The 72,089-nt window shown below is 44.3% G+C and overlaps 1 protein-coding gene and 1 long non-coding RNA gene across 3 annotated transcripts; one reads left to right on the top strand and one right to left on the bottom strand.

Annotated features, from left to right (window-relative positions):
* Nucleotides 1-21,660: 21,660 nt before the first annotated feature.
* Nucleotides 21,661-22,719, bottom strand: LOC138680528 (uncharacterized). Its single transcript, XR_011321636.1, has 4 exons — nucleotides 22,447-22,719; nucleotides 22,305-22,369; nucleotides 22,129-22,203; nucleotides 21,661-21,783 (listed from the first exon to the last, which is right to left on the bottom strand). It is a non-coding gene; the product is annotated as an uncharacterized lncRNA (long non-coding RNA).
* Nucleotides 22,720-25,630: 2,911 nt separating this feature from the next.
* PELI1 (pellino E3 ubiquitin protein ligase 1) lies at nucleotides 25,631-70,517 on the top strand. Of its 2 annotated transcripts, none has more exons than XM_069768703.1 (7): nucleotides 25,631-25,916; nucleotides 55,901-56,037; nucleotides 57,538-57,667; nucleotides 59,643-59,744; nucleotides 61,228-61,425; nucleotides 61,529-61,717; nucleotides 66,858-70,517. In XM_069768703.1, the coding sequence occupies exons 2-7, from the start codon at nucleotides 55,967-55,969 to the stop codon at nucleotides 67,422-67,424; spliced, it is 1,257 nt and encodes a 418-aa protein (XP_069624804.1). In that variant the 5' UTR covers nucleotides 25,631-25,916; nucleotides 55,901-55,966; the 3' UTR covers nucleotides 67,425-70,517. The 2 variants fall into 2 exon arrangements, with proteins under 2 accessions (XP_069624804.1, XP_069624806.1); XM_069768705.1 differs by lacking the exon at nucleotides 25,631-25,916 and adding an exon at nucleotides 40,157-40,277.
* The last annotated feature ends 1,572 nt before the right edge of the window (nucleotides 70,518-72,089 follow it).

The raw sequence follows: 72,089 nt of genomic DNA, 5'->3' as shown, positions 1-72,089 counted from the left end.
GTTGTTCTCCTATTTGTCCTGAGTACGCTGATACCCCATATGTTGGGGTAAACCCCTGTTTGGGCACACGGGAGAGCTCGGAAGGGAAGAAGCACTGTTTTACTTTTTCAACGCAGAATTGGCTGGAATTGAGATCGGACGCCATGTCGCGTTTGGAGAGCCCCTGATGTGCCTAAACAGTGGAAACCCCACAATTATAACTGAAACCCTAATCCAAACACATCCCTAACCCTAATCCCAACAGTAACCCTAACCACACCTCTAACCCTGACACACCCCTAACCCTAATCCCAACCCTATTCCCAACCGTAAATGTAATCTAAACCCTAACTGTAACTTTAGCCCCAACCCAAACTGTAGCCCTAGCCCTAACCCTAGCCCTAACCCTAGCCCTAACCCTAGCCCTAACCCTAACCCTAGCCCTAACCCTAGCCCTAACCCTAGCCCTAGCCCTAACCCTAACCCTAGCCCTAACCCTAGCCCTAACCCTAGCCCTAGCCCTAACCCTAACCCTAGCCCTAACTCTAGCCCTAACCCTAGCCCTAGCCCTAGCCCTAACCCTAGCCCTAACCCTAGCCCTAACTCTAACCCTAGCCCTAATGGGAAAATGGAAATAAATACATTTTTTTAATTTTTCCCTAACTAAGGGGGTGATGAAGGGGGGTTTGATTTACTTTTATAGCGGGTTTTTTAGCGGATTTTTATGATTGGCAGCCGTCACACACTGAAAGACGCTTTTTATTGCAAAAAATATTTTTTGCGTTACCACATTTTGAGAGCTATAATTTTTCTATATTTTGGTCCACAGAGTCATGTGAGGTCTTGTTTTTTGCGGGACGAGTTGATGTTTTTATTGGTATCATTTTCGGGCACGTGACATTTTTTGATCGCTTTTTATTCCGATTTTTGTGAGGCAGAATGACCAAAAACCAGCTATTCATGAATTTCTTTTGGGGGAGGCGTTTATACCGTTCCGCGTTTGGTAAAATTGATAAAGCAGTTTTATTCTTCGGGTCAGTACGATTACAGCGACACCTCATTTATATCATTTTTTTATGTTTTGGCGCTTTTATACGATAAAAACTATTTTATAGAAAAAATCATTATTTTGGCATCGCTTTATTCTCAGGACTATAACTTTTTTATTTTTTTGCTGATGATGCTGTATTGTGGCTCGTTTTTTGCGGGACAAGATGACGTTTTCAGCGGTACCATGGTTATTTATATCTGTCTTTTTGATCTTGTGTTATTCCACTTTTTGTTCGGCGGTATGATAATAAAGCGTTGTTTTTTGCCTCGTTTTTTTTTTTTTTTTTTTTTCTTACGGTGTTTAATGAAGGGGTTAACTAGTGGGCCAGTTTTATAGGTCGGGCCGTTACGGACGCGGCGATACTAAATATGTGTACTTTTATTGTTTTTTTTTTTTTATTTAGATAAAGAAATGTATTTATGGGAATAATATTTTTATTTTTTTTTCATTATTTTGGAATATTTTTTTTTATTTTTTTTTACACATTTGAAATTTTTTTTTTTTACTTTTTTACTTTGTCCCAGGGGGGGACATCATAGATCAGTGATCTGACAGTGTGCACAGCACTCTGTCAGATCACTGATCTGACATGCAGCGCTGCAGCCTTCACAGTGCCTGCTCTAAGCAGGCTCTGTGAAGCCACCTCCCTCCCTGCAGGACCCGGATCCGCGGCCATCTTGGATCCGGGGCTGGAGGGAGCAGGGAGGGAGGTGAGACCCTCGCAGCAACGCGATCACATCGCGTTGCTGCGGGGGGCTCAGGGAAGCCCGCAGGGAGCCCCCTCCCTGCGGGAAGCTTCCCTGTACCGCCGGCACATCGCGATCATCTTTGATCGCGGTGTGCCGGGGGTTAATGTGCCGGGGGCGGTCCGTGACCGCTCCTGGCACATAGTGCCGGATGTCAGCTGCGATAGGCAGCTGACACCCGGCCGCGATTGGCGGCGCTCCCCCCGTGAGCGCCGCCGATCGTGCTGGACATACTATCCCGTCCATGGTCATTGGGGCCCACCCCACATGGACGGGATAGTACGTCCGATGTCAGAAAGGGGTTAAACAGTCGCTGCTCACAATTAAATATGAAGTTTTGAATGCGGAACATGTGGAAATGGAGGAAGACATAACACAGAGAGATTGTAGCTAGACCAACCTTATTTCATCTACTCACCATGGATTGGGTAACAATGAGGAAGTGGACGCTGAGGTGGAGGAAGAGGAGGAACAGAAGCTGGTGGCTAGCCCAACAGAGTCTAGTACTCACAAAACCTTTGTTCCATCTCTACTACATGGATGGGTTGAGGATGGGAATGAGGAGGAAGAGAGCGAGGATGAGGAGATGGAAGAGATGGAGAGTTGTTATCATGGTGGAGACAGGGAAGTGTTGATTGTATGGAGCTTGGCACATATGGCTGACTTTATGTACAGCTGCCTTTCCTGTGACCCTCATCTTACATTCATCACGGCCAAAAAAAGTACTGGTTGTTCACCCAGCAAAACTCATGCTACAAGAAGAATTTTGCACCTCTTCTTCCTGATCTGGAGAGGTCTTTATAAAATGGTGCTATACCAGGCCATTGTTGAAAATATGTTGAAAAAATTCCCATCAGACAAAATGAACAAAGCCAAACTTTTACACATCACCAGACCACAGCATATAAAGTTTTTGCAATATTCAGTATTTTAACTATGCCTGCCAGTTGTTGCCTTTCAGGGGTCTACGGATGACGCTCCTCATAATTTCTGTCTGGATTTGCACTTTCTGCAAAGCCTTTATGAGTGAATAAGTACATCAACTACACTTTCAAAATATTTTCATTCAAATTTTTTTTTATGGATTAAATGACTCATCCATACAGTTTAACATGGTTATTGTTTCATTACGGTGGTATGTAAAATTTACAAAAAGCGTAGAAAAATATTTCAGGATTAGATTACTCATCCACATTGCATGGAGTATTACGTGCTTTCTGTCACATTTTGGCGGTATGTAAAAAAAGCAATTTAAAATGTTGCTTGCTTGTTCACATTTCTTACCTATACACTTTTCCATGTTGTGAGGTACATTTGTTTATATGTATATAAAGCTGAGTGTATGTATGTGTGTGTGTGTATTTATCAAGCAATGCCCACTCCACAGAACCCCACCCACTGCGCATAGCCACAGGAACACCCGACAACAGTTGTGACACACAGCTTGGCCTCACATACATTGCACACACAGCTCTGCTGCAGGGACACTCTGATCCCATGTATATGGGGTTACTGTACTTCCCCCATGTGACATAAGACCCTGCTCTGTGACACGAGTTGACAATTCTACTCCAGCACCAGCACAATCCTGCGTCTGACTCCTCTTCCCAAGCACGTCACTGGTCACATGGTCGTGACATTATTACAGGTCCTTTAGCTACCCATGATCTCACATCTACCGAGAGTTCAGGCACGAAAGGGAGAGGAAAAAAGCACAGAAACTCTCCGGACCCGGGACTGGATCTGTGCACCAGCTGCTGGCCTGGCAGGAGGGAGGAAAGAAGAAACCCACCACACACAGGCGGAGCCCCCATTGTCAGTCTACGCTGGAGAAGAGCAGCGACATGAACCTCCAACATCATGTACGCCAGAAGGAAGAGGCGCAAACCCATGCAGAAAGCGTAAGTCACCCCTGTGCCTCGGTATGGGTCCCCGCAGACCTAATACCAGCAGTGTGCGGCACTTACAGCCACGGGATTACATGTCAGTGTGCAGCCTGGGCACTCAGGGGTTAACAGAAATGACCTGAGAGCGGGGAAGGGCCACCGATGACATGGAGGGAACAGGGCAGTGCTGGCATTGAGGGGATGGGGCACTGCTGGCATGGAGGAGACGGGGCACTGCTGGCTTGGAGGAGACGGGGCACTGCTGACATGGAGGGGACGGGGCAGTGCAGGCATGGAGGGGACGGGGCAGTGCTGGCATGGAGGGGACTCTAGGGATCAAGTGTTTTCAATTGTATAAGGAAGAGTGTTAGGTGCTGCTGTAGGAGGCAACTATAAACAAGAAAAGCTGTGTTGCAGAAAAATGCTGTGTATAAAGGAGAAGCGTGAGGTGCAGTAGGAGGCTGTGTAAAAAGAGGGAGCATGAGGTGCAGAAGGAATAAGGCCCCTTAACTGCCGCCGTTATTTGTTATAACTAACTACAGTTAGTTACTATGCCCGGGCAACGCCGGGCTCTTCAGCTGGTGTGATATATAACACTAAAAAAAGTTTTACAATTTTGCTGGGTTACATTTCTCAGCCATACAGTATTATGTGTTCTTGGGTACATTTCATTGGTAAATAACCCTGAAAAAACTTGTTCAAAATGTTATCATTATTATATTGATCACACATAGACTATTCCATAGTCTGGAGTACATTTCGTTGGTATAAAAGCCTAAAAACACTTGTTCAAAAATGTATCGGTATTATATTGCTCACCCATACTGTATTACATCTTCTTGGGTACATTTGATTGGTATATAATCCTCAAAAAACTTGTTCAAAAGGTTATCGTTATTATAGTGATCACCCATAGACTATTCTGTGGTCTTGAGTACATTTCATTGGTATTTAACCCTCCTAAAACTTGTTCAAAATGTATCGATATTATATTACTCACCCATAGGGTATTACATTTTCTTGAGTGCACTTCGTTGCTATAAAAGTCTCAAAAAACTTGTTCAAAAATGTATTGGTATTATATTGCTCACTCACAGACTATTCCGTGGTCTGGAGTTCATTATGTGGTTATAAAAGCCTCAAAAAACTTGTTAAGGCATACCAATACATGACAATTTGAACAGTTTGTGTACAAGGCACTCCTTTGTCTAATACAGGGTGTATTTGAGTCACCTTTTTTGGCAGCTCTTGCTTTCTTCATAAATGAAACTGAAATTTCCTATGTTTTAATAAAAAATCAATTTTGGTTTACTTAAATTAGATTAATTTTGCTCCTTTTTAAATTTTGCCTTCTATACAAGTCATTATACAGGAAAAAAATGTTTCTTAGCAATTTTTCCTGTAAAATGCAATTTCTCGTCGGTTTGGAATGTTTTATTGTCACTCCTTAAAGCAGAGTAAAAGTATGACACCATTGTTCTCAGCAGAGATCTGTGAGTCAGAGATGCTTCCAGGGATCTTCCTCATGCTGTTCTCCTTCCATTCAGTACTTTTCCCATCCATTTGAACATTTTCACTGCTTCCCCAGACCTGTTTGTAGGGTCTGCCGGAAAAAAAGCTTGGATTTCTCATTGACTCCCATTATACTCTTAAATTCGAAATTAGTATGCGAGTATTAAGAATGGCTCGGTTCGAGTAATGAGCACCCATTTTAGTGCTCGCTCATCTCTAATAGGGACACTTTGACGGATCCCTGGCTGCCATGACAATGTCATCGGCACCCTCCAATCATGTGGCAATGGTCAAAAGGGCACCTTCTCCCATTTCACAATTGACAGCTAAAGACAAGAGGTTAGACTGCTGCTTTCGGAGGTAGGGTGTATGGCACAGAGTCGGAGTAGTGTGCACATTGTCCGAACAAACAGAAGCAAATACAATAGTTCTTCTCAGAATCCAGGTTGTCTTTTTTGGATGGCATTGATATTGATTAATATAAGTAGGGCATAGAAATATTGCATCTCAATTACCATGTGATGTCCCTGGTATGGACCAGAGACAACCAGTCTGCCTCAGGGGCAATTATCTCCCTGCATATTTCAGCATCTCTATGCTAGCTAGGAATCACACAAAGTGTCTTTGGTAGCACTGTAGACTAGCTGTCTTCTTGCTAATTTAATTATAATTCATAGAGGAGATTCTGTCAACTATCCGGTGATATTGCATTTTTATTACTCTAATCCATAACCCATCCACTGCCACCTTAAAGCTACCTAGACCAAACCTACTCTTACAGAATTGATCATAACCTTTTTGTCCACCTTTCAAGAACAAACAAGGGGAAAAAAGTGGCTAAGAGTACCATCTCTAACTGGATTAAAAAAAGCTATAGCTCAAGCATATCTTAAGGCACCGTCACATTTAGTGACGCTGCAGCGATCTAGACAACGATCCCGATCGCTGCAGCGTCGCTGTGTGGTCGCTGGAGAGCTGTCACACAGACAGCTCTCCAGCGACCAACGATCCCAAAGTCCCCGGGTAACCAGGGTAAACATCGGGTTACTAAGCGCAGGGCCGCGCTTAGTAACCCGATGTTTACCCTGGTTACCAGTGTAAATGTAAAAAAAACAAACACCACATACTTACGTTCCGGTGTCTGTCCCTCGCCTTCAGCTTCCCGCATTGACTGAGCGCCGGCCGTAAAGCACAGCGGTGACGACACCGCTGTGTTCTGCTTTACGGCGGCCGGCGCTCACCAGTCAGTGCGGGAAGCAGAACGCCGGGGACGTGACCAGACACCGGAATGTAAGTATGTAGTGTTTGTTTTTTTTACATTTACAATGGTAACCAGGGTAAACATCGGGTTACTAAGCGTGGCCCTGCGCTTAGTAACCCGATGTTTACCCTGGTTACCAGTGAAGACATCGCTGAATCGGCGTCACACACACTGTTGTGAATTCTGTGGCAGAGCTCCCTCCTGTGGTCACAAGTGGTACTTCGGCTGATTCTCTCTGTGAGCTTTCGTTGGTGGAGGAAAGTGGTACTGCGGCTTCTGAGTTTCCTTCCTCAGGTGATGTGGTGAAGTCGTTAGGTGCTGCTCTATTTAACTCCACCTAGTGCTTTGATCCTGGCCTCCAGTCAATGTTCTAGTATTGGACCTGTTTCCTCCTGGATCGTTCCTGTGGCCTGCTGCTCTGCATAGCTAAGTTCCGCTTTGCTATTTTGTTTGCTGTTTTTTTCTGTCCAGCTTGTCTATTTGTTTTTTCCTGCTTGCTGGAAGCTCTGGGACGCAGAGGGTGTACCTCCGTGCCGTTAGTTCGGTACGGAGGGTCTTTTTGCCCCCTTTGCGTGGTTTTTGTAGGGTTTTGTGTTGACCACAAAGTTACCTTTCCTATCCTCGCTCTGTTCAGAAAGTCGGGCCTCACTTTGCTAAATCTATTTAATCTCTACGTTTGTCTTTTCATCTTAACTCACAGTCATTATACGTGGGGGCTGCCTTTTCCTTTGGGGTATTTCTCTGAGGCAAGGTAGGCTTATTTTCTATCTTCAGGCTAGCTAGTTTCTCAGGCTGTGCCGAGTTGCATAGGGAGCGTTAGGCGCAATCCACGGCTGCCTCTAGTGTGGTTGGAGAGGATTAGGGATTGCGGTCAGCAGAGTTCCCACGTCTCAGAGCTCGTTCTATGTTTTTGGGTTATTGTCAGGTCACTGTATGTGCTCTGACCTCTATGTCCATTGTGGTACTGAATTACCTTATCATAACAACACACCGATTCAGCGGGAGATCCAGCGACGAAATAAAGTCCTGGACTTTCCCCAGCGTCCAACGACATCACAGCAGGGGCCTGATCGTTGGTCGCTGTCACACATAACGATTTCGTTAACGATATTGTTATGTGTGACGGTACCTTAAGCTTAAAATCAATTCATGATGTGTTTTAGAGGCTCATTCGGGGGCACGGCTTAGAAATGAATGAAGTGTTAAATTTGCAAACAATTGCACCAAAATGTAGCTGCAAATAAAGTAATGCAAAGTAAGCCATCCAAGATGTGACGTAAAATTAGACAAAAAGAGTATAAAGATGCGACAAATATATCATTCAGCATAGGCCAATAAGATAAATTTGGTGCAATTTCAGACCGCCTGACCTAAATTTGCACTGTGTAAATACTTTACAGGATTAGTAAATCAGCCCCAATTCGTATCCATGGCCTTAGGATATCGAAAATTAAACACAGTAAACGTTAACTTGGAATTCATAGATAATGTATATATAGTATGGAGCAGTTAAGCACTTTCCTAAGAAGCACCGAGCCCGCAGGCTACATGTGTTATCACTTGTCCAGGAATGTACTGAGTACTGTAAACTATTTCACTATTTTGATCGTATCACGTGCGTTTCTTTTCAATAAGAAATTATTACTCACATATTCCAGATAAGTCACGTAAATTGCAGACTCATCAAAATCCGAATAGCTGAGATGTGATGTTTTACAGTCTGCAAACATTATATAATCATATTATTAACGCTCCGTCCTGCCCTGCCCATGGTAAATGGTTCACTGATGACTTCATATTATTGGAAACAGGTTGGGTAAGCCGGCAGCATCCTGGGCCCTTCTAGTTTACAGGATCTGGAAATACCAGAACTGAAGACGTCACAAACTACCCCAGGAGTAATTGGAACAAAAGATTTACAAGCCTGTGCTGTGCTTCTCCTTGACATAAATTATGGCCAAATAATTGTACTTCATCTAATGGAAAGAAAAAGAGCCGACACAAATAAAAAAAAAAACATATCTGATTTTTGGGGGCTTTTCTCAGTATTGTGTAATATTCCAAACTGAATTAAAAAAAAGTTTTAAAAAGTTGATCGCAGGCTGGATATTTTCCTTTTCACACAAACCCATTGACAGATTACCCAATCCCACAGCAACAATTCAGATAGTCGGATCAATCCTTTTAGGCCTTTATTAGACTTTGGTTTTCACTAAAGAAGAGAATGTACAAATATATTTTTGTCTGATAAAGGACTGAGGCCAGGCTCGGACTGGCCCACCGGAGAACCAGACACCTGCTGTGTGGGCCCCCACGCTCCAGGGCCCCCCCGCCTCCCTCCCAACCTCCTTGAAGACAATATTCACCCTGCTCCAGCGATGCCTGGTCTCGGCGTCAGCAGCTTCTTCTGAATGAGCGGTCACATGGTACTGCTCATTAAGGTCATGAATATGCGCATATTCATTACCTTAATTAGCGGTATCACATGACCGCTCACGCAGGAAGAAGGTGTTGCGCCGGGAGTCGGGACAGAGCCAGAGGGATGTCGGCGCGGCCGCGCGGTGTGTGGTACAGGTCAGGTGAGTATGAGGGACGGGTCAGGTGAGTATGAGGGACGGAGGGACTGGGGGATGAAGGAAGACATAAGCCGGCACGCCATGCAAGATGGGAGCAGGTAAGGAGCAGGAGCGGGAGCGGGGGGGGGTGGAGAGATAAGCCATGCATACAGGTGGGGGAATATGAGCCAAGCATTCGGGGGGGGGGGGAATATGAGCCATGCATTCAGGGGGGGGATATGAGCCATGCATACAAGAGGGGGAATATGAGCCATGCATTCGGGGGGGGGGAATATGAGCCATGCATTCGGGGGGGGGGGGTCATTATACAGTATTGAGCATCATGTGGGATCATTATACAGTATGGAGAACTGTGTGTGGCCATTATACAGTATTGAGCTTCATGTGTGGCCGTTATACAGTATGGAGCATCATGTGTGGCCGTTATACAGTATGGAGCATCATGTGTGGCCGTTATACAGTATGGAGCATCATGTGTGGCCATTATAAAGTATGGAGAACTGTGTGTGGCCGTTATACAGTATGGAGCACTATGTGTGGCCATTATACAGTATGGAGCGCTATGTGTGGCCATTATACAGTATGGAGCGCTATGTGTGGCCATTATACAGTATGGAGCACTGTGTGTGGCCATTATACATTATGGAGCATCATGTGTGGCCATTATACACTATGGAGCATCATTTGTGGCCATTATACAGTATTGAGCATCATGTGGGATCATTATACAGTATGGAGAACTGTGTGTGGCCGTTATACAGTATGGAGCACTATGTGTGGCCATTATACAGTATGGAGCACTATGTGTGGCCATTATACAGTATGGAGCGCTATGTGTGGCCATTATACATTATGGAGCATCATGTGTGGCCATTACACACTATGGAGCATCATGTGTGGCCATTATATAGTCATTATACAGTCATGTGTGGTCATTATACAGTATGGAGAACTGTGTGTGGCCATTATACAGTATGGAGCAACATGTGTGGTGGCCATTATACAGTATTGAGCATCATGTGTGGCTATTATGTGTGGCCATATTTTTTTTGTTTATAATTATTGTATATAAAACAGTGTGATCAGCAGTGCTAAATGGGTGTGGTTGGGATGTGGATATGGGTGTAACTAGTTGTGAAATGGGTGTGGTCAGAGGCGTGGCCTAAAATTTGCCGCGGCGCACTACGCGCGCCACAAACTTTATACCTCCTTCCCTTCTTCAAAAGTTGTTAGGTATGGTACCGCATTTGCCACATCACGGCAAGTGCCGCAAATCCCATAGGGAATGAATGAGGCCGAATGCAGTGTTGCTGTAAGTGATCCGTTACGCAGCAGATACAGAAAAACTGCCCGATCTGCTGCAAAAGGCGACTTTCACATCAGTGATTCTTGCCAAAGTCACCGCCAATAGTGCCATACTCACCAAAAGGGGAGGCAGCACTAAAAGTGCCTAGGGCAGCAGAAACTCTAAATATGGCCCTGGGGGGCTACATGATATTCTGTGGGGGGACTGCATTATACGCAGGGTACTACATTATATTATGGGGGGGCTACATCATACTATATGAGGGGTTACAGTATACTCTATGGGGGGCTGCATTATATTCTGTGGTGGGGCTGCATTATTTTCTCAGGGGACTACATTATATTATGGGGGGCTACATCATACTATATGAGGGGGCTACAGTATACTCTTTGGGGGGGCTGCATTATATTCTGTGGTGGAACTGCATTCTCTCAGGGGACTACATTATATTCTGTGGTGGGTTGCATTATACTATATGAGGGGGGCTGCATTATACCCTATGCGGGTGCTACATTATATTCTATGGTGGGGACTGTGTCATACCTGAGGGGGTTGCATTATATTTTGTGGGGTGCTGCATTATATTCTATGAGAGGGGACTGCATTATATTTTATGAGGGGGCTACATTATATTCTGTGAGGGGGCTACCCCAACCCTTGCTACATTATTAAAACGTGAACTACCTTATATTATACCCTGATATTAGTGCTTTTTTACCGCACAATTGGTGGTCTTGTATCTATTTCTATGTAGCTACATAGTGGGCCCCAAGAATGATTTTCTCTGGTGGGCCCAAGGTGCTCCAGTGCGACGCTGACTGAGGCTACCTATGGAAGTGTGTCCTATAGGGGCAAACCATATCAATTCTGTGGTGGATTACTGTAATTAACTACCAATCTGTCCTCCCTTCTCCAACCTGTTCTGGTGGCAGCAGCCAGACCTACTGTATTTTAAGATCAATTACCAGATCAAAAGTGACCAGTTTTTTGCTCTTATTTTATTCCCATTACTCTCCTGAGTGTGTTCTTTACAAGATGGTGTGGCTCACGAGGAAGTAACGCAGAGCAACCTAAAGAGAAATAGAAAGAGATTACAGAGTGAGTAAAAAAAAAAAAAACACAGAATAAAGTAAAAAGTGCATATTGTTAGATTATATGCCGCCTACTTCCTAAAAAGAAACAGAAGGTAGGTGCAAAGTAAAGAATAGAAACAGCAAAGAGAAAAGCTGCAGCTGGAACTTCTCTGACTGGTTTTAAGTTATAGCAGAATAGCTGAACATCCAAATGAAAACTTTCACAAGCAGAAAATGCCAGCAGGGGGAAAGAATATAAAGCCGCACCCAAAAGGTGATAGGGCAGACAAATGAAAACACCTGTGTTAAGCTAAACAGACTGCAGCCAGAACAGCAGAACTAAAACACCGAGAGAAGAGGTGCGTCTACTGTGGTTTGGCGGACAGAAGCCAATTACAAAACAAAGGCTCACGGCTTCGAACCCAGGAACATGACACCCACATCCTGGGTACCTCCCTAATACAAAGTCTTACATCCTTGTCCCTAAGGTATACCCTAAGGTATAATGTTCCCCATCCTGCTTCTTTCCAGTAATAATGTCCTAATGCTGGCCCCTTCTTGTAATAATTTTCCCCCTCCATCCTGTGCTTCATCCTATAGCAATTTCCCCCATCCTGGTCCCATCCTGTAATAATGTCCCCATCATAGGCCGGTTTCACATTTGCGTCTGTGCGCAGCGTTTGATCCGCATAGATGCGCATGCGTCATGCATACCCATCTTTAACATGGCGTACGCAGGGACATGCGTTTGCATCAGTTCCCATGAGTCTGCGTACGTATGCGTAGTTTCTCGGTGTGCGGCGGGGTCCTGGGAAAGCAACATGTTGCATTTTTGGAAGCATCAAAAATCGATCAAATATGCTCAGGCATGCACATGCGGATGAGTGCATAAAAAAAAACACATTACTGTCTATGGGAATGCATGCGTTTGATGTGCTTGCGTACTTTGGGCTGCTCATGTCCAGGAACTGATTGAGACATGCCCATGGAGACAAGCCCTCCAGGAAATATCGAACGCATGCGCTTAAAAAACGCAATCGCAGGCAAAAATGCACACAAACGCATGCACACACAGTTTTTTGCCATCATGCGTAAGCTGATGCGGATAAAAAATGCTGCATAAGCAAGCGTTTGCATGCGTTTTTGCATGCGTTTGAGCATGCAGATGATACACTGCGCACATATATTCAAATGTGAACTTACCCTTAGTCCCTTCCTTTAATAATTAATTCCCCCTCCATCCTGGGTCCCTTCCTAGTATAATGTCCCCATCCTGAGCCCTTTCTAGTAATAATGTCCCTTGTTCTTCCCCAGCACATTTTAAAAAGAAACAAATAATTTAATGCCCCCCTCCATCCTGGGCTCCATCCTAGTAAAATATCCCCCATCCTGAGCCCCTTCCAGTAATAATATCCCTTGCTATTCAAACATGCCGAATCACTCGGTTAGCACCAGAACATGCTCGGATAACACTTTATCCAAGTACGTTTGCTCATCACTAGTAACTACCATAAAATTATGCCTATAAAACATTTATTACAAAAAAGAAAAAGTGGACAACCCCTTTAATTGCATTTTTTAAAATAGACCCTTAAAAATTTTCTAAATGTGGTTCCTTTGAACTGCGGAAGTCAGATCTGTACTGAGTACAATACAACCATCTGTAAGAGGGATGAGGCTGGCGTCTGTGAAGTCGGGACCGTGCTCAGATCCCAAAACTTGTCCTGACCAACAAGTTTCCTGACCTGAGGTAACTGCATCATAGACACAATGTGGAGCAGATACCCCAGGTCAGGAGACACGGCGGTCCGGCAGGGTATCGCTCCTTGGTCCTTATTTCATGGACACGTAGGACCTGCCATCATCTGTAGAACTACAAGTGCTACTATACCAGCCTACAGGACTTGTGAGTCAGCAGGCAACGCTGTCTAATAAAGGGAGAAAGCACTGTGCAGAACAAATGTGAAAAGAGATGATTCAGAAAGCGATGGGGGATGTTACCATTCTGATCCCTCGGTGGTGATGTGTGTCCCTTTGTGACATCAGATCGCTGTGTGACATCTGCGGCTGCTGAACTACTGTACTGTGTTCCTGGAAGTGAGATAATTCTCCCACATCGGGATCTGAGGGATTCTTCATACAGGCGGCAGCATACATATAAAAACAGCAGAAATGCTTCATGGAAGGAACTGGGAAAAAGTATGCACTACGCCCGAAAATGAAAAATCCTGATGTCCTGATATGTAGCTGACATCACAAGTGTTGCAGAAAACGTAGAGGTGGGCCAGGAGCTTGGAAACCCAGTGGCTGGGGTATCTGTTTTCAAGAGACTCTTTAGTTATATTGGCACTTTATGCCACTACTTATACAGTTACAAGATGGTGGCCCGATTCTAATGCATCGGGTATTCTAGAATATGTATGTAGTTTATTTATGAAGTTTTCAGAATAAAACAATTTATACACAGGATTCGGCCGGCTGCGACCAATTAGCGAAGCGTGGTTCAAATTCCGCGCCAATTCGCGACCGGACTGCGCCTGTCGCTGATTGTTCGCAGCCGGGTGTGACAAATCAGTGAAGCCAGGGCAGGCTCCAGGTTTTTGAGGGCCCCAGGCGAAAGAGTCTCAGTGGGCCCCCATCTTTAACACATACCATGATTCATGATGCACAGATACAGCAGAGAAATATAGCACAGCCAAGTAGCGTATAACACAGTCCACGTAGCATATAACACAGCCCACGTAGTATATAACACAGCCCACGTAGTTTATAGCATAGCCACGTAGTATATAGCACAGCCCACATAGTATATAGCACAGAGACGTAGTATATAACACAGCCCACGCAGTATCTAAAACACCCAACGTAGTATATACCACAGCCCACATAGTATATAGCACAGAGATGTAGTATATAACACAGCCACGTAGTATCTAACACAGCCCACATAGTATATAGCAATGTGGGCACCATATCCCTGTTAAAAAAAGAATTAAAATAAAAAATAGTGATATACTCACCTTCCGTCGGCCCCGGATCCAGCCCAGGCATTTACCGATGCTCCTCGTGATGCTCCGGTCCCAAGAATGCATTGCGGTCTCGCGAGATGAGACCGCTACGTCATCATCTCGCGAGACCGCAATGCATGGACCGGAGCGTCACGAGGAGCGGGAAAGGCGCCGGAAGGTGAGAATATAAAGATTTTTTATTTTTTTTATTATTTTTAAAATTAGATCTTTTTACTATTGATGCTGCATAAGCAGAATCAATAGTAAAAAGTTGGTCACACAGGGTTAATAGCAGCGTTAACGGAGTGCGTTACACCGCGGCATAACGCGGTCCATTAACGCTGCCATTAACCCTGTGTGAGCGCTGACTGGAGGGGAGTATGGAGGGGGCACTGACTGCAGGGGAGTAGGGAGCAGCTATTTCGCCGCGACCAATCAGCGACTTGGGATTTCCATGACAGACAGACAGACAAGATGGAAGTGACCCTTAGACAATTATACAGATAGATATGCACTGGGTAGCACTGCGCAGATATTGAAGAGAATCTGTCACCAGGTTTGTATTATCTGAGATCAGCATGTAGCTTACCCATAGTAAAATACTTAGAAGCCACCATCTTCTGCTCTTCCCGCTGCCACCTCGGTCTCTCTCTGCCATCTTGTGACTGCAGGTCCTGACTCAACAGAAGTCAGAGGTACAGTAACTGTGACAAGCTCTCAGTGTCTATGAGACCCTCATAGACTTACATGGAGAAGTGACTTCTGGATCTCTCAGCAAACACTGGAGAGATCCGGCAGGTCAGAGCCTGAAGAAGACCAACTGGAGTGTCACCAAGAATGGATGAAGATGGCGGATGGTGAGTATATTACTAGGGGCAGAGAACAGACATCAGTGACACCACTCTTGCTAAATTATGAAGACCCCTTAATTCCAGCAAGTGCCAGGTCCCCTACGTAGTGTAGTATAAATGATCTGTTAGCTCTCCTCTGTGGATCGGTCATGTTTTGCTAACTTGGTACAACTTCTTTAAGAGAGTTGTAGCACCTGGAACAATAGATGAGACTCCCATAACTGGGACCCACATGTATCTAAAAAAATGGAGCCCATCAGCCACCACCAGTAGAGTTTTGTTGGTTTTTGTAAGCACCACTCTCTTCAGCCACTTGTATGGGATTTACAAAAATTGACAAGCAAGATGGCTCAGCAATTTATTACTTTATTACCACCAGAGCACTACTGGGCCCCATTCATGAGCTAGATGTGCGTACCACAAATGGGACCCTCATCCATCCCACAACTATGACATCCTGTGGATATGTGTCTGCCATAATAATAATAATAATAATAACTTTTCTTAAACAGAGTGGAGATCTAAGTCATGACTATGTGCGGGATAACGTCTGACAAGACAAGGAATGTTCGGCGTAAGGGACAAGCACGGGGGTTGAATACTGTGTCTTTTGAATTGTGCGGAGGGTGAAAACTGACTGCACATCCTCATTAGTCACACAGAATTAAACTAAATAGAAAAAAGCTGGAAAAGTACAATGGAGGAGAGATTTCCTGCATTCTGGTAAAGGAAATGACACAGGAAACCATAAGAAATCTCTGTATGTACAGAGCAATGACCCAGCATAGCCCTGGTGCAGCACAGCATGTCCGCCTCATCTTACCCATTACCCGAAAAAAATAATGGGAATTCTAGAAATCATACTGGACAGACCGGAAAGAAAAATTTCACCTTAACAAAGTTTTAAGGTGAAATCTTAATTAGTTAATTAATTAAGCAGCAACACCCAACTGGAGATGACGAGATACAATCTGGGGTTATGTATCGCTTTACTCTTTATTCATGGCAGAGACATCCGCAGTAACGTCTCCACTTCACACCCGGCATGCGATTCACACTGGAGAAATTCTAAGCAAAGAAAATTTAGATTTGGGGATTATTGTATTCCTCCGGACCACCATCTTTTGGAGTTTCAGACTGATACACACTTAGATGTTGTCCACTGCTTTAGTATTGATGAGTTATCCTTAGCGTAGGTCATCAATGTCTGATCGGTCGGGGTCCGACACCCTGCACCCCCGCCGATCACTTGTTCTTGCTGTTGGCAGCGGCGGCAGGAAATACTCACTGGCAGAACTGCTCCATCTTCTGATAGTGGCCGCAGCAGGGTACTGCACATCCGCCTCCTAGTCAATACACAACGAGGGCAGCTGATCAGAGAGGGTCCTGGGGGTTACCCCCGACCAATCAGACCTAAGGATAGGTCATCAATGAAAAAGTACTGGACATTCTCTTTATTTTCTTTTTTTTTCTCTTAAGAACCCAAATATTTTTTTTTTGTTATAAGCAAAGTACCACAATTGAAAATGTTATGGGGAACAAAGGCCACGTTCCCACGATGCGCTTCTGGTGGGGTCTTGATGTTGTAAATTTTCTACACCCATTAAGTAAAATAGGTTCCTTGTATTTTTTGTAAAGTCACCAGTGTAAAATACTCATCGTGGGAACGTAGAATAACACTGCGTCCTCTTGTTTCCCATTGATACATTTCTAACAAAGTAGAGAAAAATAACAATTTGTGGATGAAAAGCCATTATTGTGCAAATAACTGAGATTCAAAGATAACTAAATCTGAAGGTCCAATTTTAACCTCTTGTGATATTTTACATAAAAATGACCATTGTATTTTCTGTCTCTTAACCCCTTCGTGACATGCGCCGTACTAGTACTGCGCTGCCGGCACTGCATTAGTGCCAGCAGCAGTACTAGTACGGCGCACCGATCACCGCGGTCTCGCGCTGAGCGCCGCGGTGATCGGGTGCGGGGGTCAGCTGTATATGACAGCTGACACCCCGCAGCAATGCCCACGATCGGCGCTATCGCCGATCGCGGGCATTTAACCCCTCTGATGCCGCTGTCAGTAGTGACAGCGGCATAGAGGAGGATCGCGCAGGGACGGGGGCTCCCTGCGCTCTCCCACTGGAGCAACGCAATGAGATCGCGTTGCTCCGGTGACCCGGAAGGAGTCCCCGGATCCAAGATGGCCGCCGGACTCCTTCCGGGTCATGAAGTGACCTGGCTAGCCGGCGCCTGCTGAGAGCAGGCGCTGGAGAGCCACCTAAACTGCCTGTCAGATCGTTGATCTGGCAGTGTGCTATGCACAGTGTCAGATCAACGATCTGATCTAATACAGAGATGTCCCACCCTGGGACAATGTTAGAAAGTAAAAAAAAAAAAAATAGAATGTGTAAAAAAAAAATAAAAAAAATCCCTAAATAAAAAAAAAAAAACATTTCCCAATAAATCCATTTATTTATGTAAAAAAAAAAAACAACAATAAATGTACACATATTTGGTATCGCCGCGTCCGTAACGACCCGCTCTATAAAACTATCCCACTAGTTAACCCCTTCAGTGAACACCGCAAAAAAAAAAAAAAACAAGGCAAAAAACAACGCTTCATACAGGCGAACAAAAAGTGGAATAACACGCGATCAAAACGACGGATATAAATAACCATGGTACCGCTGAAAACGTCATCTTATCCCGCAAAAAAAAAGCCACCATACAGCATCATCAGCAGAAAAATAAAAAAGTTATAGCTCTCAGAATAATGCGATGCAAAAACAATTATTTTTTTATATAAAATAGTTTTTATTGTGTAAAAGCGCCAAAACATAAAAAAAATTACATAAATGAGGTATCGCTGTAATCGTACTGACCCGAAGAATAAAACTGCTTTATGCATTTTACCACACGTGGAACGGTATAAACGCCCCCCCTAAAAGAAATTCATGAATAGCTGGTTTTTGTTCATTCCGCCTCCCAAAAATCGGAATAAAAAGCGATCAAAAAATGTCATCTGCCCGAAAATGTTACCAATAAAAACGTCAACTCGTCCCGCAAAAAACAAGACCTCATATGACTCTGTGGGCCAAAATATGGATAAATTATAGCTCTCAAAATGTGGTGATGCAAAAACTATTTTTTGCAATAAAAAGCGTCTTTTAGTGTGTGACGGCTGCCAACCCTAAAAATCCGCTAAAAAACCCGCTATAAAAGTAAATCAAACCCCCCTTCATCACCCCCTTAGTTAGGGAAAAATAATAAAATGTAAAAAAATGTATTTATTTCCATTTTCCCATTAGGGCTAGGGTTAGGGCTAGGGTTAGGGTTAGGGCTAGGGTTAGGGTTAGGGTTAGGGCTAGGGTTAGGGCTAGGGTTAGGGTTGGGGTTAGGGTTTCAGTTATAATTGGGGGTTTCCACTGTTTAGACACATCAGGGGCTCTCCAAACGCGACATGGCGTCCGATCTCAATTCCAGCCAATTCTGCTTTGAAAAAGTAAAACAGGGCTCCTTCCCTTCCGAGTTCTCCTGTGTGCCCAAACAGTGGTTCCCCCCAACATATGGGGTATCAGCGTTCTCAGGACAAGTTGGACAACAACTTTTGGGGTCCAATTTGTCCTGTTACCCTTGGGAAAATAAAAACATAGGGGATAAAATATCATTTTCGTGGAAAAAAAAATATTTTTTATTTTCACGGCTCTGCGTTATAAACTGTAGTGAAACACTTGTTGGTTCAAAGCTCTCACAACACATCTAGATAAGTTCCTTGGGGGGTCTAGTTTCCAATATGGGGTCACTTGTGGGGGGTTTCTACTGTTTAGGTACATCAGGGGCTCTGCAAATGCAACATGACGCCTGCAGACCAATCCATCTAAGTCTGCATTTCAAATGGCGCTCCTTCCCTTCCGAGCTCTGCCGTGCACCCAAACAGTGGTTCCCCCCAACATATGGGGTATCAGCGTTCTCAGGACAAGTTGGACAACAACTTTTGGGGTCCAATTTGTCCTGTTACCCTTGGGAAAATAAAAACATAGGGGATAAAATATCATTTTCGTGGAAAAAAATATATTTTTTATTTTCACGGCTCTGCGTTATAAACTGTAGTGAAACACTTGTTGGTTCAAAGCTCTCACAACACATCTAGATAAGTTCCTTGGGGGGTCTAGTTTCCAATATGGGGTCACTTGTGGTGGGTTTCTACTGTTTAGGTACATCAGGGGCTCTGCAAATGCAACATGACACCTGCAGTCCATTCCATCTAAGTCTGCATTTCAAACGGTGCTCCTTCCCTTCCGAGCTCTGCCATGCACTCAAACCGTGGTTCCCCCCTACATGTGGGGTATCAGCGTACTCAGGACAAATTGGACAATAACATTTGTGGTCCAATTTCTCCTGTTACCCTTGGGAAAAAAACATCATTTTGTGGAAAGAAAAAATGATTTTTTAATTTTCACAATGCTACATTCTAAACTTTAGTGAAACAATTGGGGGTTAAAAGTGCTCACCACACATCTAGATAAGTTCCTTAGGGGGTCTTCTTTCCAAAATGGGGTCACTTGTGGGGGGTCTCCACTGTTAAGGCACGTCAGGGGCTCTCCAAATGCGACATGGCGTCCGATCTCAATTCCAGCCAATTTTGCATTGAAAAGTCAAATGGCGCTCCTTCCCTTCTGAGCTCTGCCATGTGCCCAAACAGTGGTTTACCCCCACATATGGGGTATCGGAGTACTCAGGACAAATTGTACAACGACTTTTGTGGTCCAATTTCTCCTGTTACCCTTGGTAAAATGAAACAAATAGGACCTGAAGTAAAAATTTTGTGAAAAAAAGTTAAATGTTCAATTTTTTTAAACATTCAAAAAATTCCTGTGAAGCACCTGAAGGGTTAATAAACTTTTTGAATGTGGTTTTGAGTACCTTGAGGGGTGCAGTTTTTAGAATGGTGTCACTTTTGGGCATTTTCTGTCATATAGACCCCTCAAAGTCACTTCAAGTGTGAGGTGGTCCGTAAAAAAATGGTTTTGCAAATTTTGTTGCAAAAATGAGAAATCGCTGGTCAACTTTTAACCCTTATAACGTCCTAACAAAAAAAAATTATGTTTCCAAAATTGTGCTGATGTAAAGCAGACATGTGGGAAATGTTGTTTATTAACTATATTATGTGATATAACTCTCTAATTTAAGGGCATATAAACTAAGAGTTTGAAAATTGCTAAATTTTCATAATTTCCGACAAATTTTTGTTTTTTTCACAAATAAATGCAAGTCATATCGAAGAAGTTTTACCACTATCATGAAGTACAATATGTCACGAGAAAACAATGTCAGAATCACCAGGATCCGTTGAAGCGTTTCAGAGTTATGACCTCATAAAGTGACAGTGGTCAGCATTGTAAAAATTGGCCCTGTCACTTAGGTGAAAACAGGCTTTGGGGTGAAGGGGTTAAAGGGGTGTTCTAATCTGCTTTCTTCAGGACCCCATTTATTAGATATTGATGACCTATTCCAGGGGCAGGACAGCTATGTGATATGCCTGGGGGAATAAAAACCGGTTTTAATGTCGACAAGCCTTATTTTATCATTTCTGCCTTTCTAATTTTCCTAAACCCATTGCTTCTATATGTAACGGAGGGAGCGGTGTTGCCACTGCCTCACTGGTCCCAGCAATCACATGTTCCCCCTATGACTGGACTTTTTATAGTCTCGCTTTAGCATCTACAGTTATTGGGAAAATTAGTCAAAGAAAATTCTCAATAAGAACATTTCTGATTTTGTAAGGGTCAAGTGATATACCGTAATAACAATAAAAATAATACAATAAAATAATAATAATAAAAATAATGCAAAGAAAAAATAATAATTAAAATAATGCAAACATAATACAAATAATAATATAAAAAAACTAAAAAGAATGCAAATAAAAATAATGCAAATAAAATAATAATATACTAAAAATAATATAATAATAATACAATAATTAAAATAATATCCTAAAAATAATAAAATAAAAATAATTAAAATAATAATATAAAATAATGTTAATAATAATATACAAAAAATAATATAATAATAAAAACAATATACTAAAAATAATAAAAATAAAAAGAATAATTTAAATAATAATATTAAATTATTAAAATAATATACTAAAAATAATATAATAATAATAATAATAATCTACTATATAATTGTCTAAGGGTCACTTCCATCTTTCTGTCTGTCCTTCTGTCTGTCACGGAAATCCCAAGTCGCTGATTGGTCGCGGCAAAACAGCCACGACCAATCAGCGACGAGCACAGTCCGGCAGCAAAATGGCCGCTCCTTACTCCCCGCAGTCAGTGCCCGCTCCATACTCCCCTCCATAAATAAATAAACAACAGCCGCACTCGATATTTTGTTTTTTCATATGCAAATAAAGTAATTTATTATTTTCACCACAGTGGTATTTGCGAAACTGGGGTCACCACAATCATATATCGAGGTACTAGGTAACGTTTCGGCCCCGTTGTGGGCCTTTGTCAAACCTCACTAGAAAACAATAAGGATTTGCACAATGTTACAAATTTGAAAAAAAGGAATATGAAAAATAAAAATAAAAGAACAGGGACACAAAACACAACAAAACAGTGCTATACATAAGCAGCGACTAGTGGTAGTGTAAACCCAATACAGACACTATATGTACAAAATATACTATATGTACAAAATATACAAAGGGTATATATCAAGCCAATATCTGAAAAGGGAAATTATGCGTATATCTATATTCATAGAGCCAGCATGCAAGTTGGCGTGGTATCAACGAAAGGCATCCAGATTTACGCTTCTGAAAAATTACATACGAGCACTAATAAAAGAGGAAGGGCGACTAACCTTGTTGTAAAAAGAAAAAAGTGGAGGGTACCCCAAAGTAACGAAACAGGTAGTAAGGCAGGATCCAGGCGGAGACTGGAGGGGGGGGGGGGGGAAGGAAAAGAAAGGTATACCATTAAGTAAGATAGGGATATATAGTACGAGAGTAAGGGGCGGGGGAACATGACATAACATACCGTATAATGCAAAAGCGGGAAAAAGAAGGTAGGTCAGGAAAGGGGAAACAAATTCCCAGTATGCGCTGTAAAAGATAAAAAGAGCATGAGTCAGCTGTGGGGAAGACAGGGGGGACACAGCCTAGAAGGGAGCAGCGAATACCTGAGGATCCGGTGTACTGCGTGCCTGCGGTGATGTGTGGAGCCGTGTAGAACCGTGGGGTTAATAAAGGGGCGGCACAGGAAGTGCAAGGCTGGAGCGAGGGCTGGAGCGCAGGGCCAGACAGATAGGGAGGAGGTTAGGATATGGGGCCGGCGTAAAGAGCGCGACAGCGCACTAGGCAGGATGTAGAGCCGAGGGCTGGAACACAAATATAGCGCGGGGAGGATGGGGCACGCTAGGAAAGGAGCATACGGCGGCGGCGCATGCGCACTTGAGAGAGTCGGGGAGCAACGGCGGCGCGCTGAAGGAAAAAAGACTAGCGCCTGCGCACTAGAGGGTCGGTAGTGGCGGTGCATTGCCAAACCTGGTATCTATATTAAAGGAGGGGAGCAAGCGTCGTAAGAATGAAGGGAGCATCAGCGCAGAAGTAAAGCGCTGGGAGACAATAGATGGGCTGGCACCAGTATAGTATGGGAATGAAAGAAAGCCTGGGAGAAAAGGAAATGTGTCAGAGTGTGAAATGATGGGCTATGGGGAATATGACCGAAGTGGTGGAAGGAAAAATAAGGGGGAAAAAAAGGAAATAAAAATAAAAATAAAAATAAAAATGAGGACAGAAGGAAGAGAAGGAGAAAAAGGGGGTGAGATCATGGGATGAGTATGATGGATAAACTGAAAAATGAAATAAATAAAAATAAAAATAAATAAGGAAAAAAATAAAAATAAAAATAAAATAAAATGAAATGAAAGTAAAAATAAAAATAAAATGGGATAAGAATAAAAATAGGGTGTCGACCCAAAGTAGCAAAAGAGAAAAATGAAAGTAGAACGAAAAATAAAATAAACAAATAAAATGAAAATGAAAATAAAGATAAAAATAATAATAAAAATAATAATAATAATAATGAAAAAATAAAGTGAAAAATGAAAAAAGATTGAAAAAATAATATATAATAAAAATAAAAATAAAAATAAAAATATAAAAAAATATTATAAAAATTAAAAAATAAAAATGAAATGACCAAAATTGGGCAATAGGTACTTACCCCAGAAGGATGTGATAAATAGTGAGGGTCAGATGGCCTGAAAGTATTAAGAAAAGATTAGTATGTGGAAGGATAACAACAACGGTAAGTCAGCCCTACCCGCTAAGGACATGCAAGAATAAGCTAGTATAATGGAGTACAAATACTGAATATAGTGAAGACTATGACGCTATAGTAGAGAACCGGAGGGTCAACAGTATACCATCAGCAAACCAAATCAAGTTCACGGTTAAGGCCCTTTGGTGAGAGGGTCTTGAGGGTGTAGATCCAATGTGCTTCCCGTTCCCTCAGCTGTTTGATGTGGTTGCCGCCCCTGCGTGGTCTGTCCACCTGCTCAAGTACTTGGAATCGCAATTGTGAGATGGAGTGGTTGGCGGACACAAAATGGTAGGGGAGAGGAAGCCACGTTTTCTTGCATCTTATAGTTGATTTGTGAGACGCAATCCGATCCCGGATATGCTGTGTTGTCTCACCAACATAAAGAAGTCCACAGGGGCATTTAACTACGTAAATGACATTGTTAGAGTCACATGTGAAAAAACCATTGATTCTAAACTGTTTGCCCGAATGAGGGTGGGTGATTGTGCCAGATTTTATGACATTCGAGCAGCATGCACATCTCAAGCAGGGAAAGGTGCCGTTCCTTTCGGTACTAAGAAAGGTCTGTCTAGGCACTCTAGTAAAGCTACCAATGTCGGCTTTAACCACTTTGTCCCTAATGTTATTCGGCCTACGTTTACACAGTCAGCGCTCACACAGGGTTAATGGCAGCGTTAACGGACCGCATTATGCCGCAGTGTAACGCACTCCGTTAACGCTGCTATTAACCCTGTGTGACCAACGTTTTACTATTGATGCTGCCTATGCAGCCTCAATAGTAAAAAGATGTAATGTTAAAAATAATAATAATAAAAAAATAGTTATATACTCACCCTCCGTTGGCCCCTCGGATCCAAAACAGGCCTTTCCCGCTCCTCGCGATGCTCCAGTAACCGGTCCATGCATTGCGATCTCGCGAGATGATGACGTAGCGGTCTCGCGAGACCACTACGTCATCATCTCGCAAGACCGCAATGCACTCTTGTGACCGGAGCGCGCGAGGAGCATCAGTAAACGCTTCGCCTGGATCCGGGGGCCAACGGAAGGTGAATATATAACTATTTTTTATTTTAATTCTTTTTTTAACAGGGATATGATGCCCACATTGCTATGTACTACATGGGCCATGCAATATACTACGTGGGCTGTGCAGTATACTACGTGGGCTGTGCAATATACTACGTGGGCTGTGCAATATACTATGTGGGCTGTGCAATATACTACATGGCTGTGCAATATACTACGTGGGCTGTGCAATATACTACATGGCTGGGCAATATACTACGTGGGCTGTGCAATATACTACATGGCTGGGCAATATACTACGTGGGCTGTGCAATATACTATGTGGGCTGTGCAATATACTACATGGCTGTGCAATATACTATGTGGGCTGTGCAATATACTAAATGGCTGTGCAATATACTGTGTGGGCTGTGCAATATACTACGCATTACCACACGAGGCTCCGTCCCCGCACATTACCACACGTTAATTTACCACCTGCGTAAGTGCTATTGAATTTTGTCATTATTTACTTTAGTTTAATCACTAGCAGCATTAATTAGATAGCAATGAGTGTGCCGAGCGTTAGCTGGCTGGAAACACCTAGTAATAATAATAATGGAAAAAAATAATTTTGATAAATTAAAATGTCCACTAAATATATACAAAACCCTGATGTAACAGCTTGACATATATCAATATTTCTATCCACATTACCAAATTGAATTGACTGTGAAGAAAACGGTATTAGTACTTTTTACACATAATTAAAATATAATGAATGCGATGAATATCTAAAAAAAATAAAAACAATCAGAAAACTGTACGTCGTTAGAGCTCAGAATACAACTATAACCAGGAAGAAGAGAAAAGCTTCGTCTCACCACCTTGAATTTGCAGTAAAATAAATGTGAAATTGATTCACTGTCCCTTTAAATGTTTTGCTCCTGAAACTACATCTCCCATGATGCCCTTCTCCTGCCGTGCGTCATGACGTTGCACGTAACGGTTCTCTCCTCTGTGTTTATGGCCCTGCGTGCTGACGTCACCGCCTAGCGATCGCTTCTCCTCCAGCAGTATCTCCGTCGTTGTCGCTGCCGCTGTGTAGCAGTTCCTGCCTTGCAGCCGGGAGTGGTGGATGCGGAGCTCTGCCGGGCGGCCCCGCTCCAGCCTCGGGAACCTTGGAGGGCGGAGCCCCGAATATCTGCCATTACTGGCCTCATTCCGGGGGAGCTGCTCCAGAGACCACCGTCTTCGTGACAGCGCCGGGCCTGTGACTGCTGCTCCCGTCCGCCGAGAGGAGCGCCGCACTCTGTCGCTGTAAGTCGTGGAGCCGCCGCATCAGCTGCCGCCTCCATTGTTGCTGAGGGCTTTGTTCTGCTGCTGAGGAGGGCGCACTTTACGGCACACAGTCTGGCCCCCCACTAATGCGGCGATGTATCACTCCTGCCCCCGATATTCTCTGATATTCGCTGCCTTTCTGCACATTTATGGTGCCATGTTTTATGTTTCAGTGGTGTGACTAAAATCCAACGTGACTGATGGATTTTAGCTGCAGATTTAACGTTCTCTTACAGCTACGTCTGTGGTCGCGGTATCGGAGCAGATATCGTGCTCTGGGGTGCAGATGGCCGCCATGACATCTCGCGTTCACATGTCATATTTTCTAATGATGTGACCGCGACCCCAGCCGTACGTCACCTCAGTATAAGCCATGTGATTTTTTTTTTGATTTTTTTTTTTGTGGTTGCTTGTCCATAGGCCAAAAGTCAGTGCCACGCCGCGTCCTAACGGATGTGAACGAAGCCGCGCCGTCTCCTGCAAAGTACCACGATGGGCAAAAAGTCGTGACCGGTTGGATTTTTTTTTTTTCACGATTTGCACATCACAGACACTTGCACTATGCTGCGATCTTCCGCCGTGTGATCTGTGCCGCTGACAGTACCGTTTATCCCCAGCCGTAAATTAAAAATATATATTTTTTTTAAAGCGCTTCTTAAGAGGTCAGTGTAATAAATGCTCAAAATGCAGTGATCGTCTCCATCCCCGCACCACTGGTGACCTGTAAGAGCGTGATCGTTACCGCTGAGATCCCCCATAATGAGGCAGGGTGGGTTGTGTCATCACGTATCATTTTTGGGATCTTGAGTTGATATAAGCACAAGTTTTACTATTATTGCATTGGTCGGGGGGGAAGGGCGCCGGGAATAATTCCGCTGATTGTGGACGTGTGTGATTCCTCTGTAGCCCTGATCAGTCTGACAATGGCCGGCCGGTCAGTGATCATCCCCATAGCTCGTCCCTGACTCATTCTTGTCCTTTACATGCAGAGTGATCCGAATCAGGATAAACCAGTCACAGCCCGTGAGGCCAGGCAGCGTCTCGGCACACGAAGGGTTATCGTGTGCATGATGATGTCTGCCCTCAGCGTTTCCAAGCTGGCTCAGGCTGATGATTTGGTCTTTGGTTTACCTTGTGTTACAGGAAGCTGGGAGGAAAGCTATGTGTAATGTGTCCGGGAGGAGGGGGTTAAATTCTGCTTTGTTGATTAATTCGGAGTGTCCCACGCTGCCCCCACAGTTAGGGGCTTACATCTGTCTTCCTTGGCAGGACCACAAGTCTTTGTCAGGAAAGCTGCCGTCTTGGGATTCAGTTTTTGGAGATTGTTCCTGGACGCATCCCCCCTTCATATCATTCTTGGGGTGTCGGGGGGCTTTTATTTTTAATGACTATTTAGTTTTATTCTCTTTGGTTTGTAGATGTATTTTGGTTCCATTTCCTGCTCCCTCTTGTTCGTTTCTTATCTTGACATTGGCGATAAGGAAATATGAGCAAAATACTTTAATCTGACTGGGAGAAACACAGGAATATCACTTATATTTTTGGATACTATGGGTTTATTTTATTATACACACTTTTTAAATTAATTTTCCCAATTTCTTAGCATATAAGCTCCCCGTACACATTAGATGACTGACAGTTCTCTCCTCTGACTATTCCTATAGAAAGCGAATGCTCCTGTGTTCTCGGAGAGAGCTGAAGCCTCAGGTTTATCTGCTGGAGAACAAAAGGATCGGCCTTTGGTAACCCAGCATGAAACCTTCTTCCCCAGCAAGATCTGTCAGAGGAGATATGGGAGAACCCCCTCCCCCATACATATTAGATTGTCAATCCATCCCACCAATATCAGTTGGTTCTGCCGGTTTTAGTTTATGGGGTAGAGTTGAGCAAAATACTTTGCCGTGCCCTGGCATAGTGGCCATGCTGGTAGTTCACCACCACTGGACCAGAGCCTCCTCCTCCTACCTGCTGGCATTGTTGGTGCATCTTCTAATTAGTAGGCCTATTACAACATCATTTCTGCGGTGTGACTCACACAAGGCCATGCAAAGCCCAATAGTGATACTGAGCATTCTGGTCAGGCGACCACAGACTACTGACATCGCCATTACACCAGGGTCCAATGACTCATTTTGCTTTTTTCATATTTTGTTGTATGATACATCGTGTGCTACAGAGTAGCCATGTGCTGTCCAGTGGATCAGAATTCATCAACAAAGGTTCTGTATACTTCTGTATGAAATCTGAGACTCATCAGAATGCTCTGGGGCTATATAGGTGTCTACGGTGTTGCATTGTATTTACAACGTGGATGTTGACTCCTTCAGCTTGCTTTGGGTAAATATAAGATCATCATTCGGGCAGCACGGTGGCGCAGTGGTTAGCACTACAGCCTTGCACCGCTGGGGTCCTGGGTTCTAATCCCACCCAGGACAACATCTGCAAAGAGTTTGTATGTTCTCTCCGTGTTTGCGTGGGTTTCCTCCGGGCACTCCGGTTTCCTCCCACATTCCAAAGACATACTGATAGGAATTCTAGATTGTGAGCCCAATCGGGGACAGTGATGATAATGTGTGCAAAACTGTAAAGCGCTGCGGAATATGTTAGCGCTATATAAAAATAAAGATTAATATTATTATTATTATTATTATTCATACTTGCCAACTACCTCTCTGACATTTTCCCCAGTTGTCGTAAGGACCACTGCTGCCAATCACTGGGTTTAATGTAAATAGCACAATGTCACACTGAGTCCAGTGATTGGCAAGCTTAAAGGGAACCTGTCACCCACTAATCACACTTATTGTCGTGGAACCCAACTTGCCCTGTCCGTGGCCCATCCAACGAGCCGCCTTAAGGAAGTCTGATTGTGATTGTTTTGGCTGCGTTATCTGTGATCTTCTACATGTGCCGCTGTTATAAATGGCGTACATTATCAGACTACAGTACCGTCGTCGCAGCCACATAAAAAGCAGCTAATTGTATATATGAAGGTAATTATTGCTTGGCGAACATTGCCATATAAGATTGGGTTGTGTCTGATGGCTGAATATGAGGTGAGCATATGACCTGCTCATATTTAAGCAGAACCATGTAAATGCCATTAAGGGTACGTTTACATGTGCCCATCGCGGTCCTTACAGGACGGACGATCAGCTACATTTAACCCAATCTACGGTCAATTATCAGTTTTTAACAGGCTGATAAACACTTTAAGCTCAGAGAACATTGTTTGATCAGCAGCACGTGTCCTGTACCATAGCTGCCGATAACTATATTTGCTACTGGCATATTCTATAATAAGAAGAGCTGTCATAGGGGAAAATGATGCATGCCTAATTCTAAGGCTATGTTCACATGTCGCAGATTTTCAATCTAATACGTTCACACAGGACCTTTGCACTGCAAAAATACAGCATAAAAATCCAGTGTGAAATGTTTATATTGCGAAAACTTGTGAATCTGCCGCAAATAAACCTTTAAATTACCCAACTCACCTCTGCACCATTTTAAGCACATTGAGAAAAATCTTCTTGTGGATTGTGGCAGAACCGTATGTGAAAATACTTTGCTCCGTCTGATCACCTGCAAGGCACAGCCCAAGTTCATGGCTAAATCCAGGGAGCATTTTCCATGACTTGCATGACGAGATGTCCCTGATGGTTTTCACTGGCAGATGGCTGGACCGTCTTCAGAGACTTTCCCTGAGAATTGTTTAGTACATTAGTGGTACTTTTAGCCAGTCAACTTGTCTTCACAAGCAATCTGTTTATGCTAAATTTGGTAAATGAAAGTAGTAGTGGCCCCACTATGGAAGAACATCAGCGGGATGCCTGCCTTTCATCTCAAGCTCTTATTGACCCAACAAGTCCTTTTTATGTCAGAAGTTTCCTATGACATTATTTGCTCTGTGCTCAGGCGATATATCAGTCCTGCTCGTTGACTGGTAACATAGCTGCTCCTGCCTTTCTTTGGAGACTATATAATCAAGTTGCAATCTTAAATGAAGTTGACCATAGTCAGCTGCAGGTCAGGTGGACATGTCTTAAGGTACCGTTACACTAAACGACTTACCAACGATCACGACCAGTGATACGACCTGGCCGTGAATATTGGTAAGTCGTTGTGTGGTTGCTGGGGAGCTGTCACACAGACAGCTCTCTCCAGCGACCAACGATCCGGGGAACGACTTCGGCATCGTTGAAACTGTCTTCAACGATGCCGAAGTCCCCGAGTAACCAGGGTAAACATCGGGTTACTAAGTGCAGGGCCGCGCTTAATAACCCGATATTTACCCTGGTTACCATTGTAAAAGTAAAAAAAAAAAAAAAAAACAGTACATACTCACATTCCGATGTCTGTCACGTTCCCTGCACTGACTGTCGGCGCCGGCCGTAAAGCAGAGCACAGCGGTGACGTCACCGCTGTGCTCTGCTTTACGGCCGGCGCTGACAGTCGGTGCAGGGAAGCTGACGGCGGGGGACGTGACAGACGTCGGAATGTGAGTATGTACTGTTTTTTTGTTTTTTTTTACAATGGTAACCAGGGTAAATATCTGGTTACTAAGCGCGGCCCTGCACTTAGTAACCCGATGTTTACCCTGGTTACAAGTGAACATATCGCTGGATCGGCGTCACACACGCCGATCCAGCGATGACAGCGGGTGATCAGCGACCAAAAAAAGGTCCTGATCATTCCCCAGCGACCAACGATCTCCCAGCAGGGGCCTGATCGTTGGTCGCTGTCATACATAACGAGATCGTTAGCAGGATCGTTGCTACGTCACAAAAAGCGTGACATTGCAACGATATCGTTAACAATATCGTTAACGATCTCGTTATGTGTGAAGGTATCTTTAGAAGCTTTTCCACCCAATTTATGCTGCCTGAGGCAGGAAGGGTATAGTCACGCCCCACTGTACTTCCAGACAAGTTCACGATGCGATTTCTTCTTTTTATTTATTTTTATTTTTAGAGGGGAGGGGGGGAAGAGAGGTCATAAACCTGCAATTGTTTGACGATTGTTTTGTATACTGCGATACCACATTATTGCCGAATATAGCTATGATTACGGTCTCCCAATGAAGCCCAACCCATGGCTGGACTTCACAGGATTTCCACCGTACCCCCAGCTGCAGTAAGAACCCAACAGCACCCTGCAATCACATAATGGGAGGCAACAAGAACACCCCAATGCTGCCTTCCTTAATTGCTGATTTCCGAGATTAATAGTAAGTGGTTAATATCAGCAACCAGAGCTTGGCAGAGGATAGTGGCGGATGCTGGCACTGTAATACAGCCATCATCTGCCGGGTATGAAGAAGGTTCGGCTCCTGAGCCTGCACCATCCAGAAGCACACAATATTGGATGTACCAGTACCACTATATCTGATCTTTGGAACCATGATTGATCCTGAGAATAAATAGGTCACTCTTGTGTCCATTCTGTGCAGTGCCCTTTTCTGTTGTTTTTTTTTTTTTTTTTTTCCTTTTTCCCCAGAGGCATTCACACACTTGAAGCTGGGAGCTCCACTGCAGGAACTGCTGTTAAGGGGACATAGTGCGAAACTGGCACAGATTCCTTTTTTTTTTCCATAGGAGGTCGGACCCCCCCCCAGAAGTCATTTATCAATGGTGTATCCCAGCAACATGCCACCCCTCACTGTTGATATGGGAATAACCCTTATGCCTTCCTTTGTGGTTGCTGCTCCCTTAAGTTTTTTTCTTTGTTGTATAAGTTCTGTACATGACTATCCCCCCTCCTTTTTTTATTTCTACATAATGGAGTCAAATTTACCAGCAGACCCATAACTTTCCATTCCATAGGTTACAGTGAACTTTTAATTTATGAGCTGTTGTTTGCCGTCCCAGCCCTTGGTCTGTAATGAACAGTGCTTGGCTTGGCTTCTGAGATTACAGCCTCGCTTCACAGGACAACCTTGGAATTCTTATCATCCAGCTGCTGGTGTGCGTGTATATATGTGTATGTATAGATTTTATTATTACTATACTATTTTTTGCTAATGTGTTAGGCTGCCGTGACACTAGCAGTATTTGGTCAGTATTTTACATCAGTATTTCTCAGCCAAAACCAGGAGTGGGTGATAAATACAGAAGTGATGCATATGTTTCTATTATACTTTTCCTCTATTTGTTCCACTCCTGGTTTTGGCTTACAAATACTGATGTAAAATACTGACCAAATACTGCTAGTGTGACCGCAGCCTTAGGCTGAGGAGTTGGAAGCCTTTAGGTGCCGTCACACTCAGCGACGCTGCAGCGTTATAGACAACGAGCCGATTGCTGGAGCGTCGCTGTTTAGGTCGCTGTAGAGACGACAAACACAGCAACTCCAGAACGATGCAGGAGCGATCCAGTGACGTAACGGCGACTCACTTCTCGTTCTCGCTGGTTGTTAGCTCCATGTCAAACAGCCGGAGTGTACCGATCCGACACACATCTAGGGGCCCTATGCTCGTTGCTGGCGTCGTTGCTTTTGATGTCAAACATGACGATACACGCCGACCTGACGACGAAATAAAGTTCTGGACTTCTAGCTCCGACCAGCGATGGCACAGCGGGATCCAGATCGCTGCTGCGTGTCAAACACAACGAGATCGCTATCCAGGACGCTGCAACGTCACGGATTGTTGTCGTTCTCGTTGCTGAGTGTGACGGTACCTTTAGGCCTGGTTTCCATTTGTCAGTGGCTCTATTGGGGCTTACATCTGAAGCCCCAGAAAACTGGATTTGGACATTTGCATTGATGGGGCCACTGACTAATGATGCAGATGGAGTCACGTTGTGCTCTGTCGGACATCATTCTCGGCAGTATCTGCCTATTTCAGGTGAACACTAAGACGCCGTCGACCACTTTTTGGTGCCCGCCTCAGATAGGGGATGAGTCCGAAAATTATATCCAGCAGAGCTTATGTCCGAATACGGTTTCCAGGGGCTTCAGATGTGAGCCCCAATGGAGCCACTGCTAGTCGGCAACTACGCAACATGAAAGTAGCCTTAACTATGATTTTGACATTTGTGTTTAGTGTATACGAGTTGGGTTGCTTGAAGGCAGTACCACAATAGGGTATGGATCAGATCTGAATGAGTGTCTGGTACTGTGGTATGATTGTGATCCATGTACAGTGATTTTCAAAGCGGATGCATCATGTAAGGAAACAACGTAGAATGACCTGACTTATGACTGACGTACATGATCGCACTTTTTGTATTGGGTCGTATATGTTAACTGTGACCTGTTTCCTTCCTGTCTGGCAGTCGCTTTTTTTGCCTCCTTGGAGAAAAGGTGTTTCCTGTTCATGAGAAAAAGATTTTGCGCTCCTGTGCCTGAATGCAGGCTATAGATCAGCCACCAGTTTTAGTGGCCTTAGGCCATGTTCACACGTTCCTGATTTCCCTGCTGTTTTTTCTGCACTAAAAACCGCAGCTCTTGGCAGAAAACGCAGGTGCGTTTTTTGGTGCGTTTTTTGATGCGGTTTTTAGTGCGGTTTTTTTATGCAGTTTTCTCTACAGAGTCTGTGTATTTTCTAGGAAGTTTTTTTAGGGTTAAAATGGCTGAAAATACCCTACCCCTAACCCTACCCCTAACCCTAGTTCTAACTGTAGTGGGGGAAAAAAAAATAAAATAAATTCTTTATTTTATTATTGTTGCTACCTATGGGGGTGATAAAGGGGGGGGGTCATTTACTTTTTTTTTTTATTTTGATCACTGTGAGGTTATCGCAGTGATCAAAATGTGCCTGGAACGAATCTGCCTGCCGGCAGATTCGGCGGGCGCACTCCGCATGCGCCCGCCATTTTGGAAGATGGCGGCGCCCAGGGAGAAGACGGACGGACACCGGGAGGCCCGGTAAGTATAAGGGGGGAGATGAGGGCACGGGGGGGGGGGGGGCGTCGGAGCATGGGGGGGTGGGATTGGGGCACGGGGGGGACAGCCACACTCCGCCCACGCACTTCCTGCTGCAGCGGTTCTGCACCACAAACCGCAGAAAACCCGCAGATATTTTTTTCGTCTGCGGGTTTTACTGCGGGTTTGACCCTCACAATGGAGGTCAATGGGTGCAGAACCGCTGCAGTTCCGCACAAAGAAGTGACATGGTCCTTCTTTTTTACCGCAGCTATTCAGCGCGGCTTTTTTAGTGAATTTCCGCATCATGTGCACAGCGGTTCCTGTTTTCCATAGGGTACATTGTACTGTACCCTGCATGGAAAACAGCTGCGGACCCGCAGCGGCAAAATCGCGGCGGTTCCGCAGTAAAAAACGCATTGTGTGAACATGGCCTTAAAGCGCCACTCCAGTGTCGTGTTTTTTGTTTTCTTAGTGCAGCGCTGGAGTGGTGTCACTAATGTAAGTTTCCTGCCCCTCGTGTTATACTCACCAGCCACCGTCATCTTATGTTTTCAGTACCGCTCCTGACAGTCTTCAGCAGTTTGTTACCTAGTGAGACAAGAGAGCCCAAATCAATTCTGTTTTTCTTAGTTTTCCTAACTACCGTATATACATTTGAGAGGTTTTATATTTTACACTCCATTTATGCTCCATTTACTTCAGATTGTCACTCCTTACTTGTGTTTAGTATGGCGTTAAGATTCATTAAAGGGGTATTCCCATCTCCCAAGATCTTATCCCCATATGTAGGAGGTGTAATAATAATATTAGCAAATATCTCCAATTAGAAATGTAGTATAGTTCTTCTGATTTGCTATGTCACTTACCTCATGTGCAGGGCATTGAAGTAGCTTAGGAATCCATTGTTCGTTGTTATGACCACTAACCACAAAGCATCTGTCACTATATGAGTGGTCGTAACATGGATTTCTAAGCTACTGTAATGCGTTGATCATGGGCTAAGTGACATAGTGGGTCGGGAGAACTATACTGAATTTCTAATTTGTGGTATTTGCTCATTTTTTTTTTTTTTTTTTACACTTACTATATCTTAAGGTAGAATCTTGGCGATGTGAATACCCCTTTAAAGTCCACCAGATATAAAGATGATGTTCTGTCCACCATACTTTGCCCAATGTTGTAGCCTCTTAAGCCCGTATAAACTAATGATTGCCGCTTTCGATATTACGGATCTGATACGGGGTGTCTCTCCTCCTGATGGCATATGAAAACACGATTTTGATTTCCATATCCTTTTGTTTTCTTGGCTTTTGTGGTGTTGTGGCACACATTGGTCTGACTGTGGCTCAGTGTGCTCTCTCTTCTTGTGAACGAAGCTGTGGGGGTATACTGATGGCGTACAAGCTTTTCCCTATATAGCTTGTGTGATGTGACCAGGGCCACGATTATGTGCACAGAGGACGTTACAGACAGTCATTGGTGGCTGCTGGGCAGATCCATTACACAAACCTCCAGAATCTAATGATTAGTTCACTTGTGGTGCTTAACCTCTTTACTTGGCTCATAACCTGTCTTACAGTAATATGAAACCTCTGGATCCGCTTCTGGATTTTTGCTGCTTTTTTTTTTTTTTTTTAACCTCCAGGGAAAATCTGAAGGATGCGTTCCCAGCTTAATTTAGCAACTTCTCATACAGTTCCCTCAAGTGTAAGATCTGGAAGACATTGGCCATTTGTTGTTGTAAAGATGTAAGGCAAAAAAAATGCTGGTTTGTAAAATAAGACAGGCAGACTAGTCGTGGTAATATTGTCACCGCCGTGTGCCCCTTATAAAGTGGAACGATCATTATTGTTGACTGCAGCACAATTCATGTGACCCCACCAGGTCCTGTAAAAGACACATTAATGCTGCAATTCTGCTACAGTGTATTTTTAAGACGAGCTCCCCGTCGCTTCTTCTGGTGCTGATTCCTATGCATATACAGACTGTAAAGCTGTCCTGAGTGGTGGGACATGCCCTATAAATATCACATGTAAGGGTAGTGCACCCTCCGCTCCTCCATCCTTCCTTAGGCAATTGATTGACAAGCAGCCATGTCGGCACATATACCCGTAGAGGCCTGGGTAGCTCCCCTTATAGTTTTAAGCCTTGTGTTTTCTTTGAGCGCTCCTATGAGCCAAAATACTAGGTCAGCATGTTAAGCAAGAATTACAAAGGGAGGAGTCCAATGGAAAAGTGTTTTTATAGGAGTTTCCCTTTAAACAAACCGATCATTGCAGACTGTTTTCTTTCTCAAGGATTTGCAGTTCCTGTCTGTGGAGTTCTTTCTTGACTTCCTTTAGTTTAACACAAGACGATCACCCTCTTCCTAATGGCTCAGTGTCTTCCAAAACAAATGTATCTGCGCTCTGGTTTCATATCCCGTACTGATCAGCGTGGCTCAGTAACTAGGTCACAGAATCAGAAAGCGGCCCCCTTCTCAGATCGATTGTTCACATCTGAGGATTAGGTAGGCATTCTTAACATGATTTGTCTTGGCTTGTGTACACGGCTGCTCTCCAAATCCATTTACAGATTTGTTCTAGGGTCACAGCGGCTTATTACATGGAAAACAGTACTGTACATGGGGTTTCCTTACTTTGGCAATAAAAGCCCTTGGGGGGAATGCAGACATTTTTAAGGCTGCTTTCACACATCAGGTTTTTGGTTTCAGGCTAAATCCGGCAAATTTGCTAAAAAATGGATCCGGCGTAAATTGTGAAAAACTGATGCATCGGATCCGTTTTTAGCTGGATCCGGCTCTCTTACCGCCAGAGAGAGAGAGTGATTGATTCTGTGCCAGAGTTGAAAACAAAGCTTCTGGGCATGCTCAATGTGCAAAACACGGATTTTTTTGTGTCCGGCAAAAAAGCCTGAAGGGACGGATCCGGCACAAAACGGATGAAACGCATGTCCTTCAGGCACAATCCGACGGTAATATAACTCTATGGGGAAAAAAACGGATCAGGCGTAATAAAAAAACGGATCCGGATTGTGCCTGAAACAAAAAACCTGATGTGTGAAAGCAGCCTAAGCAGAGACTTAAATTCATGCAACATCCAATAGGAATCCATTTAAAGTCTTTTTACATTAATGAAAAAATATACACTAGAATGGGGTCCGCCAGTCACCATCTCATGTGCGGCTCTTTGCCCACTTCTGTTGGATTTCCAAAATCAGCGGAGCACAAGTGGCCTCCCCTTCGTTCATACTAGCCACCAGATATGTGTTAGAGTGATGAGGAAACCCTCGCTTATCAGACATTTAAAGCGTTTCCTTTGGCTATGCCATAAATGTTTAAGATGGGAACAGCCATTTAAAGGGATTTTCTCATTATTGCACATGGGTAACATTGTAAAGTGCTTCTATAAATACCATAAGTAACTTTGCAAATCAACTTTAATTTAGAATCTTCTCTGTTCCCAAGAATGGATGGAGTGATAATTCTGTTTATTAGTTTAGACCAGGAGTACAGCACTTTGCCCTTCAAGCTCTATAGCATGGGTCTAAGGGGTAACATTTCTCCTTGTGGAGAGTGACATGCCTGGATAAGGAGACTTATAGGCCATTCATGAACCACTGAAAAATAAAATATGCAAATAGCCTCTTCAGAGAGGAAGAGGACTGAGCTCTAGCGTTAAGGTACCTTCACACATAACGATATTGTTAACGATATCGTTGCTATTTGTGACGTAGCAACGATATCGTTAATTAAATCGTTATGTGTGACAGCGACCAACGATCAGGCCCCTGCTGGGAGATCGTTGGTCGCTGAATAAAGGCCCCTTCACACTTAGCGACGCTGCAGCGATACAGACAACGATCCGGATCGCTGCAGCGTCTGTTTGGTCGCTGGAGAGCTGTCACACAGACCGCTCTCCAGCGACCAACTATGCCGGTAACCAGGGTAAACATCGGGTAACTAAGCGCAGGGCCGCGCTTAGTAACCCGATGTTTACCCTGGTTACCATGCTAAAAGTAAAAAAAAAAAAAACACTAGATACTTACCTACCGCTGTCTGTCCTCCAGCGCTGCGCTCTGCTTCTCTGCTATCCTCCTGTACTGGCTGTGAGCCGGAAAGCAGAGCGGTGACGTCACCGCTCTGCTTTCCGGCTCACAGACAGTACAGGAGGAGTGCAGAGCACAGCGCTGGAGGACAGACGGCTGTAGGTAAGTATGTAGTGTTTGTTTTTTTTTTTACTTTTAGGATGGTAACCAGGGTAAACATCGGGTTAAGCGCGGCCCTGCGCTTAGTTACCCGATGTTTACCCTGGTTACCAGTGAAGACATCGCTGGATCGGTGTCACACATGCCGATCCAGCGATGTCAGCAGGAGTCCAGCGACGAAATAAAGTTCTGGACTTTATTCAGCGACCAACGATCTCCCAGCAGGGGCCTGATCGTTGGTCGCTGTCACACATAACGATTTCATTAACGATATCGTTGCTACGTCACAAATGGCAACGATATCGTTAACAATATCGTTATGTGTGAAGGTACCTTAAAGTCCAGAACTTTATTTAGTCGCTGGACTCCTGCTGACATCGCTGGATCGGCGTGTGTGACACCGATCCAGCGATGTCTTCACTGGTAACCAGGGTAAACATCGGGTAACTAAGCGCAGGGCCGCGCTTAGTAACCCGATGTTTACCCTGGTTACCATGCTAAAAGTAAAAAAAAAACAAACACTACATACTTACCTACCGCTGTCTGTCCTCCAGCGCTGTGCTCTGCTCTCCTCCTGTACTGGCTGTGAGCCGGAAAGCAGAGCGGTGACGTCACCGCTCTGCTTTCCGGCTCCCAGACAGTACAGGAGGAGAGCAGAGAAGCAGAGCGCAGCGCTGGAGGACAGACGGCTGTAGGTAAGTATGTACTGTTTGTTTTTTTTTACTTTTAGCATGGTAACCAGGGTAAACATCGGGTTACTAAGCGCGGCCCTGCGCTTAGTTACCCGATGTTTACCCTGGTTACTGGCATCGTTGGTCGCTGGAGAGCGGTCTGTGTGACAGCTCTCCAGCGACCAAACAGCGACGCTGCAGCGATTCGGATCGTTGTCGTTATCGCTGCAGCGTCGCTAAATGTGAAGGGGCCTTTACATATTGGAAGCAACAATCCTAAAAGTCAATATTGACCCTTTTACAAACTTTGCCACATGACTTGGAATAAAAGCCAAATCAGGATCTCCGTTTGCAGACACGATGTTTCAGGGTGTTACCCCTCAGTGCAAAGCATGAGACCTGATTTGGCTGTATGAGATGCTTCTGAGTGGGTTTGAAGGGGTAACATTTCTTGTGGAGTGTGACATGCCAGCGTAAGGAGACTTGCAGGCCATGCAATGCTCCTCTGTGAAACTAAATATTCAAGCTCTATAGCAAAAAGACTATGCTGTGAAGCTGGTTGTAACCATTGATCTGCCCATCTTTGGTGCCTCTATATGGAGCATGGAAGAGCAAACCATGCCACTGTCAGTGAGTGTGTCGAGTAGGGAGGCTGGGGAGCCTTTTTGCTCCTGAAGAACTATCTTAAAATTGATCCCTTACTTTATTATGTGGCCAAGGCATTTTTACACAATGATGATATCTTGCTTTTAGCCTACGTCAGAGGTATAAATGAGGGATATCTCAGTGTGAGCCTGTGATGAAAAGTTGTCATATCCCACTCTTAGGCTGTGTATGAATGTCGACCAAGGGCTCTTACGGTAAAAAAAAAAAAAAAAAAAAAAAGGTCAAACTGCACTGTGTACATTTTTGTACTGTTTTGGGAAAGCATGGTAGATTACGTGTTCCCATACAGGGGGTATGCCTCAACGCGCTAGCATACCATATGGCAATACACAGTGAATAGCGGCCTATGGTCCATACTCCTATGGTGCATGAAATCAAGCAGGTGTATGTGGTCATAGAACAAGACCTATGTCCATCAAGTTCAACCTCTCTCCATTATTTGTCGTGTTTAGGATACAAGCCACTTGTTGTTGTTTTATCTGATTTAGACTTGAAATGAATCCCCCATTGAGGACACGTGAACACTCTTGCACCTGATGATGGCGAGGAGTATCACATGACTGCGACAGGCTTGTGTTCCTCGCTCTCTCCGCCGGCTGTCTGTGCTATGTAGGAGGTGTGTGTGTTCGAGGAGCTGCTGCCGAAGTCGTGCATCCATCCTTTCACTTCCTTTTCTTCCTTTTGAAGCCACAGATGAATGTGTGGCAGCTCCGATGAGTCAGATTGCGGGCTGTCCTATTGGTGGCGGGATGCTGTTTACCTGTTTTGCATAGCACCTACCCACCCATCTGAGTCAGCACCCTCACCAAACACATAAGTGAAAGAAAGCAGGCAATCAGGGTATTGTGCGTGCCAGCAGGCTAGCAGGAGGATTGCCACACTCCGCTCTGGATTGTACTGCTCACTTCCTTTCCGAGCGCTTACAGAGGTAAGTGAAGGCGTTCGCCTACCATGTCTATAGGCTTTGTGAGGCCTGGCGTCGCACATAGGCTCGATGATATGTCAGATGTAGAAATATTGGGGTCTTCACTGTCTACTTGAAAGATCTGATCATCTGAAAGTGAAGTCTCCCTCTGACTTTCTGTACGATCTATTTCTTTATCAGCCACCTGAGGATTGGGGGGGAAGGTGTGCGTATATCTTCTGTGCTCTGGCTGTTCTGATTGTGACTTAGGAAATATGTTTTCTTTTTATTGTGTGGCCCTAGTTTTGTCCGTGACGGATGGGGCGACATATCGGACACTTACCATATGGGTATAGTATGAGTATTGATCAGATCTGGGTATAAATGGGGGTTCACTTGTCAATATTAGTTATACCTATTGCCTCATACTGTGCTCACCTCTGCCAAGTGTGTGTTTATACTGTGTGTATATGTGTGTGTATATACTGTTTGTGTGTGTATGTGTATATACTGTGTGTGTATATGTGTATATATGTATATATATATATATATATATATATATATATATATATATATATATATATATATATATATATATATATATATATTTTATTATTACACTTGACGTTACTTAAGGAAAGTTGGGTGACAACTCCGGAGTGAGCTCTGATCATATTGGTTGTCACCCAGCTTTCCCAGGAGCAATGGCCTTTTACCAAGAGACAAGGACAAAGCAATGATTTATACGGTCTTGTGTTTGTTTTTTTTATTTCCAGCCTGCACAATGACTTGCCTGATAGTTTGCGCACGTATTTCATGTTGTACACTGCTATTACTACCTGCCATGCAGATCTGCAGGCAAAGTTTCCAAAGTGCGACGTGGAAATGTCCCTCTTGGTAGCGTGTAACCGGGTTCGGCAAACAGCTGCATGGTCTGTGCGGTGGTGGGGGGGACAGATGGCTTCATTGCGGAGGTCCTCCTGCATTTTACCACCTATCACTCGTTTTCCAAGGTGTAAATTCAGGCAGTGGAGATAATCTTGAGCGGAGCGCTGTTTCTCTTCTAGAGGTTTACATTCCTCCCGGTGGCATCCAGCCGCTCTCACATCTATAGCGGAAATCCCAGACTATTGCGCATGTCAGATTGTGCTTAAACCAGGAACTTGTCGGATTTACTGATGTGCGGTCCTCAATCCAAGTGTGATACATCAGTCTCTCCAACAATCAGAATAATGCTACATTTTTCTGGTATTTTTTCTTGCGTTTTGCTTTTTCGGTAAAAAATGTTGCAGCCAGATTTTACATCTACAGTCATGGCCAAAAGTATTCACACCCCTGCAATTCTGTCAGATAATACTCCGTTTCTTCCTGAAAATGATTGCAAACACAAATTATTTGGTATTATTATCTTCATTTAATTTGTCCTAAATGAAAAAACACAAAAAGAATTGTCCTAAAGCCAAATTGGATATAATTCCACACCAAACATAAAAAAGGGGAGGACAAAAGTATTGGCACTGTTCGAAAAATCATGTGATGCTTCTCTAATTTGTGTAATTAACAGCACCTGTAACTTACCTGTGGCTCCTAACAGATGTTGGCAATAACTAAATCACACTTGCAGCCAGTTGACATGGATTAAAGTTTACTCAACCTCTGTCCTGTGTTCTTGTGTGTACCACATTGAGCATGGAGAAAAAAAAAGAAGACAAAAGAACTGTCTGAGGACTTGAGAAACCAAATTGTGAGGAAGCATGAGCAATCTCAAGGCTACAAGTCCATCTCCAAAGACCTGAATGTTCCTGTGTCTACCGTGCACAGAGTCATCAAGAAGTTTAAAGCCCCATGGCACAGTGGCTAACCTCCCTAGATGTGGACAGAAAAGAAAAATTGACAAGAGATTTCAACGCAAGATTGTGCGGATGTTGGATAAAGAACCTCGACTAACATCCAAACAAGTTCAAGCTGCCCTGCAGCTCGAGGGTACAACAGTGTCAACCCGTACTATCCGTCGGCATCTGAATGAAAAGGGACTGTATGGTAGGAGACCCAGGAAGACCCCACTTCTTACCACGAGACATAAAAAAGCCAGGCTGGAGTTTGCCAAAACTTACCTGAAAAAGGCTAAAACATTTTGGAAGAATGTTCTCTGGTCAGATGAGACAAAAGTAGAGCTTTTTGGGCAAAGGCATCAACATAGAGTTTACAGGAGAAAAAAAGAGGCATTCAAAGAAAAGAACACGGTTCCTACAGTCAAACATGGCGGAGGTTCCCTGATGTTTTGGGGTTGCTTTTCTGCCTCTGGCACTGGACTGCTTGACCGTGTGCATGGCATTATGAAGTCTGAAGACTACCAACAAATTTTGCAGCATAATGTAGGGCCCAGTGTGAGAAAGCTGGGTCTCCCTCAGAGGTCATGGGTCTTTCAGCAGGACAATGACCCAAAACACACTTCAAAAAGCACTAGAAAATGGTTTGAGAGAAAGCACTGGAGACTTCTAAGGTGGCCAGCAATGAATCCAGACCTGAATCCCATAGAACACCTGTGGAGAGATCTAAAAATGGCAGTTTGCAGAAGGCACCCTTCAAATATCAGGGACCTGGAGCAGTTTGCCAAAGAAGAATGGTCTAAAATTCCAGCAGAGCATTGTAAGAAACTCATTGATGGTTACCGGAAGCGGTTGGTCGCAGTTATTTTGGCTAAAGGTTGTGCAACCAAGTATTAGGCTGAGGGTGCCAATACTTTTGTCTGGCCCATTTTTGCAGTTTTGTGTGAAATGATCAATGGTTTGCTTTTTGCTTCATTCTCTTTTGTGTTTTTTCATTTAAGACAAATTAAATGAAGATAATAATACCAAAGAATTTGTGTTTGCAATCATGTTCAGGAATAAACTGAGTATTATCTGGCAGAATAGCAGGGGTGTCAATACTTTTGGCCATGACTGTAGGTCTGTAGTGGAAAGGTTTAAGTGGGGCACGATTCGGGTTTTCATTTCTTTTTATTTATTTTTTTGGTTAATGCAGTTTGAGTTATGTCCACACAGGACAGATACACTACAGAATTTCTACTTGCTGATTTCATTGCAGAACTGCTGCGGATTTGCTTTCACTCTTGGCATTGCAAAAGCTGAAATCTGCAGTAAAAAGCATAAATTCACATGCCATGGATGGAAAATCTGTATTGTAGGTGAACGCTGTTGATTTTTTTTTTTTTGTTTTCTTTATTTATTTATTTTTTTTACACAGTGTGTGAGGTTTTCGGTTGTAGTCTGCAAATCTGAAGCAGAAAAGCCACAACATTAGCTAGAATAAACCATGTAGCGCCTTAAAACCACACCGAATAAAGAACCGTATCCACATCCATCCAGTAAAAGTCTAATATGGTTCCTTTTTGGGTCAAATACACTGGAATTTAAGCCAGACTGGACCTTATTCTGACCCTATTGGGGGACACGCTCTAAAATGCTATTAAACTATAACAAGGTTACTATGAAAAAAATGAAATGTTGCATGTGACAATAACATGGCCTTGCTAGATAACTTAGATTGGCCCAAAAATATGATGAAAAGTAATTGCAAATTGGTGCTAATCAGTCCATTTTTTGTTCCTGAGCATGACTGGAGAAGAGGCAGCACGTGGTGGTCTCCATAATTGGTGCATACACAGCCAATTCTCCACTAATGGTAGATGGGGTCCTGCTTGTTGCTCCATCCTCATCACCACGACAGGAGAAACATTTATGACTTTACCCCATTCACAGGTCGGAGAGCCGCCTGTCTGATTCTTCATATCCCAAGATCTGAACGGGGCATTGCTTTTTGGGTTCCCCTGGTGGTCAGGCTGATGGCAGCTGGTTATACGGAGGCATGGGCACAGATCAGATAGTTTTGTTGCATGTTTTCAGCTCTGTCTGTGGTGGGACAATGACGTAAAATGTGTGATGCAGGCTCAGCTTTGTAATGTGGGCTCTCTTCTACTTGTTACGTGTGGGTTTATCTCTTTGGTTCTGGTGCAAGCTGCTTTAAATATCCATCTTATTAATATGTTCAATGTTCCTGGCAGCCCACACATCGATCTGAGATGCGGCAACGTAATGTGGAGGATGACAGCGTGGCTTTATGACGGTGCGTCAGCTGTTCGCTCCAGCCATCATACAGGGGGCGATACGTTTTACAGCAGGTGGTGTTTGGGGGATTTCATACGTTGGGGTACATTAGAAGCTCTGCTCCTGCCGCCTCTTTTAACTTGCTATAAATCCTGGTTGACACATGTCTGACTCATGTCCCTGATTACAATACTGATGCTGTTGGGCCCTATTAGGTCATTTCTGCAGTGAGATAGAAAAGCATTGGGTACCGCTATGGGTACCAAACTGGTGCTAATGTTACACATCATCTGACTACCATAGCTAGGACAAAGTATGCAGGTCTCAAGATGGAAGATTTTAGCAGCTGTCTGTGAAGGATGGTCAGTGTTAAAAAGTATTATCAGCGTCTTATGGTCCCAATACACAAAATATGAAAATGGGCCAATGAATGATTGTTTCTAAGATGCCCAAAATGCATTAAAGACAACATTGGCCAATTATTAGATTTTTTTTTTTTTTTTTAATTTTTCACTTTTTTTAGCTTTGTGTTTTGAATGACAACCATGTCTGTAGGTCAGCATTTTTTTCGCCGAACCAGCTGACGATTGTCCGTTATGATTGCAATCGGCCATATCTTTCAACTTTATATTAATGTGTGTGGACTTGCTTAGACTCCTCACTGCTCTGTTCTTATCTGAAGCTTTCTTCTTACCCTCTCTTCGCGTAGTGACATTAGTGTGATCCCGGATTACATAGTCTCACAAGTGGACAGGTCACTGCTCGCTGCAAGAACCTCACATGATGTGAATATGCCAGTTGTGTGCTTAGATTAAAGTACCACTCTGGGTTTTTTATTTCACCACCAGATGGGTATCAGTAACATTCCCCGTGTGTAGTAAAAATACTTACTGGTGGCCGTCTTCTACTGTTTCCAGCACCGCTCCAGTATCTGTCCACCATCTTGTGACCACAGCTCTGACTGGTTGAAAGTCATTGCTACTGGTTATTATCTCTTAATGTAAGTCGTTATGGGTCTTCTAGCCTTACGTTGAGAACAAACTTCCTGTCGTCCCAGCAAACACTGGTGCAATCCAGCCAGTCGCACATCCTGGTGCAGAATAGTACTGGAGCGGCACTGGGAACAGCAGAAGACTTCGTCTGGTATGTTACTACACACTGGGGACATACAATACTGATACTTATCGGGTGGTGAAATTAAACCAGATGGTACTTAATACGCACTGTCTCAGGCCTGCAGTGCGGAGAGACAGAAACTCCATTTTCGCTATTCATGTACTGATGAACGCAGTTAAAGTGGATGTCTGGACTTGTAAAACTCTGGCATATAAAACGGCTAATAACATTCACACGTGTCAGGATTCCCTGTCAGTAATCCCAGTGACGACCACTGCCGTCAGTCTGACGTGGCTGCTACCAGGGAACATAGGATGCATTCAGCCACGCAGATTGCTGCTGTTTATTGACTGCTATGTACTTTGCTCTGCAGTCACCGATGGCCCTGGTAATGGCTGCAGTCAGCACTGATAGGTTAGTTTAGGTGTCGTGTGTTTTTTTTTTGTTTTTTGTTTTTTTTTAATGGCTCTGTGCATGTCAAGAAATTCTGGAGAATCACATATTTATGCACAACACATCACAGAAGAAAAAAAACCATGGATAAGGCAGGTGACATGAAGCAGGATTACCATGAGTGATAAACAGATGAACTGTTTATCACTCATGGTAATCCTGCTTCATGTCACCTGTCTTATCCATGTTTTTTTTTTCTTCTGTGATGTGTTGTGCATAAATGTGATTCTCCAGAATTTCTTTTTGTCTATGCCTGATGAAGAGGCCTGAGTAGTCTCGAAAGCTTGCAATTTACCATCTTTTCAGTTAGCCATTAAAAGGTATCAACCACTGAGGACTCTCAATTCTAAATGTTTTTCTATCCATTGGCTAAGACAGTACCAAGATATATATCTTTCCTGTTGGCAGGCCCAACCATTCATGTGTATTGGGTGCCGGAGGGATGCCTGGCAGCTCAGATAACCTTTGTGCATGTCATGGGTTAGCAGATCAGCCATTCAAGTCTATGGTGTCCATTACAACTGGATGGCACACGAAAACCATCCATACGCTTTTTTTTTTTTTTTTTTTTAACGATCTGATTTTTTGTAATTAAATATCTGTGTATGCATGCGTGTAATGTGAGAGTTTAATATACTCGCATACCACCACACTCTCCAATATCCAGCGGTGTTCTGCTCCTTTTCTCAGTGACATCACCACAATTGTGACTATTTGGCTCCCTCTGTTTTGTGTGAGCCAGAAGCCTTTTACAAAGTAAACCTATGGCATCTTGCACTGCCGTTTCATATACTTACATTGTAAAAGTCCCTGCAGAGCGCAGTGTGACCCGGAGTGTCTGCAGAGCGGTGACGTCACTGAGAAGAGAAGAAGACCGGCACTGGACACAGGAGTGCACAGCGGTAGGTGAATATATAAACACGCACACACGCGTTACAATACCTTCATTTTTTTTTTTATTATATAAGTATGTGAAATGTGTGTATACACTCGTTTCATATAAAAAAAAAAAAATATATTCTTAGTTTTTCATAGTTTTAAGGCCCCCTTCACACCAGCCTATAATTTGTCATAAGAATGTGGATGATCATTGGTCCATGTAAACATACTGACAAACGCGTTAACTGCTCGTTCATCTTAAGAATAGATAATTGATGTTGATTCTGTATTGATCGTTGTTTGCCATACATCTGCCCGTGCAAACAATAGGCAAACTGGAGACCGAATGAGCACATTGACTGTCCCCATGCAGTTTGCATCGGTCTAGGTTTGGCTACGTTCACATTTGCGCCGCTCCCGGCTGCGTCGGGCGCAGCCGCAGCGACGCACGCGCCATTTACCCCTATATTTAACATGGGAGCGCATGGACATGCGTTGCATTTGCGTTTTGCGACGCATGCGTCGCTGCAGCGCATGCGTCAGGGCGCAGGGAACACAGCATGATGCAGTTTTTCCTGCGCCCAAAACCATGCAAAAAGCGACGCATGCGTCGGAAAACGCAGCGTTTGTGCATGCGTTCATATTTGCGTTGTGCGTTGCGTCACCGACGCAGCGCCGCACAACGCAAATGTGAACGTAGCCTTAAATGTCTTTAAAAGAAATCTGTCACCAGGTTTGTTAACCCTATCTGAGCGCAGCATGATGTAGGGACAGAGATCCTGATTGTAGAGAGAGATCGCGTACTGAGATGCTTGTTGCAGTCTTGATAAAAATCCTCTGCTGCAGATGTAGCAGTTCTCTGAATGCTGAGCTCTGTATAACCCCGCCCACACCGCTGATTGGCAGCTTTCTGCCAATCAGTGGTGGGGGCGGGGTTATACAGAGCTCATGAATCTGGAGGACTACCTGTTATCAGGTTTACTAGTCCTCTAGTGAGAATCTAACATTTATTCAAACTGATTTTTATCAAAACTACAGCAAGCAGCCCAGTGACACGTCAGTGTAATCGGCTGATTATCGGAGGTGTCCAGGATCCCTATGCAGCTTCCTCGGTAAGCACTATAGCCTGCCGAATAAGGAGGGAGCCCACTATGTTCGCTCATCTCTAGCAGCCAACACCTTGGTGTCAGCTTCCCTTTAAAGCACTGATCCACATGTTTTACACATAGACTTGGCTGGAGCCCATCTTTTCCTGGTATTAACTGAACGGGCCGGTCTCGGATAATGACTCGGCTGGTCCCCATTGCAGACAAAGCATTGAATCAACCCTTTTTACCTAGTCGATGTTCAGACACAACAGGGACTGTATTGTACAATGGAGGATGCTGTCCGGGTGACTGTTGGTAGTTTTTGTTTATTTTTGGACTTTAATGGCCCTTGAAGACCTGGATGTTACCACAGATGAATATTAAGAGCAGGGACTGTGTATATGTTGGCGTAATAAGGGTCAGGTGCAGATGTCCATACACAGTGCTGACTCTGTGAGCTTCTACGTAGAGTCGGAACTCCTGCTGGAAAGCAGCGCGCTCTGTGTGTCTTCCAGAACTAATGAGTTTACCTTCTAGGAATGACTGCCGCGTCTTTTACCTTAGTTGGTCTTCACTGCTATTACGATGGATAAAACCTAACAAATGCCGCCTTTTATACGTGCCAGCTATTGGCTTCAATAGAGACCTACTGTGCTTTGTGGACTAGACTTAATCAGCGCATTGTGTAAGGTTGTGTAGAATCCGGCACATCTGGGGCTTCATTATTCATGAACGTCATTATTCAGAAAGAGCTGTAGATGCGCCCTACACCTGGATCCTAAGAGTCGCTTGCACTCAGGTTAAAAAATAAAAAGCAATATACTGTATTGTGGTGGAGTATGGTTTGAATATGCCTTTTCTCTAATCTCCCTCCATGACTGCACCACAGAAGGATCACTCCCCATACTAATGGGGACAGGAAACACAAAGGTCAACACCCCCCCCCCCCCCCCCCTAATCTCTCGAGTGTTTTTCCTGTCCCTATAGCACATGAAGAGGTCATCCTGCTGTGCTCTGTGGCAGAGCTTGCTTTATACCTGGAATTTGGGCCGGGCAGCGTAGAACAATTGCTGCACTTTCTATTGGGGGAGCATGAAGTATAAAGATCTAAAGTCAGTCTCCACAAGAATTTTCCCTTGGGCAGAGGAGCTTCTCCTCTATCCGCACTCCACATAAAAGGCTGTGCCAACATCAAAGCTGACTTTTTGAGCAGGAAGGATGTACATCCAGGTAAATGGAGTCTAGATATGGAGACTTTCCAAGTAACCAAAAGATGGGGCCATTTAGGAGTAGACCTGTTTGCAGGCCATCAGAATGCAAAGGTAGATAAATACTTCTCCCTGTACCAGACAGCGCCTGTATAGCGATGGATGTTTTTGGCCACCCCTGGGGTTTCGACCTGGCATATGCATTTCCAGATTCCAGTTTTGCCAAGAATACTTAAGATAAGGAAGGAGAGGTTCAGAACAATCTTGGTAGAACCTCTCTGGCCCGAAGAGAAGCTGGTTCCGGACTTTGAACAGCCTAAATTTAGAAGGGGTCCGCTGATTCTCCCACCAATCGCCAACCTTCACCAGAGTCTGATCTACCTCCTAGACCCCGTAAACTTGTCTGACTGCTTGGCTTTTGAGTTTGCGATCCTAAAAGTTGGGGACCTCTCAGTCATACATACCCTTCAAAAAAGTATGAAATGGATAGCAAATCCATTTATGGCAAGATGTGGAAGACCGATATCGTGCTGTGGCACTAGTCCTCTGGACATCGCTTCATCTAGACATTGCCCAGATCCTAGATTTCCTTCTATATAATCTGGAAAAAGGCCTGAAACCTACTATGCTCAAGGTCCAGGCTTCAGCCTTAAGATCATTCTTTCATCAAGCTTGGCGGATCATCATTTGAGAAGGAGATTCATGACTGCAGCCTCCTGTGTACGCATGAGATTGACCAGCCTATAATCCCATCATCTGAGCGCAATACCGTCCTAAAAGGCTAATACTGTCTCCATTTGAATCAATAGACCTGGATAAACTATCCTGGAAAACATCCTTCCTAGTAGCAATTACAACAGATATGTTAGTTGGTGAACTTCAGGCCCTCTCGATCAGTGAACTCTAGCTGAAGGAACTAGAAGTTTATTTTCCAAATGGGCCCATCTTTTTTACCCAAAGTGTCCCTGGAGTTCCACAGGTCTCAGGAGATTGACCTTCGTTCCTTTTGCAAAAATACAGAAAACGATAGAGAAAAGGAGTTTCACGCAATAGATCTAGGAAGAGGGGTCCTTCACTACCTTCAGTGATCAGAATCCTGGAGGAAGGATCAGAATCTTTGTTCAGCTCTATTGTCAAACCAAAGGGAAGATGTCAGAGAGGACCATTGGCAACTGTATTGAGTAATTTGTGAAGCATGTCAAAACCATAATTTTTCTCCCCTGAAGAGAAAAAAAAAAAAAAAAAAAAGCACTTCCATCTAGCAGATCTGCAGAGACACTTCCTGGTCCTCTGCCCATACCTTCTAACTAGACTTAAAGGGAACCTGTCAGCAGTTTTGGCCGTATCTTGATATAAGATACGGCCACTGCATTTTAGAACTTATCTACAGCATTCTATAATGCTTTAGATAAGCCCCAGGTCCTGCAAGATAAGAAAAATAAGTTTAATTCTACTCACCCAGAGGTGGGGGGGGGGGGGGGGAGGAGGGGTTGTCGCAGGTCTGGGTCCGGCTCCTCCCATCCTCTTTTGATGCCACCCTCCTGTTGCTTCATCACTTCCCGGCATCGCGCTCCTGCACAGGCGTACTTATCTGCCCTGTCCACTCACTAGCTCAGTCAACTGAAAATTATAGAGCGAGTCAGCCAAGGGGAGAAACTGATGCAAAGTGTAGGATACATGTTATATTGTGGGCAGAACAAGTGCTCTTTTTCTTTATGCACACAAGATCCATTTAGACATACCCGACACATGAGTCAAATATGCTTTCATTATTTGAGACTGTTTCGCCGCATTTGAATATCTTCAGGGGCCACAGCAGTGTTGTATTTTTTTTATTACTAGCCTCCATATAGCCGAGACACCAAAGCCTCCCACAGACAAAATTATTCAAGACATACTGACTAAATAAAACTCTGCGATCCGTGACTTGAAATCTATTGTAATCCGCTATTAAGCAGTCGCTGACCAGCGCTGCTACCGCATATATCTGCATGGCCTCTTTCTGTTAATTGCAGGTCCTTTTCTCTGTCGGGATGTTGGCGAGTTCTTTGTACAATATTATCCCAGATAATGTCCTCCAGAGCTTTTATGTTCCTTCCCATACTGAATTAATGGCACAGGTATATATTTGAACCACACATCACATCCTCCGTTCATTTTTACGAACATGTCGCTTGTAATGAAGCGGCGGGGTGCAAAGTCAGGTCTGAATCATGGTTCACGGGAGCCTGTAATGATGGTGCAATAACTCCCACTTCTCCATCGCTGCTTTGTGCCACAGACGTCTTTTGATTTATTGCAACCAACTAAGTTTCTCTCTCCCGTGTCGCTGCCTGTAGTTACAGTTGCTATGTTCTGGAAGTTGGTTTGACACCGCACTGAGGAAATGTGAGCCCAGAGTTTCCTTGCCAGATCAGTGCAAGGCTATCCTGCCTTTCTAATTAACCCTTTGTATCGGTAGAGGAGGACAAATGTCAAGGTTACGTCCTTAAATGCTGTTGGTCTCGGGACAGAAGGAGTCATTGCATATATGAACTAGAGCATATGTGACATTACTGGCTTCAAAAGATGACGGCAAGTACGTCTGATCCTCCTCACGCCATGGACATGTCTTCAACAAAGAGAAGGGAGAAAGCCATTGCCAGATGCCATGATTTACAAAGCTGTAATACAGACCCTGCTGAGAAGCATCGAGGCCGGACTGTGCATCTATTGGATATAGTGGGAGATGCATGATATTAGAGGGCTTTTTGCACCCATAACCTTGCATTTAAGAGCAAGTATCTTCCAAATAAAACAATAAATTGACTATGGCAGCAAACATTCCGATGACTCCATAATGCCATAGTCATACACTATATGGACAAAAGTATTGTCCATTTTTCTAGAAGAGCATTTGTGAGTTCAGATGGTGATGTTGGAGGAGCCGGCCAGGCTTGCAGTCTTTTGTTCTAGGCTCTGTGGAGTTATTTAAGTTAGTCACCCCACATAACTCGTTGCGTTCACTGTTCTGCTCCAATGTTGGTGTGCTTTATACCAGAGGTGTCAAACTGCATTCCTCGAGGGCTGCAAACAGGTCATGTTTTCAGGATTTCATTAGTATTGCACAGGTAATGGAATCATTCTGTGCAGGTGATTAAATTATCAACTGTGCAACACAAGGAAATCCTGAAAACATGACCTGTTTGCAGCCCTTGAGGAATGCAGTTTGACACCTCTGCTTTATACCACTCACTCCGGAGCTTGGCATTGTGCTTGGTGATGTACTGCTTGCATACAGCTGCTCAGCCATAGAAAGTCCTTAAAAAAATAAAGAAAGAAATAAAAATAATCTCCAGAGGGAGTTTAGAGTCATACAAGAATTGGTGACTTTTATGTCCTCTGCTCCTCTGCACCTATTGCAGGACCGCGCTGTATCGGTGATCTTTTAGAATAAGCCATTCTGTCACAAATATTGAGGCAGACAGCACTGCAAGGGGCTGGATGTTACACATCAGAGGCAAAGACAGTATGAGAAATTCAATGATTACGGTGTGTCCCAATACTTTTGTCCATGGTAATGTCTGTCTAAGACTCTCTGGTGACTTTAGTGCAGCCATGGCTCTGCCTATAATTCTGCCCATCGATTGTCGTCCTCCCTCCCCCAGTAACATGAGGCTAGTCGTAATAATGGTGTATACATTATGAGCAATTGTTCCATCACTGTGCTTGCACAATGCTTGGTGAGGACTCTCCATTTCGGGAAATACCCGGAATAATGTGTCATTGCCTGATGTGTAAGCGGAGAAACCCCCCTCCTTTACTCACATAACCAGCCCTTATAAAATATTTTAAGGTGCGAGACCCTCCTGTAGATATTTGTGACGTTGCAGGTAATAATTTAGATAAGATCCATGTGGAAAGCGAGAACTATACTGTATACATGGTTTTCTGGGTTTTGCTCTTTGGTCTTCTGGGTTCCGCTCTTTGGTCTACTGGGTTCCGCTCTTTGCTCTACTGGGTTCCGCTCTTTAGTCTTCTGGGTTTTACTTTTTGGTCTTCTGGGTTCCGCTCTTTGGTTTTCTGGGTTTTGCTCTTTGGTTTTCTGGGTTTTGCTCTTTGGTTTTCTGGGTTCCGCTCTTTGGTTTTCTGGGTTTTGCTCTTTGGTTCTGGGTTTTGCTCTTTGGTTTTCTGGGTTCCGCTCTTTGGTCTTCTGGGTTTTGCTTTTTGGTCTTCTGGGTTTTGCTCTTTGGTTTTCTGGGTTCCGCTCTTTGGTTTTCTGGGTTTTGCTCTTTGGTTTTCTGGGTTTTGCTCTTTGGTTTTCTGGGTTCCGCTCTTTGGTTTTCTGGGTTTTGCTTTTTGGTTTTCTGGGTTTTGCTCTTTGGTTTTCTGGGTTTTGCTCTTTGGTTTTCTGGGTTTTGCTCTTTGGTTTTCTGGGTTTTGCTCTTTGGTTTTCTGGGTTTTGCTCTTTGGTTTTCTGGGTTTTGCTCTTTGGTTCTGGGTTTTGCTCTTTGGTTTTCTGGGTTTTTCTCTTTCGCCTTCTGGGTTCCGCTCTTCGGTCTTTTGTTTTCCTCTCTTCGGTCTTCTGGGTTCCGCTCTTCGGTCTTCTGGGTTCCGCTCTTCGGTCTTCTGGGTTCCGCTCTTCGGTCTTCTGGGTTCCGCTCTTCGGTCTTCTGGGTTCCGCTCTTCGGTCTTCTGGGTTCCGCTCTTTGGTCTTCTGGCTTCCGCTCTTCGGTCTTCTGGGTTCCGGTCTTCGGTCTCCTGGGTTCCGCTCTCCGGTCTCCTGGGTTCCGGTCTTCTGGGTTCCGGTCTTCTGCTCTTCATCCCTGTGCTGCTTTTTATTTCCTTTGGCTGTATGCGACCTGCGATACCTGAATTTTACATGTCTATTGCTAGAAAACTGTAGTGCAGGGTCTGTAGGATGTCTGCAGAGATTAAAGATGGCACATCAGGCTTGATTACTGTCTCGGTTACTAATTTAAGATCTGACACAATCCAAAATGTAATTTTCATGCCTCCATGTATAATTCATAGTTCATTACTGTGAGATGCATTTCACCCTGGCTGAAATCCAGGCCAGCCGACACTTCCCTTCATCTGTGATGGATTTAATGAAATAACAGTTAAACTCCTCATTTATATTGGTTCTGTACCTTTATTTAAAGGCACAGTAACCAGAACGCACAAATCACCCATTTAAGTAATCACCCTTTTATTTAAGCACTTAATATAACAAGTTTCTATCATTCTGCTTGTGATATAAGATCTGGTCTGAGCTCTTAAATGGATCCAAGTCATTATAGTTGGTCCCTCCTTTTTTTTTTTCCCCTCAAATTTACAGATGCTAGCACTTAAAGGGGTTTTCCAGTCTCCACGATGCTATCCCAATATGTAGTAGGTGTAATAATACTAATATTAGCAAATTAGAAATGTATAGTTTTTTCTGATTTGCGATGTCTTTCCTCATGTGCAGGCATTACAGGGCCTCAGGTGTCCATGGTTACGACCACTAGCATCTAGCGAACTGTCACTATATCAGTGGTCATAAACATGGTTACCTAAGGTCCTGCAAGGCCTGCGCACAAGGAAAGAGACATATAGCGAATCAGAAAATCTACACTATATTTCTAATTGGAGGCCTTTGCTATTAATAATAATAATAATAATAATAATAATAATACACCTAGTACATATTGGGATAGGATCTTGGGGATGGGCATACCCCTTTAAGCACCTGTTTATTACTGTCCTTTGTGAAACACATAAGGAAGGAGTGCTTTCGCTTCAGGGGAATGTGTTGAGAAAATGACATGTTTAAATTGGGTTTTATTGTAATTATAAACTTTTTTTTTTTTTTTTGCGTTCATAAAAAAAATTGCATTTATCACAACTGGTCACTAGGGATAATAGACTCACACTTCTAACACTTCTTGTTCTGTACAGATGACTTTTCAGAAGTCTCTTTATCATCATAGACAGGATTACAGTGAAAGGTACAGTGCAAAACACAGGATCCACTATTCACATTAAAGGGAACCTGTCGCCCCCAAAATGCAAGGTGCGCTAAGCCCACCAGCATCAGGGGCTTATCTATAGTATTCTGTAATGCTGTAGATAAGCCCCCAATGTATCCTGAAAGATGAGAAAAAGAGGTTACATTATACTCACCCAGGGGCGATCCCGCTGCGGTCCGATCTGATGGGTGTCGCGGTCCGGGGCATCTCATCTTCTTACGATGACGTCCTCTTCTTGTAGTCACGCTCCGGCTCCGGCGTACTGTCTTTAGACTGTGTGACAGTGTTTTAAGGCCCCGTCACACTTAGCGACGCTAAAGCGATCCCGACAACGATACGACCTGTCAGGGATCGTTGCTGCGTCGCTATGTGGTCGCTGGTGAGCTGTCAAACTGTGAGATCTCCCCAACGACGCAGCAGCGATGCGGTGACCTGTAGCGACCTGTACAACGATGTCACATGGCAGCTATTTCATGACGATTAACAGACCTCAATGAGGGACTCCTGTCATGAGGTCGTTGGTAAGGTGTCAAACACAGCGATGTGTGCTACCCAGCGGGACCTCAACGATCAAAAAAAGGTCCAGGCCATTCCGACACGACCAGCGATCTCACAGCAGGGGCCTGGTCGCTGCTACGTGTCACACATAGCGAGATCGCTACTGAGGTCGCTGTTGCGTCACAAAACTTGTGACTCAGCAGCGATCTCGCTATGTGTGACGGGGGCTTTACATGCGGTGATTTGTATGGAGGGGCTGCATGTTTAATAATTTGTACTTAACATTTTCTTTTTATCTCCTTGCAGACTGAATAATGAAAAAAGTGCACCAAACCTCTTGATAATACTGGAGTATAAGTAACAGCCACTCTCATGTTTTCTCCTGATCAAGAAAACCACCCTGCTAAAGCACCTGTGAAGTATGGGGAGCTCATTGTGCTGGGGTGAGTCTCCTTATATTATGTATGTAGTGCGGTAGATTATAGGGAAATCCAGGAGATCACTATTAGATCAGAGTGGTTCTGATGGATCTGCTCCAATCACCAGACTTGTGTCCACCTCCCTTCCCCGGCTGTAAGACCGCAGCCATTAGGAGTTAAAGGGAGTATGTCCTTCTCCCTTCAAAGTGGATTGTAAGGCTACGTGCACACGTTCAGGATTTCTCGCAGAAAATTCCTGAGAAAAAACGGACATTTTCTGCAAGAAATCCGCAAAAAAACCGCATGTGGTTTTGACGCGTTTTTGCCGCGTTTTTTTCCGGACACTTCCCAATGCATTTTGTAGTGGGAAATCCGCAAAAAAAAACAAAACGCAAAATTAATGAACATGCTGCGATTTTTACCGCTATGCGTTTTTTTCACGGTAAAAACCGCATCATGTGCACAAAACATGCGGAATTCATTCTAAATGATGGGATGCTTATTGTATGCGTTTTTTTTGCGGTTTTATAGCGTTTTTATCAGGAAAAACTGTGAAAATACGCAATGTGTGCACACAGCCTTAATGAGCTAAATGATGATGTAGGGGACTTTTATATAGCGATTTAAAAAAAAAAAAAAAATCATGCAAGTGCTGTACGTGTTACAGTGCCTGAGAATATAACTTTGTGTGCAAATTAGGGGGCTTCAGTGCACCGTTACACCCCCTCATTTTGCATGTTGTGAGCTTTCCCCACTTCCCCCCGAGAGATCACTGCCTGAAGTCAGCAGGCAGGTGGGCGCAATGACCGATTAACATCCTATTTTGGGGGCGAAAGACTCCCTCTAAATGGGGCATAAGTGGCATGCGCTCAGTCTGATGAGGAGAGCTGACCCCCTTTACACCAGAATGCCTCTTACCACTTTTGCTCGTTAGTTAAGGCCCCGTCACACATAGCGACGCTTAAGCGATCCCGACAACGATACGACCTGTCAGGGATCGTTGCTGCGTCACTATGTGGTCGCTGGTGAGATGTCAAACAGTGAGATCTCCCCAACGACGCAGCAGCGATGCGGCGACCTGTAGCGACCTGTAGAACGATGCTATTTCATGACGATTCAATGGGACGTCCTGTAAACGAGGTCGTTGGTAAGGTGTCAAACACAGCGATGTGTGCTACCCAGCGGGACCTCAACGATCAAAAAACGGTCCAGGCCATTCCGACACGACCAGCGATCTCACAGCAGGGGCCTGGTCGCTGCTACGTGTCACACATAGTGAGATCGCTACTGAGGTCGCTGTTGCGTCACAAAACTTGTGACTCAGCAGCGATCTCGCTATGTGTGACGGGGGCTTTAGACATGGTCCAGACAACGCAGTCAGGTTTCCGGACAACATTTGGGATATCTGCTTAATAATGCACAACACGTCTTGAATCGTTGAAGGAAGTCCGCACTTTATAAAGTAGGAATGTGCCTTTTTGTGTAACTTTATCTTGCGGTGGGTTTCTTCTTGATATTCTGTAGGTACAATGGCTCTCTACCAAATGGAGACAGGGGGAGACGGAAAAGCAGGTTTGCTTTACTGAAAAGACTGAAAGCGAATGGTGTGAAGCCAAGTACTGTTCACATTGCCTGTACGCCGCAGGCAGCAAAGGTGACTACTCTTACTTACCCGGTACAAGCAGCGGTGTCCGGTAATGCGGTTATATATACACCTTCCTCTCAATGCCAGGGTATATATATATATTATGTTTCTGCATGCACGTTCCCAATGACATGTACTGGTGCTGGCATTACAGCACTGGTCAGGTAGCAACAATTAGTGATGTTGGATTTACGCAGACTAATCTGTATTGTTCAGCCCTTGGTGAAGGAGCAATGGAGAGGTCTGTCGGCACCTGATCCTCCACTGTCTTTAGACATCACAGGTACACGTGCCCGGGAACTGGTTATAAGCACGACTAGATATCTACCTGTCATGTGCTTCCTCCTAAGCTTTTATAGCCTCCCACACACATAAAATGAGTCAGCCGAACCCTCCAGTTTTGACAGCACTGGCCATCTGAAGTGTACGAGGGCCTTCAGTCAGGAGGGAAGGATTCGTCTGTTTCTATTTTATCGCCTAATCCTTTTTGTTTTTAGGGAAAACTAGCCAATGAAAAAGGAGTCTAGTAACAGGTTTTTCCTCTCTCCCTGTTGTAAATTCATGAGTGTTCGGTTGGATCAATTGATCTTTTGTGGCCGACATCAATCTCGTGGTTACTGCAAACTTAGAAGAGTCGTACCAAGTTTGGAAGTTATCTTCTTTCAATGGTATATGATGGCTAGGATCTGGCCACTGTGACCCCAGCCGATCTCGAGCATGTCTGACCGGAGCAGTAGTCGATTATGTTCGCATGAATTCCAATCATTCTTAATAGGAGTGCCGAAGACCAAAATGCTGCACTTGGCTGTCTCTGGTAGTCCCATGAGGTGCGCATGGTCAACCATCACTCAATTCAGAAGAGCCCCGGTTGTCAAGATCCATGGGGGTCACAGCGGTCAAACCCTTAGTGGTCGGTAACTTCTCCTCATATCCTATATATAGGGCATAACTTCTAAACGTGGTAAACCCTTTCTTAAGAAAATACATTTTTACCCCAGTCATATTACTAGAGTCTTCACATATTTGTCCTTTACAGTATTAGATATTGGAAGTCCGAATACTCTGATCCAGACAAATTTACTGGCTGTAGTTTCTTCACTGGCAACTACAGTATTAGCAATGGAGTACATCAGGTGCATAGCTTGTGGTGACCGGGTACTGCTGCGGGGGTGGTAGGGGTTCCTTCTGCTGGGGTGGTAGGGATTGTGCTCCTTCTGATGGGGTGGTAGGGGTTGTGCCCCTTCTGCTGGGGTGGTAGGGGTTGTGCCCCTTCTGCTGGGGTGGTAGGGGTTGTGCTCCTTCTGCTGGGGTGGTAGGGGTTGTGCTCCTTCTGCTGGGGTGGTAGGGGTTGTGCTCCTTCTGCTGCTGGGGTGGTAGGGGTTGTGCTCCTTCTGCTGCTGGGGTGGTAGGGGTTGTGCTCCTTCTGCTGCTGGGGTGGTAGGGGTTGTGCTCCTTCTGCTGCGGGGGTGGTAGGGGTTGTGCTCCTTCTGCTGCGGGGGTGGTAGGGGTTGTGCTCCTTCTGCTGCGGGGGTGGTAGGGGTTGTGCTCCTTCTGCTGCGGGGGTGGTAGGGGTTGTGCTCCTTCTGCTGCGGGGGTGGTAGGGGTTGTGCTCCTTCTGCTGCGGGGGTGGTAGGGGTTGTGCTCCTTCTGCTGCGGGGGTGGTAGGGGTTGTGCTCCTTCTGCTGCGGGGGTGGTAGGGGTTGTGCTCCTTCTGCTGCGGGGGTGGTAGGGGTTGTGCTCCTTCTGCTGCGGGGGTGGTAGGGGTTGTGCTCCTTCTGCTGCGGGGGTGGTAGGGGTTGTGCTCCTTCTGCTGCGGGGGTGGTAGGGGTTGTGCTCCTTCTGCTGCGGGGGTGGTAGGGGTTGTGCTCCTTCTGCTGCGGGGGTGGTAGGGGTTGTGTCCCTGATGCTGGGTTTTTTTTTTTTTTTTTTTTTTTCGCTTGGTAAAATATATGGATCTCTAATATGTGATACTCCTTTCTTTTAGGCAATAAGTAACAAGGACCAGCACAGCATATCTTATACTTTGTCACGGGCACAAACTGTGGTGGTAGAGTACACACATGACAGCAACACGGACATGTTCCAGGTAAGTGAAGTGTCAGGTGAATGCCCTGGATGCTATTAGTAGTCACCCAGCATTCGTTTTCTGTCCCGATTCCAGCACATTTTATATAACAGTCCAAGTATAACTTTACTCTTAACGAGATGTCAAAACTATATACCGTATATACTCGAGTATAAGCCGAGATTTTCAGCCCAAATTTTTGGGCTGAAAGTGCCCCTCTCGGCTTATACTCGAGTCACGGTAGCGGTGGGGTCGGCAGGTGAGGGGGTGAGGGCGCTGAGGTATACTTACCTAGTCCCAGCGATCCTTGCGCTGTCCCTGCCTTCCTCCCCGTCTTCTGTGCTGCAGCTTCTTCCCCTCTTCAGCGGTCACGTGGGACCGCTCATTGCAGAAATGAATAGGCGGCTCCACCTCCCATAGGGGTGGAGCCGCCTATTCATTTCTCTAATCAGCGGTGCCGGTGACCGCTGACAGGAAGAGGCTGCAGCACAGAAGACGGGGAGGAAGGCAGGGATAGCGCGAGGATCGCTGGGACTAGGTGAGTATGTTATATTTACCTGTCCACGTTCCAGCCGCCGGGCGCCGCTCCATCTTCCCGGCGCCTCCATCTTCCCGGCATCTGCGCTCTGACTGTTCAGGCAGAGGGCGCGATGACGCATATAGTGTGCGCGGCGCCCTCTGCCTGATCAGTCAGAGCAGAGACGCCGGGAAGATGGAGGCGCCGGGACCGGACGCTGGGAGCTGCAATCAAGAGAGGTGAGTATGTGTTTTTTTTTTTTTATTATTGCAGCAGCAGCAGCAGCAGCAGCGGCCATGGCACAGATATATGTGCAGCATCTATGGGGCAGTATGAACGGCACACAGCACTATATGGGATATATGTGCAGCATCTATGGGGCAGTATGAACGGCACACAGCACTATATGGGGCATCTGTGCAGCATCTATGGGGCAGTATGAACGGCACACAGCACTATATGGGGCATCTGTGCAGCATCTATGGGGCAGTATGAACGGCACACAGCACTATATGGGGCATCTGTGCAGCATCTATGGGGCAGTATGAACGGCACACAGCACTATATGGGGCATCTGTGCAGCATCTATGGGGCAGTATGAACGGCACACAGCACTATATGGCACAGCTATGGGGAAATAATGATCTATTTTTATTTTTGAAATTCACCGGTAAATGCTGCATTTCCACCCTAGGCTTATACTCGAGTCAATATGTTTTCCCAGTTTTTTGTGGCAAAATTAGGGGGGTCGGCTTATACTCGGGTCGGCTTATACTCGAGTATATACGGTAGATAGATTTTTAGATTTAGATTTCCCTCTTTAATTAAGCACATCAGTAAACCAAAGCTTCATGCTGGGGTGAAGTTTCTTGTCTACAGATATTTCTTGATCGGAATTGCTAATAGTCCGCTAACTATCCTGATGAATGGCATTTCGCTCATATCTGCAGCTTCTCCTGATTCCTCTCTGTCGTAATGTATTTCTAGATTGGAAGGTCGACAGAAGGCCCTATTGATTTTGTGGTAACCGACACCGTTCCTGGAAGTCAGAGCAACACAGATACGCAGTCCGTTCAAAGCACCATCTCCAGATTTGCGTGTAGAATAATATGCGAAAGAAATCCCCCCTTCACTGCAAGAATATACGCTGCGGGCTTCGATTCCTCAAAGAATATTTTTCTTGGGGTACAGATAAAAATAAAAAGAAATCAAACATGTCAATCTTTTTTTTTTTCTTCACATGTTGAAGCATGCTTGATTGCTTTTGGCTTTTCTCCCCTTTTAATAGGAAAAAGCTGCCAAGTGGAAGACTGTAGATGGACAGATGGATGGGCTAACGACAAATGGTGTCCTTGTTATGCATCCACGCAATGGTTTCACCGAGGACTCGAAGCCGGGGGTCTGGAGAGAGATATCTGTGTGCGGCAATGTGTTCAGTTTGAGAGAAACCCGCTCTGCCCAACAGAGAGGAAAAATGGTACGTGCAGCCCGGTAGGCACTTGAGCGGTCTTCCGGTAGGCCGGCATATACTACTGCAAAATACACAAATGTTTACTTGATGGGATTTCTTGCAGGGGAACAAAAAGGGTCTATTTTCTCACGCCATGAATATATTTATAGCACTTTTCAAGCGAATTTCATCTTGTCAAGCTCAGAACATGCTGTTCCTCTTTGAAAAAAAAAAATGGGAATACTGGATGATGATTCATCTTAACATGTTTTCTTTTATATAACTGGGCTGTTCTTTGACAGATTGAGTTGCAAAGGCCTGGCATTTCAAGTCATTTCTATTAACCACTAGGCTGCTGCTTTTAACATCCACGGCTCCAGGATGTTGATCGGATCTTAGGCAAGCATGGCACTGCTCTTGTACTGTAAGTGTGGGATTATAGCCCGCTGTAGACATAGAAATCGCTCCCATTCTAAAAGTTGTATGCGTCTCTTCTTTTTGCTTTCATTGGTGTAACTCCTCACTTCTTGGCCCGATGAATAATCTGTACTAGATCTCCATGGCTTCCATTTATCTAAGTGGTGTCATATGCCGTAAAAGTGACTTAAAGATTTTTTTTTTTTTCCCCAAAAAAATGAAGTTATCCCATAAACGTAGAATAGGAGCTAATTTTCTAATCATTGAAGGTCTGAAAACTAGGACCATAGCGATCCTGAAAATGGGGCTCTGCACCCCACTTGTGCTAATAGCCTATTGGACTAAGTACAGCGCTGTGCAGCCCCATAGACGATCCATAAAGCACAGGCTGTGCATAGAGACGAGCGAACCCGAGCTAAAGAGTTGGGGATTCGTACCGGATAATGTCCCCTGCTAAACTCCGAACACTGACTTCTCCCTAAAGTCTGTTTTATTGTTGGGAGTTCTGTGAGAGATTTACCAAACAAAAGTTGTCTTCGTTGCGGTTCTGGAACCCTAATCAAATTTTGGACTAAAGTTCAGGTCGTGTACCAGAACCCGAACTTCCACGGGTCAGCTCATCCCGTCCATGTGCACCTCTGCTCAGGATAAGGTTAAACATTCCTGTTAATGGGATTGTGGGTGTTTTGTAGCGATCGGACATCCAGCAATCAGACTTTTAATCCCTATCACATTCATGGTGGGTTATTTTATTTTTTTTGGAAGAGTCCTTTAAAGTTTCCATACGTAGCCATTAGTCATGAGGGAACGTGCTTGGATAATGTGTTATCTGATCATGCTTGGGGGGCTATCCCAATATCTTCGGATGCTCGGATAATATACGATACGATACGATACGATACGATACACTTTATTGATCCCGTGGGAAATTATGGTATCACAGCAGCACAACTTAAATCATAAAAATCATAAAGGAATTCCATAGTTGACATGACAGTGGAGTTGACAGAAGAACATTATACATTAGAATAGGACATACACAACGAGTGAACTGAAATGTAGAGAAATAAGTAGACATTCACCTTGGTGGTTTAACCCTAATGTTATTGTTGTACATTCCCATGGCAGTTGGCACAAACGATTTCCTATATTTTTCCTTCTTACACCTCAGAAGTATTAGCCGGTTGCTGAAGGTGCTCTTCTGTCTCATGAATAGCTCATATAATGGATGTGCATTATTGTTCATAATTGTCATACACTTTCTCAGAGTTCTTTTCTCCACTACCTCCCCAAAAGAGTCCAGATTGTAGCCCACAGCAGAACTTGCCTTCTTAATAATCTTATTCAGCTTATTAGCATCAGAGGCCCGCACACTACTACCCCAGCACGTGATTGCAAAAAAGATGGCACTTGCCACCACAGATTGGTAGAACATTTCTAACATTTTGCTACACACATTAAAAGACCTCAGTTTCCTTAGGAAATACAGTCTGCTCATTCCCTTCTTGTAGACAAACTCTGAGTGGCATCTCCAGTCCAGTTTGCTATCCAAATGGACCCCCAAATATTTGTAACTCTCCACCTGCTCTACCTCCTGACCAGCAATAGTGATCGGTAAGCATTCCAACTTTATCCTGCTATAGTTGGCCACCAACTCCTTGGTTTTCTTAACATTTAGCTGCAGATAGTTACCATTGCACCAATCCACGAAATTCGACACCACCCTTCTATATTCCTCATCCCCCTGATCTCCCCTAATGCATCCCACAACCACAGAGTCATCCGAAAATTTTTGAAGATGGCAAAGTTCAGATTTATACTGAAAGTCTGAAGTATACAGTGTGAATAGAAAGGGCGCAAGCACCGTTCCCTGGGGGGCACCTACACTGCTCAATAATCTGCTTGACACCACTGCTCCCATCTGTACAAACTGTGGCCGATCTGATAGGTAGTCAGTTATCCAATTTCTCATCCCCTCCTCCACCTTCATATCAGTCATCTTTTTGTGTAGTAAAAGTGGCTGCAGGGAGTTAAATGCACTCGAGAAATCGAAGAACATCGCTCGCACCGTGGCTCCGTCATTCTCCAGAAATGAATGTACCCTATGTAACAGAGAAAGAATAGCATCATCCACCCCCAATCTATGTCGGTAAGCAAACTGAAGGGGATCGATAAAAGCATTGACCCTTGGTCTTAAGTGAGCAAGCAAAACATGCAACTGCAAAACATGCAGGCATTGCCTAACTAATAGACAATCCCTGCATGTGTTGCAGCTGTCTTCCGCCGCAAAACATACAGCGGCAGGGACTCGAAAATATTATCCAAGCACGCTGAAGATACCCGGGTAAAACCCGAGCATGGTCATGCCAACCGAAACTACCAACTCTGATGGGTCTGAGCAGCCATCTGATGCGTATGAGGGACTCCTGGCATCATATGCCTATCTAGTAGCTGTTACGTTACACATAGGTGAGCGCTCTATGTACTCAGCTTCTAATTGTTCCAGACAGGATCATTTCTGGTATGCCGCGTGGTACACCTGACATGACTAAGATTTGGATGATTCATGGTCTCTGGGAAAGGCGAGGTTTACAAAGGCCAACTTGAAATCATCCAGTTTATCAGGCACACGGCCAGATAATTAATGACTCCGGTGTTGAGCAGAGCTAGGTATTTTAGATGGTGACTAGATGGTGGCCCAATTCTAACGCAGCGTGGTTCAAATTCTGCGCCAATTCGCGGGCGGACTGCAACTGTCGCTGATTGTTCGTGGCCAGGCGTGAGCAATCGGTGAAGCCAGGGCCGGCTCCAGGTTTTTGAGGGCCCCGGGCGAAAGTCTCAGTGGGCCCCCATCTTTAACACATACCATGATTCATGATGCACAGATACAGCAGAGAAATATAGCACAGCCAAGTAGCGTATAACACAGCCCACGTAGTATATAGCCCAGCCGCGCAGTATATAGCCCAGCCGACATAGTATATAGCAATGTGGGCACCATATCCCTGTTAAAAAAAGAATTAAAATAAAATAGTTATATACTTACCTTCCGTCGGCCCCCGGATCAAGCCCAGGCGTTTACCGATGCTCCTCGCGACGCTTCGGTCCCAAGAGTGCATTGCGGTCTCGCGAGTTGATGACTTAGCGGTCTCGTGAGACCGCAATGCATGGACCGGACCGTCGCGAGGAGCAGGAAAGGCCTGGGCTGGATCCGGGGGCCGACAAAAGGGGAGCATATAATTTTTTTTATTATTATTTTTAACATTAGATCTTTTTACTATTGATGCGGCATAGGCAGCATAAATAGTAAAAAGTTCGTCACACAGGGTTAATAGCAGCGTTAACATGGTCCGTTAACGCTTCCATTAACCCTGTGTGAGCGCTGACTGGAGGGGAGTATGGAGCGGGCACTGACGCCAGGGGAGTAGGGAGCGGCCATTTCGAGGCCGCACTGTGCCTGTCGCTGATTGGTCGTGGCCTTTTGACCGTGACCAATCAGCGACTTGGGACTTCCTTTACTTGACAGACAGACATACAGATAGAAGTGACCCTTAGACAATTGTATAGTAGATGCTCTGCAAAGTTCGGACTGGGAATTCCCTGACAGCCAAACTACAGTAGCTTTAATCCTGCTGATTTTAATAAGAAACTCCTATATAACCAGTCACACAGGGCAATTATTGCAATCTAACATTGTGTAATCGCAGCCCAGAGTTCACTTACAGTTGATTTCTACCATGAATTAGAAGACCTTTTTCTACAATGACCATAGTGGGGTAAATTTGTTGATTGATCAGACTGTATGTCTGCAGAATTAGAGCTTGGGATGGGGACTGTAAATGGTGTCTGGCATCTAGCTGGAAAGGACACTTGTAAAATGGCATTACAAACTGCATGCTGCTCTCAGCCAGCCCATCCATTGTGCATGAATGGAAGACTGGCATAGGGCCGCACACAGTAATAATGGACAATGATGTTCTTTTCAATTTTGAAAAGAAGCATTTTTATTGTTTAAATGTGTGTATGCAATGTTGTGTGTGTATTAATATACTCTCCTACCGCTGCTCAGCGACGTTCTGCTCCTCTTCTGAATGACGTCACTGCTTTGCAGGTTCTTCCTTGTCCTCCGTGACCTGGAAGCGACTATTAGTGTAAGTCTATAAAGCGTCAGGACAAGGAAACAAAGGCTTTCATTGTAACAGCGATGTCCGTCTCACGCATAGAGTGTAGAATGAGCCGGCAGGTCTCCCCTATGGTGACGTCACTTAGAAGAGGAGCAGAATGGTGCTGGACACTGGAGAGAGCGGCAGCAGGCGAATATATTAATATTCACACTACATTACATGGACATATACACACAGCTAAACAATAAGAATGTTAATGGTTGTGCTTCTTTTAAAGGGAACCGGTCACCCCCAAAATCGAAGATGAGCTAAGCCCACCAGTATCAGGGGCTTATCTACAGCAGTCTGGATACATCATCTTTCAGGATACATCGGGGGCTTATCTACAGCATCCAAGAATGCCCCTGATGCCGGTGGGCTTGGCTCATCCTCGATTTTGGGGGTGACCGATTCCCTTTAAGGAGCTCTTGGCACCCACTAGTCAAACCTTTATCAACATAGTTTAGACGCAGTTGTTTAAAGTACCACAATACAATTTGTTGTTGTACTTCATAAAGGGTTGTCTAAAATATATTTATATTTCCTCCTAAATAACAATAATAACCATAATCCTTCAAATTTTGCAGGTGGAAAATGAAAGCAACGAACTTCAGGACGGCTCCCTCATCGATTTATGTGGAGCCACTTTGTTATGGCGCACGGCTGAAGGCCTTTCCAGAACTCCAACTGTGAAACACTTGGAAGCCCTGAGACAGGAAATCAACGCAGCGAGGCCTCAGTGTCCTGTCGGCTTTAACACCCTAGCTTTCCCCAGCATGAAAAGAAAGGATGTTGTTGATGAGAAACAGCCTTGGGTTTATCTAACCTGTGGACATGTGCATGGCTACCACAACTGGGGGAATAAAGAGGAACGGGACGGGAAAGACCGAGAATGTCCAATGTGTCGTTCTGTGGGACCGTACGTTCCTCTATGGCTGGGATGTGAAGCTGGATTTTATGTGGATGCTGGCCCTCCGACTCATGCCTTTAGCCCCTGTGGACACGTATGCTCAGAAAAAACAACTTCCTACTGGTCCCAGATTCCTCTTCCTCATGGTACTCACACTTTCCACGCGGCGTGTCCATTCTGCGCGCACCAGCTTTCAGGGGAACAAGGTTACATCAGACTTATTTTCCAAGGACCTCTAGACTAAGTGGCTTTTCGCTCCTTGTTGTCAGGACTTGCACTGAACACATAAGCTAAGATGGGTTTAGTTTGCTTTCCGGCGGACTGTTCCGAGTTACTAGGACCCTTAAGCAAGTTTTTGTCGGAAAGGAAGGAAACTACCGAATCATGGAGAACCATGAGAGGAAATAGAAAAACTTGTCTCTGTGAAACCAGACATTTCAAAAAAACGGGATTATGCAGATCTGATTATAATTGCCTTCATTACTCTTTCTGAATGACCCACCTCAGTATTAAATTATTTTGTGGAAACTGGGGAGAATACAGTCAGCTCAAACTACATTAGTTTACAGTTCAACACACAGTGTAAGATATAGCATAGGGCAACTTTTGTACCTAACTTTAGTACGGAAAAATTCCCAGTGACTCAATCGAATCGTCCTACATTTTTGACCTGTGTACTTTGGATGTGTAAAGTAGCCCAGGGACCAAGTCCAATGCGTAAAGTACCGTAGCCCAGGGACAAGTCCAATGCGTAAAGTGGCCCAGGGACAAGTGAATGCGTAAAGTGGCCCAAGGACAAGTCATCACAACCGGACAGTTTGGTTATTTAGTTTCTGTGTCTCGGGATGGGACGGGCACATCTTACCATTGAATCACGTAACGTCGGAGTCTGAGGGATCTGTAAATATGCAGCTCATTGATGTCCTCTGCGTTTAGTCTGATCAGATGCTAGTCATATTGCAAACGTTTGCAACATTTCAGGGTTTTATTTATCGTTAGTAACTTTTATCCAGATTTTGATTCCTGAAGTACTTGTGACATTACGTGTTTGTCCTTTTTTGAGCCATTTTGGGATTAATAGTTTTGAGCAAGTGAGAACCCTTGTACCATTGTACACTCAGATCTTCATGGCGGGACTTTAATTCATTTTTTTTTGTTTTTTGGCAGAGCCTACTTCCTCTTGCGGTTTAAATCCCATGATTTCTGTGTTGCAGCAGATCGTAGAGTAGAATTTGTTTTTATTTTCCGCTTGGTTCGATGATTGTGGCATAGCATTAACTTTAAATCATCATGTTCTTGGCTGGAGAGGTGGAAAAAAAAATTAATGGTGAAGAATTTTTGATCTTGGGGGGGGGGGGAAGAGACAGAAGCAAATTGTTTTTTAATTTGCCGGCGTAGGTTTTTCCTTTTTTCTTTTTTTTTTTTTTTTTGTTTCTTGGATTTGTTTTTTTTGCACACGCTCAGGAAAAAAACTACATGGGTAGCTACAATATTTTCATAATCTAGTATGAAACAGGTGGGTGTTCAGTTTTAGTTTTGTGTCTCTGACGGTTTTGAGAAGCCAGAACCTAAAATCTTGTCTTAAACTGTCCATACTGATGAGTATGGCAGATCAGGCAATATGTGGGGGGCTACCCGATCCTTACTGGGATCCTCTCTCGATAGAATGACTGGGTTGTCCCAAACTTTCTCCATATGAATAGGCGGACATGTTTGGCTGAGCCGAACGTGCATGTTGGATATAAAATTTCATAGCTGATTGTTCTCCTCTGATTATGGGTACCTAATGCCCAACATTTACAAGATGGGACGACAGCCATTTTGTTTCTTTTTGGAAATGTAGCCTATCGATCCACTAGGAAGCGCTTGTGTGTGTGATGAGCATAGCCGATCTTAGCGTATTGGAATGAAAGGTAAATGAACACCCTCAAGTACCATTTTTGTGATTTCAATTGGTTCAATATTCAGTGCTGATTCACTTCTTAAACACATTCTTGTGCTAAGAACCCCAACAATCGGCGGTAATCTGGGGATCCCGGGCAGTAGGGGCATCTGGCCAAGAGATGAGGATTCTGAACACTGGATCACTGTTAAATCAAACTACTTTGTGGGATACGTGCTTTTTTTCTTAGGACAAACCTTGTAATATATCATTATGATAATTTCAGCTTAAAAGGGTATTGCCATCTCCAAAATCCTATCCCAATATGTAGTAGTAATAATATTCCCAAATACCTCCAATTTTAGAAATGTATAGTTCTTCTGATTTGCTTTGTTACTTACACCATGTGCAGGCATTGCAGTAGCTTGCGTATCCACGGTTACAACCACTCGGTGACACTTAGCTGACGTAAACATGCTTATCGAAGCTAGTGCAATGCCCTGAACATGGGGTAAGCAACATAGTGAATTGGAGGAACTATACTACATTTCTAATTGGAGGTATTTGCTAATATTATTATTATTGTTATTACACCTACTAAATAGTGGGATAAGATCTAGGAGATGGGAATACCCCTTTAACAAAGCTTCAAATATTTCTTATAATCCTAGGTTGAAGACAGAACCTTTTGACTACAAAAACAACTTGGTAAAAGAACAGCCCTTGTATGGCTGTCAATGGAAAAAAAAAAGAAAAGGTTATAGCTTTTTCAAAAAGAGGAGATAAAAAAAACAAAAAAGCCTGTGCCTTACAAGGGCTCTTTAGAAAGAAAAAAGATATATAAAACGTTTTTTCATGTCTCCCATTGCTCTGATGGCCATCTTGGTCCCGGCAGCTTTACTTCCAGCATTTTCGTCTCTGCCTGTACATGGAAAAAGGGTCAGGCTTTCCCGTCATACATTTACTTCACATGCCAGGAGCAGGTGTATGGAACACTTGGGCTGAGCCGGCATCATACCTGACGGATACCAGATGTGTTACCCAGCTGGCAGTGATCGGAGATCTCGGTCATTAATCCCTTAAATGTCTGATGGTAACATTTAAGGGGCGCGTTCTCGGAGGAGCACTATTCCTATCATGGCGGGATGTGGATGGGTTGAAATTCCTGTGGATCTCCACCACATAGTGGCCTTCTTCAGCAACTTTGGCCCTGATTTAATCATTTCTTAGGGTTTCAGTTACCTGGCTGATGGTACTGATGGTTGCTCTTTTTCCCACCAAATTTTTCAAAATGATGTACACGGGTGACTCTTGCCCAAAAAAGTAAAAATTAAAACGCCAGAATTGTCATTTTTCCCCGACACTGCAATTCCGCCAAAATTTTTAATAAAAATCAACCAAAACATTATATGTGTATATTATATCATTAAAACATTATACTCTACAAAGCTATTTAAAAAAGAAAAAAAAACTCCTATTGCTATGTAGACACACAAATAAAAACGTTATAACTCTTGATAGAGATTGAGGTAAAAATTAGCACATTCTCGCTGTTGTCCGTTTTGTTTTTCACAGATCTGTTTGCAGGTACAAAATCTAAAATAGGCGTATGGATAATGCCTTAATTAATATGAGTGGTTAGCCAGCTCCCTTCACATACAGAAATGGTCACATGCCTGCATTAGAAATTGAGCTGCTGTGACCAAGACTAAGACCATCTTCACAATGTCCGTGAAACCCGTTGCATGCGCTGATCACAAGACCCTGCCTGACCACCTTCTATACTGACCTGAACTAACTGCCTCTTTGGCATATATGATGCGGTTAGCTTGGGCCAGGAGGCCCAGAAGTTGGGTGGACATAGAAAAATGTATTGTTTTATATATGTATGAACACAGAGAACCTTTACCCATTAAAGGCTCAAATTACTCTGTATACTTAATGGTCTTAAGAAATTAGCACAGAATTTTGCACCACGAATAGCTGTTTTAAAACGTGGAAGCTGACTCTAAGGCTGGGTTCCCATTGCGTTATGGGACCGCGTTTAACGGACAGCGTTGCATGGCGAAATTAACGCCGTGCAACGCGTCCGTTAACGCGCCCATTGAAGGCAATGGGAACGTGCTTCACTAGCGCGTGCCATGTTCGGCACGCGCTAGCGACGCGCCGGTGTTTCCTGGCGCGCCGCGGACGCTGCAAGCAGCGTCCGAGGCGCGCCCGCGGTCCGTTCCCCGCTCTCGCAGATCGGGGATCTGCGAGAGCGGGGACGTTACCGCGACCCCGACCGCAGCCCCATAGAAAACATTGCGTTAGTGCAATCCGTTTAGCGCTAAACGGATTGCACTAACGCAATGTGACCCTAGCCCAAAGCGGATCTATTACCATGTCGAAAGTGACCAGTTTTGTTCTTATTTTTATTCACACTGATCCCATGAGTATTCTTTTTTTTTTCCTTAAAATCCACTATACGTTTCCAGATATGACTTTTTTTATGTAGCGCTAATTTTTATGGTCTTTACAAGAGGGCGTGGCTCGCAGATCTTCTGGGGCGTGGCTCGCAGATCTTCTGGGGCGTGGCTCGCAGATCTTCTGGGGCGTGGCTCGCAGATCTTCTGGGGTGTGTTTTTAGGCTGCTCTGCATTATTACCCTACAGGCACCATCCTCTTCAAAAGACCATGATATTTCTCAGTAAACAGGCCTATATCTCTGGAACCATATGTCAGATTAAAAAAAACAAAATACTCAGAGTAATAGGAATAAAATAAGAGCAACAACTGGTTGCTGTTGATCTACCGATAGGTCGTCTTAAAGCCAATACGGTATCTATGGGAAGCATTTATTTTTTTTTGCATATTGCAAGAAAAAAAAAAAAACGGTTGGCATCTCTGTTCTGAAATACACTTTAAGCTTTCTACCGCACCCGAGAGCTACTTTGTATTCACAAATGTAAATAACTTTCAATTATTTTATATATATAAATATATATGTGTGTGTGTAAAGAGTCCATACTGTAAGATTGAGTTTTA

This window comes from Ranitomeya imitator, chromosome 5 (assembly GCF_032444005.1).
Source record: "Ranitomeya imitator isolate aRanImi1 chromosome 5, aRanImi1.pri, whole genome shotgun sequence".
In the NCBI taxonomy this organism is placed as follows: domain Eukaryota; kingdom Metazoa; phylum Chordata; class Amphibia; order Anura; family Dendrobatidae; genus Ranitomeya; species Ranitomeya imitator.
Note: the sequence above shows the minus strand (reverse complement) of the source record. Positions and strands in the feature narration are given on the sequence as shown.

Excerpts from the sequence above, each read along its gene's own strand:
- PELI1 (XM_069768703.1), top strand. The coding sequence starts at position 55,967 with ATGTTTTCTCCTGATCAAGAAAACCACCCTGCTAAAGCACCTGTGAAG. Across the intron at positions 57,668-59,642 it reads GTACGCCGCAGGCAGCAAAG|GCAATAAGTAACAAGGACCA; the intron begins GTGACTACTCTT and ends CCTTTCTTTTAG. Across the intron at positions 61,718-66,857 it reads CCCAACAGAGAGGAAAAATG|GTGGAAAATGAAAGCAACGA; the intron begins GTACGTGCAGCC and ends CAAATTTTGCAG.